The 64,129-nt window shown below is 40.4% G+C and overlaps 1 protein-coding gene across 2 annotated transcripts; it reads right to left on the bottom strand.

The window, feature by feature from the left end:
* Positions 1 to 24,842: 24,842 nt before the first annotated feature.
* LOC147614207 (signal peptidase complex subunit 2-like) lies at positions 24,843 to 40,234 on the bottom strand. Of its 2 annotated transcripts, none has more exons than XM_086780746.1 (7): positions 40,109 to 40,234; positions 39,185 to 39,282; positions 38,831 to 38,982; positions 38,590 to 38,671; positions 38,013 to 38,155; positions 25,273 to 26,298; positions 24,843 to 25,131 (listed from the first exon to the last, which is right to left on the bottom strand). In XM_086780746.1, exons 2-6 carry the CDS (start codon positions 39,275 to 39,277, stop codon positions 26,202 to 26,204), a joined length of 567 nt encoding a protein of 188 aa, XP_086636872.1. In that variant the 5' UTR covers positions 39,278 to 39,282; positions 40,109 to 40,234; the 3' UTR covers positions 24,843 to 25,131; positions 25,273 to 26,201. The 2 variants fall into 2 exon arrangements, with proteins under 2 accessions (XP_086636872.1, XP_086636873.1); XM_086780747.1 differs by lacking the exon at positions 40,109 to 40,234 and having other exon boundaries at positions 25,273 to 25,427; positions 25,605 to 26,298; positions 39,185 to 39,405.
* Between the last annotated feature and the right edge of the window lie 23,895 nt (positions 40,235 to 64,129).

Below are 64,129 nucleotides of genomic sequence, written 5' to 3'. Positions count from 1 at the left end.
TCTCAAAAATTTTCTATCCTAAGAAGTAGTCATCTAGCTGGTTAAGCCAAGTGATTATAACGTGAGAATCCTTTTTCCTATCATAGTTTTGAAAGGAGAAAGCCTTTTGACTTATTTTCCATCCTTTTAAAAACTCTAGGTACGGTGAGTTGCTGCTCTGTGACAGTATGCTGAATACAATTATCTTCCTTATTGCTAGACTCGAAAGTATCTCCATTTATGCCTCAAGATTTAACGCTCTAAATTAAGGCTAAGTTCCCTTTCTTAAGCAATTTGATTTTGTAATGCTGAAAGTTGTTCTTGAATTATGAGTGGTGACCTACTACCCATTTATCTTTATACAAGAAAAAATAAATAAATAGACTAAAGGTAATTAAGAAAAATGAAAAAATAGGACTTAGCTCTTTTTGCTCCTAGTTCGACTCAAATTTATGTTGAAGCCGAGTGTGGTAGTTTTTCTTGAAGGCATAATATTTGGTCATGCTCATCTTCTCCTTGACCTGTGGGTAGCCCAAAGCTTGACAAGTGGCTGGAATTCTTCACTTCAAAATTTTCCATCACTTGTTGAAAAAATCTGACAATTTTTTCTTCTTCTTCTTTCGGCACTTGGGAATCCCGGTTTGTGAGAAAAAGTTTCCCAAAATTTTAGAGACAAGGGAAGGAGATTTTGTGGATTTTTAGGTATAAGCTCATAAGAGAAATGCTTGATGAACAAAGATTAGGCATTTGAAAGGTAAAAGTTTTGGTGAAGAGAGTTGTTAAGGCTTGCAAATAAGAGAGACTTGAAGTATGGGTTTTTGAAAGAGTTTGAAAGCCTTATAATACTTTAGAGAGTATAAAAGATTAAGGCTTAAGACTTTTACCCTTAAAGAAGCAAAAAAAAAAAGAATATATGAAACCCTACAAGGAAAGGAAGAAGTGCCAATGCTGTCCATAGCTTGAGGGAAGCTCCACAAGTTTTGCTTCATGTGAGAATGAGAAAGAGGCCTCTAAAGCTTGCTAAAACAATCCATGGTGGTTGATTAGTTTGGGGATGAGAGCTTAGCAAAACCATTTTTGCTCATAGTAGGGTTTTTCAACATGGTTTTCCATCTTCAGGACCACTTGATTGGGTATTACGTAATTTAATTGGTCTTTATCCAATGGATAATTGAAGATCTCTATTGCCCCATGGTCCCCCCTTCCTAGAGATCTATGCTCTGATACCACTAACATGGGAGGATCTATTTACTAAGAAGAGAAATTCACATAAACAAAAAAAAACATACACATCAATAAAACCCATTAATCAAAATATTCAATAAATTACATATACATCAATAAAAGCCATTGCTCAAAGTATTCAACATAAACTAAATTAATGGAGATAAAATATATAAACATAACTCAACACACAAGAATGGGTACAATCTTCCCCCCCATACATGTGGCCTTCTCCCCTGCATTAGTATTTGTATATTACTGAAGCCAAGCCACTTTAGGCCAAGATCTTACATTTATTTTTAGAAAGGAGGGGCTTGCATGAGTTCCACTTTTGCATGCATAAATATGAGGCTACATTTTGTATCATTTACAAGTTTAAGCATGGATTTTGCTTTTCTAGAAAGGAAAGATAACTATAACTTATTTTAGGCTTGTATTTAAAAACTTAAGCCTACACGACTAAGGTAAAGTAATTATTCTCCAATCTGTACTTGTCATATATTTGCCTTATTGTGAAATTCCTTAAACTTTATTTCACGTGCATGTAACTTTATTTCACGTGCATGTATGCCTTCACTCTCACAAATGTTAGTTTGCCAATTAATTGATGAATTGAATAAATCCTAATGAATGTACACCAATCAATAATTACTAATGAGTAACCAAGGTATCACTCTCTCATACAAATTAATCTAGTAATTTGTCAAAGCCCCAAGCAAACACCACTGTGGTCATTAAAAGTTTTTAATATTTAAATATGAAATCACCCATGATATTAATTTAATTTAGCATGGTGCAAAGATAAATAAGGTGTCCCCAAGATATCTAAAAGGGCAATCATGTGACATGGCTATACCTTTTATGTCACAATTCTAAAGTAGGAATTGCTATGTTTGCATTCAATGAGTGTAAATTTAAAACTAATGTAAAAGCTTAACTTCCACGGTTCCATTTTCACTTACCTAATAATGTAGAATCTTACATTCCATGGTTCCATTTTCAATTACCTAATAATAAAAAATCTTACCTTCCATGGTTCCATTTTTAATTACCTAATACTGTTTTCTTTTGTCTTTGATCAAATAATTCATTATCAAGAAGATAAATAGGGTTGAGAAAAGGTATTATTATGTAACATGAATGATAGGTATTGGTTTCTCCCTTTGGATCACGATACTTTTAATAAGTTTATAATAGTTTTAGTAAGGTTATGATAACCTTTCCCTAGTCTATTCAATAAGGTTTTGGATTGCTATACTTTTAATAAGGTTATCATAACCTTCCCCTAGTCTATTAAATACTATTGTTTTCACAAATTCTCTCATGTTCATTGTTTCTCCTAAGGTTGCAAGTTGATTGTGAAATCTCTCAGCCTTAAGTGCATGTGACCATTTTCATTCACCAACCTAGTACTTTGATGAATTTGACTTCTCATATGTGCCTTTCAAGTATTCTTAAACATTTTCATCACAAACTTAGAGCTTTGCTAAATCTAATTTTTGAGAGTCGTATGTCCCTTTTAAGTATTCACAAACATCTATTAGTGTATTCATGCCACATAAATGACTTCAAACAACGTCTTGAACATTCCTTTGAGAAGATACAATGCATATTTTTACCTCCTTCCCCAATCTTATATTCGAGTCTCCTCTCACTACCTTATATAATATCCCAATAACTATTTTAACCAAAAAATCTTCTATTCTAATCTTCCACATGCTATAATTCTTCTATTCAATTTTTGAACCAATTTGAAATTACGTATTTAAGCTTGCCATACTTTGATTTAATTCTTACCATTTTCATGTAGACTCGATACCTTTATCACCAATATGATTTTGTTAGGTTTTCTAATCCTTCGTATAATCTCAACTTTAAAATATGATTTTGTTAGGTTTTCTAATCCTTCGTATAATCTCAACTTTAAAATTTTAGTAATACTCTTTGAGAAACTCCACTTTGTTTTTCACTTTGTGTGGGTACTATGTCTAGAAAGGACTCCAATATAGCAATTTCTATCATAACAAATGAGTGTGCTATGTAGCACTATTTATTTTCTTGCTTGAAAATTAGAGACACAAGTATTTACACTAGATACAATCACTCTTGAACTCACATAGATAAGTAAACACCAATAAGAAGAACTTCTAAGGTAAATATGAATAATTAACAAAGCTTTGAACACAAATGATTGTAAAGTAAATTGTTTTTATTCATAATAAAGATAAACCTATCTAGATAATAATTGAGGAAGATTCTCTTAATCCTAGAGGTGGAGGCCTTCTAAACACTCTAACTAGAAAGCTTGTTACACTCTCATCACTTCTCCTTACTATTTTACCAAATTGTTTATAGTGTAATTTTATTGTAGTGGTCTATAAGGTAGGGGCAACTTGCAAGTGTATATTATGTCACTGACCCCAAATATGATGGAGATGAGATTTTACGGGGAGCACACTTTGTGATCTATAACTCTAATGGATATAAGACTTTATGGGGAGCACACTTTGTGGTCGATAACTTTGTAGAAGAAAGTTTCTCTAGATTCCTCACATCAATATAACACTTTGTGATCTATAACTCTAATGGATATAAGACTTTATGGGGAGCACACTTTGTGGTCGATAACTTTGTAGAAGAAAGTTTCTCTAGATTCCTCACATCAATTTACTCTAGCAAGCTAATGTAGGATTTAATTATGCAGTTTACAACTTTTGCATATTTTAGGGAATCTACCTAGTTATGCAATTTACAGCTTTCTAAATTTTGGATAGTTTAACCATATTTATAAATCCATGTTGAATCAATGCACTAAATTTTGTGTAAAGGTTTTCCCCATATTAAAGCACTTTTTCACCAACTAGCATGTTCGTACTCATGACCGCCATGTTGGTTTTGAGCACCTTGCTTATTTGACCAACTTAGGAAAGTATGTAGTTATCGAGCCTTATTGAAGGTAGAGGGCAACAAACATAATTTGGGCTTCATGGTATAAAGCCTTTTAATAATAACGAACTCTTCTCAAAGGAAGAATATGAAAGGCAATAGCCTATAAATAATATCTTTATAAGAAATCAAAAAATAACAAATCATGTGGTAGATTAGATCTATTGAATCTCTCATGTATTGTCTTTCTTGCTTTTGAAAAGGTGTGGCTTTAAGTGAGGCTATAGCCCCATTGTGTTGTATTGTATTGCACCATCTTCCTAATTATTTGAATATGTGTCGGCTATGTATAATGCTTGAGTTAGTCATTTTTAAATAAAACCTTTATTGTGTTTAGATTTCTTGATTTTATTGTTTTATTTTAGAATTTTTATACTTTCGGTGTGCATACACAAAGTCAAAGTTTAACATGCACTTAAGTAAGGTTCACATACATAGTCACTAAAGCTTAACACAAAAAGTCAAAGGGCATACACAAAATCCCTAAGATCTAATAGACATATGCATGCATGCATACGTTTGTTTAGGTACGGTACACACACACACACACACACATAGAGTTACTCACTCACCGACCCTGAAGGAACATGCAAGGAGCAAAAACACATGGATTTACTTGTTGCGTAGGTATGTGCTTCATTTGTTTACACACACGAGACACTTATTATACACACACGATGTATATAGATGTCGAATGACACACAAACTCAATTTTAATCAATCAAGTACTATTACTTTGAGAAATGATAATGTGGAGAGATCTTAAAACAATGCACGAGGAGGTTGGAGATGTATGTACCCTCATGGAATGGGCGTGATAGATTCCTCTCTATAAAGGATGGGAGCATGGCAATGTTAGGCTTAATTTTTTATGGGATGCTATGCTGATCAGAAGTCCCTTTTTTTTTTGTGTGTGTGGGGGAAAAGTGTGTATATTTTGACACCTATTTGAGAATTTTCCATGTAAAAGACCTTTGAAATAGGCAAAAATGAGTAAAATGCCCTTTAAATGGGGTCTCTCTCAGATTACAAAGGTTTTCATCTCCTCCTGAGATGCGGGTTCGATTGTCGCGAGAGGGATAAATGTGTGTTCTCAGGCCCGAAGGAAGGGAGGCTAAGGACAGTGAATGTGTGCATGATTGCTTATGGAAGAATTGTGCTCTGGACGCCCATTTGGATCAGTTCGTACATGGGGTTTCCCCAGCTCTACTGGTCGTACAACTGGTCTGATTAGCTCGTACAAGCTCAAATAGACCCATGGCTTTTGGCCTATTAAGGGCTGTGGGTGGAGCAGTCTTGCATACAACAATGATGTTCTTCTTTACTGGTATGAGTTGCGGCCTTGGCTTGCATACAGAAATGGTGTTCTTTGAGGACTCCTCTGTATCCCCATGGAGCCTTAGATGGGAAACGGGATTGATGGATCATAGTAATGTATCCTGATGTTGTTGCTTTTGGATCTCTCACCCTCTTCGAAGTCCCTGAGAAGCCTGGCCAAGCCGCGGCCACGGACTGCTCTCGGCACAATGCATTGTAATGTGTTTCTGGATATGAAGGTTGTCATGAGGGTTTTGGACTGTTCATCCAATTCATGTCTTCAAAAGATGTTCTCTCAACCAGTATGAGGGCTCCCTCATATCATGCTCTCCCTTTCTTTCGATCCATCTGCAGAGTTAAAGGCTTTAGCCTATGCTTGCATACATAAAAGGTCCTCCCAGATAGTATGAGGGGCTGCTCTTTGAGGTTAACCTCCTCTTTGAAGTCCTGTCCATCACCAACTTGTGAACACACAAAACATCCATTGCAAGGCATGGCACCGAGTGAAGTCAAGCCATCTAATTGTGACGTGTGGTTGAACCGGGAAGGGCTTGCTGGGAATGACCAGAAGGCCAGCTCAAGGTCTGGAGTACATCTGGACATACAACCAATAAGGGAAAAAAATGGATGTGAGGCATTGAGTATAGACGAGGCACTCAATTCTTTAGACAAGATGGGTAACCCACCCTCAATGGAACAAGTTATTCATATATTACAGCTCTGCAAAAGAAAGAGGGTTTTAGCACATGCAAAGCATATGCATGCTCACATGTGTCATCATGGTATGGAAATTCATGGAGAGCTGGGAAGCCACCTTGTTCAATTGTTCGTGGAGTGTGGATGCATGCCCAATGCTCAGCGGGCCTTTAATAGGTTGGCTGGTCAGAATGAGTATTGCTGGACGTCTCTGATACTTGGGTATGCCGAATACGGGGATTCACAGCATTCACTAGACCTTTATCAGAAAATGAAAGAGGATTGTGTACCTCCTAGTAAGTTCACATTTATGGCCCTCTTGAAAGCTTGCACCAAGATGAAATGTGCAGAAAGAGGTCGAAAAATTCACGTTGAGATTTTCGAGAAGGGTTTTGAAGAGGACGTAATTGTGAGAAACAGTTTGGTGGATATGTATGTGAAGTGCGGCTCACTTGTGGAAGCACAAGAAGCTTTTGACCAGGCATCTGTTCGAGATGTAATCTCATGGAACACACTAATTGCAGGGTATGCTGAACACAACCGTAATGAGGAGGCGCTGAACTGCTCTCAACGGATGCAGCTTGAGGGCGTGACTCAGAATGATCTCACTTTTGTAAGCATCCTGAAGGCTTGTAGAAGCCTGAGAGCCTTAGACAGGGGCCGAGAGCTACATTCCGAGATAGCCAAAGAGGGTTATGAAGGCGATCTCTTTGTCAGCAGTTCTTTGCTGGACATGTACTCAAAATGTGGTTTCCTTGTAGAAGCACGGGAAGTCTTTGATGAATTAACGGTCCGGGATGTGGTGGTGTGGACTACATTGATTGCAGGATATACTGACTATGGCCTTGATGAGGAAGCACTGAACTGCTTGGGGAAGATGCAACAGGAGAATGTTTCTCCGAATGTGTTTACGTATCTTTGCAGTTTGAAAGCTTGTGGCAATTTGAGAGCCAGAGACAAGGGCCGAGAAATTCACTCTGAAGTCATCAAGAAGGCGTTTGATAGAGAGAGTTTTCTTGGCAACATGTTAGTGGACATGTATGCCAAATGTGGCTTACTTGCAGATGCAAGGGAAGTGTTTGATTCACTGCTAGTTCGGGATGTAGTCTCGTGGAATGCGCTTCTGTCAGGATATGCTGAACACGGGCTAGGTGAGGAAGTGCTGAATGGCTTCCAGAAGATGCAACTGGATGGCGTGTCTCCGACCACCGCCACGTTGGTGTGTAGCTTGAAAGCTTGTGGCAGCCTGGAAGCCATGGACAAAGGCAGAATTGTACACATGGAAGTAGCCCAAGAGGGTTACGAAAGAGATGCATTTGTTTGTAGCGCTTTGGTGGATATGTATGCTAAATGTGGCTCTCTTGGAGAAGCACAGGATACTTTTGACAACCTGTCCGTTCAGGATCTAGTCTCGTGGACCACACTGATTGCAGGATATGCTGAACATGGGCTAGGTGAGGAAGCACTGAATCGCCTAGAACAAATGCAACTAGAGGGATTGTCACCCGATGCCGTAACGTTAGTTTGCAGCTTGAAAGCTTGTGTGGGCATCGGAGCACTTGACAAGGGCCACGAATTACACGCTGATGTTATCAAAAGGGGATTAGAAAGAAATGCTTTCGTTGGAAACTGTCTGGTGGAAATGTATGCCAACTATAGCACATGTGTAGAAGCGTGGGAAGTGTTTGACAAGCTGCCAGCTCGAGATGTAGTGTCTTGGAACTCATTGATTGCAGGATATGCTGAACAGGGTCTTCACAAGGAAGTTCTGGATTGTTTTGAACAGATGCAGCTGGAGGATGTGCCACCAAATGCAGGCACACTTATCTGCATCTTAAAGTCATGTGGAAGCATAGAAGCCATAGAAAGAGGCCAAGAAATACACACTAAGATTGTTGAAAACCAGCTTGAACAAGATCTTTTTATTGGCAACAATCTGGTTGACATGTACACCAAATTTGGCTTGCTTACCGAAGCACAGGAAGTGTTTGAAGAGCTGCTGATGCGAGATGTCTTCTCATGGAATGCGCTGATCGGAGGGTACGTTGACCATGGATTTGGGGAGGAACCACTGGTTATTTTCCAACAGATGCAACTGGAGGGTGTCTCCGCGAGCCCCGTAACGCTTGTTTGTTGTGTAAAAGCTTGTGGCATTCTAGGCGACATTGATAAAGGCCAAGAGCTACACAGTGAGATTGTTAGCAAGGGATTCGAAAGAGATCTTTTTCTTGGCAACAGTTTGGTAGATATGTATGCCAAATGTGGCTCACTTGCAGAGGCTGAGGAGGTGCTTGAGAAACTACCAGTTCGTGATTCAGTCTCATGGGCTGTACTGATTGCAAAACATGTGGAACGTGGGCTGAACCAAGAAGTGCTGAGATGTTTGGATCACATGCAGCTCGAAGGTGTTTCTCCAAACATTTTTACATATGTTTGCAGCTTGAAAGCTTGCATGAGCATGGGAGACATACAGAGGAGCCAAGAACTACATGCTGAGATTGTTAAAAAGGGTTTAGATATCAATCTTATCATTGGAAACACATTGTTGGATATGTATGCCAAGCGTGGCTTACTTGCAGATGCAGGTGTCCTGTTTAAGAAGTTGCCAAGTCGAGATGTTATTTCATGGACTGCATTGATTGCAGGATATGCTGATCAGTGGCATGATGAGGAAGCGCTGCATTGTCTGGAGCAGATGCAACTAGAAGAAGTGTCTCCAGATGCTGTCACATATGTGTGTAGTTTGAAATCTTGTGGAAGCATGGGGATCGTTCAAAAGGGCAGAGAAATTCATAATGATATTGTGAAGAAGGGGTTTGACAGAGATTCGTTCATTGGCAGCACTTTAGTAGATATGTATGCAAAATGTGGTTCTCTTGCAGAAGCACGAGAAGTGTTCGATGAGCTGCCAGTTCGAGATGCTGTCTCATGGAATGCTCTTTGTGCTGGATATGCGGAAGCTGGGTTTGGTGATGAAGCTTTGATCTGTTTCCAAAAGATGCAGCGGGAAGGTGTGTCCGGGGATGTAGTGTCATGGAACACTATGATCTTGGTGTACACTGAGCAAGGAGATAGTGACAAGGCTCTTCACTCCTACGTGGAAATGCAGGAGCAAGGTTTGGCACCGGATAGCATGATCTATGTTAACATCTTAAAAGCATGCGGCAATGCTGCAGCTTTAGAAACTGGAAAAGCCATTCATGCCCAACTTTACAGAGATGGGTATGAGGAAATAGATCTCATTCTCTCAACTGCTTTTGTCGACATGTACAGTAAATGTGGGAGCATGTATAATGCCCAGCTGGTGTTTGAAGCGATGCCCGTAAAGGACATTGTGGCTTGGAATGCATTACTGACAGGGTATGCCCGTCAAGGGGAGATAGAACAGGTTCTTTCTTTGTTTGAGAGAATGAGGACAGACAGCATACAGCCAGAGAGAGTTGCATTTCTTAGTCTTCTCACTGTGTGCTGTCATGCAGGTTTAGTGGATAAAGCACAGAAGTATTTCGAGCTTATGGCCAATGCGTATAGATTTGCTCCCACAATTGAGCACTACAATTGTATGGTTGATCTCCTCGGTCGTGCTGGTCAACTCGATGAGGCTGTGATGATGCTAGAGAATATGCCTTTTCAACCTGATTTTGTGGTATGGAGCACCATGTTGGCTGCTTGTCAAAAGTGGGGTGATGTAGAACTGGGTAGACAAGCCTTTGAAGGCGCTGTGAGCTTGGATGAAGAGCATTCTGCAGCATTTGTTTTGATGTCCAACATATCTGTGGACTCGCAGACAACCGAGGATCTGAAGGTTGAAGCCACGGAAGTAAAGACAGGAGGATGAAAGAAGCCGGAAGCGTGGAGATAGACCACACTGAACATGCCCGAAGGTAAAACATGCAATGTGGAGGTTCCAGACTCTCTCCCGACTCATTTGATGATGCAAGGGAAGAGAAGATTGTGGGTCTGAAGAAGCTGGCAGTTTTAATTATTGCATTTGAAGGGGTACTTATCACCACAGCTGCAACACTGCTTAGCCTCCTTACAGATCCATAAGCAGGACTTTCCTGCCTTTGTGCCAGGGTTGCTTGAAGAAGAATGCCTTTCCCCTTGTGCTAAGGCATGCATTCATATAAGTATTACAAAACAACACAGAATGTGGCTTAGTGGTATGAAGAGCCCCCCCGAGCCCTTACACAATTCACTGTAAGGAATGGGGTAAACACACAATCTTTCAAGAGTCTATATTGGCCAGTTTGTAGAAGTTGGCATCCTTGATCATTCATGCAATTACATTCAAATAAGTATTACAAAAAAACACAGAATGTGGCTTAGTGTTATGAAGACCCCTGAGTCCTTGTACACTTCACTTTAAGGAATGGGGTATAAACACATTATCTTGCAAGAGTCTATATTGACCATTTTGTAGAAGTTGGCCTCCTTGTGGCTTAGTGTTATGATGAGCCCCGGAGCCCTTACACACTTCTCTGTAAAGCACACAATCTTTCAAGCGTCTATATCGGCCAGTTTTTAGAAGTTGGCCTCCTTGTTCAGTCATGCAATCTTTGTAGAGAGGTCCCAATGGCATGGTGGCTTGCCACACCTACACTTGTGTAGGCCCACGAACACATAGAAGGAAGAAGCTGACTGATAGTGAGAGGGTATGATGGCGACCAACACTAGAAGAATTAACACAACTAAAAGAGGTTAATGAGGGGATAAGGGAATACACACTTTCATGGAAAGCATACTGGTATCATAATATTTGGTCCTTTTTACAGCGGAGGCTCCCTTTACAAAGGTGAAGCTTATCCTACCATCACATATGCCACATGTCAAAAACATGATGCCGAGTGTCCCTAATAGGTGTCACTTTGCCGCTTACATAAAGATCCTTTTAAGAGGTGGTTCTCACACAAAGAACTTACACACACTAGCGGTTGTTCAAACACATTGGAACCACTTTATTTAAAGCCTAAGCTTACACACATGATTGCTAATTTACCCACATTAATCACTATTAATATTTAACATTCCCCTCCATAGTGATAATGTGGCTAGAAACCCTAGTTATCCTCGACTAGGTTTGCTTTTTCATTTGGTTGTTGTTGCTTGTCGTTAGAGACAGAAGTAGCAAAGTTTGCAGAGTCTTCATGAGCTTTAAGCTTTGCAAGTCTCTTCCGATACTATTTGCTATAGTGCCATGGTTTGTGGCAGTAATGACACTTTTCTTTCTTCTTCTTGGTGTCACCTTGTGTTTAAGTCAAGAGCTTATCTTAGTCTTGCCGAAGCATGTGTCGTTGGGTCACGTCTTCAAGCCGCAAATATAACTTCCCATTGTGGGTGCGCTAGCTCATCCGTCGTGTCCTCACTCGGTCGTCATATCGGAATGCTCCTTGCCAAAGGGGTGAAGAGAGAGCTCTCAATGTGGCAATAAGAGATGGTCCTCCGCGATGATTCTCTCTCACAAAAGGTGGAGAAAGAAGAAGCTAATGGAAGAGAGAAACCTACACTCACACATATTCAAACAAGCATCCATTGCTTATTTGCAAAAATGACTTATATACAAATGGCTTGTCCGCTAGGCAGGCCTAGTTTTCATACTAGGCCGGCCAAACTTAAAAATGGTCCAGCCTCCATTACTAGTCTTAAGCAACTATGTATAGGAAGTCCATAGACTTTCCCTATGCGCATGGTAAGGCTACTTTATATATTCTAGCATCGTCTTACAAAAGTTAAGTGTCTGTTCGCACACGGGTAAGATGGCGAGCGCCTTACGATAGGTCAGGTAGGCGAAACCATGTTAACAACTGGAGTGGTTAACATACCTCCCTTCCTAATAGTGACCGTGACCTCGCATTGCCCAAGTCGATAGTGAAGCTACTGTTAGGAAGTGGATGGTTTAGGATACGCCATGGAGTTGGCGGGCCAAGGTTAAGTGATATAATTCAGGTTAAATCCGCAGTAACAAGATGCAAGGCAAAGTGAAATTTTTGCATCTTACAAGATGCCTAAAGGTTTGGTTGTGTTCCCATCAAGTATCATTATAAGGCTCGTGTCTACAAATGGTGGGCTATCCCAAGCCTTTGTTCGTTGTCCACCCCTCTATGTACTCACGTGGCGATGGAACATAAGGAGGTGGACCCCCTATTTCAGACTATAGGATCTCTTGCCCTATGGGGTTAGGCTATGCGTTTTCCCATGGCACTTATCCTTTTCTAGCTTACTGGCTTTGAGGCTATATAGAGCAGGCTTACTCTGCGCACTAAGGACATGTTCTATAAATGCTCTTAATACATCCCTTTGTGTGACGAGGTAGTCCCAAACTTTGGCTCCTTACCCCTCCTTTATGTTACATGTTCCATGTTCCTCACCAAATGGAGAAGAATTGGAACTTGGTTCCATGGTAAAGATGCTTCAATAGTGGGCTCCTATGGAGAGTGGGATGCGAGACTCCTACTTATGATGTGTGTGCTTACTGTTGCATGTACTATGGAACATTTATCCCTGGTGGTATAACAAAAGAGACATATCTTGTTTTTATCATAACTTTAGTTATTAGGCTACTTGTTGTGCGGTCATGGTCTGCTTGGGATAAACCTAGCTCAAGATCGACACCAAATGTTTAAAACATTGTGGCATCCAACATGGTTTAATCGTTTCCTATGGGAGAAAATCTTGAGGTTCCAAGTCCCGCTCCCGCTCCTTCACTAGAGCTGCGCCTAAAGATAGGGTGATTGAATGCCTTCTTCATAAAATTTAAGGTAGAGCCAATTGGTGAATCTAGAGTTCGGAGAGCCATGGAGCGACTCCTGTTTCCAGGTGTTTTGATGTTCCTTCACACAACATGTGCTTTGCTGGCTTATTTCCTCACAAAGCTCCTTGATTGAGGTGGATTCGAAGAAGTCTAGTCTTCTTATTAGTAGGAAAGCACTCTGCTGAGTGCTAGTCTTTTGCTCAAATCGAAGGTTTGGTGGGTTTGATGCACTATAGTTGACTATAATTTCATTTCCAATAATTAGTCCAAATCAAGTTGGCATTAAAGCTCCCTAGTACTTTTGGATCAAGTCTGAAAATAGTTTTAGACAAGTTTTTTTTTTTTTTTTTTTTTTTTTTTTGCTGCTAGGCTCAATTATCCAAGTTCACGGCTCCAAGTTCATGTCTCTAGACCTCACATCTTTAGACTCACATATGCAGGTTCACGTCTCTTGGTTCATGTGTCTAGGTTCATGTATCTGGGTTTACGTCTCTAGACTCACGTTTATAGACTCACACCTTTTTTTAAATAAACTAGACTCACGTGCTTCCCTTGTATAAAATGAGCCTACATAGGGCACATAATTCTAGGAACTAGGCCTATGATAGGGTTGGTGTGAAATTATTAATGAAAACTATGGAGAGCTATGGAGGCTTAAAGGCAAACATGGTTATGGCATTTGATGAACAGAGAGAAGTATGGGAGAGAGAGAGAGAGAGAGAGAGAGAGAGAGAGAGAGAGAGAGAGAGAGAGAGAGAGAGAGATGATACTCATTTTACAAACCTTAAGAAGTTGAACAACAATGTTGATTAGAGAATGATGCTGGTTTGGCTTTCAAGCTTGCCTAAGGACTTAAAAATTTGTGGTGAGGAGAGCATGATAATACTCTGCTTGCAAAGAGATGAGCTCTACTGGCACAATGTGCTCCATCTTTAGAGGGCTATTTTGCATGGCATCTTTCTTAAGCCTGCGAAACATGTGAGGTGTTACTAGCTTTTTCAATTCCTCTACCTGAGAGATAAATCACACAACTCAATGATGTAACTTCTATTACTTCAATCAAGTACAATGCTTTTTATAGGCTTAGAGGAGCCAATCTTGTATGACACCATTGCTTACGTCATTATAGGTATAATATCTAGATATTTTAGTGAATCACTCTAAGAGGGTTCACACACACACATACACATAAAAAGACCTTTTAGAGGATATTCACACACCTTTATCCTTTTGTACTTGGATAAGACTTTTTCTCTAACACTCCCCCTCAAGCGTTATTCTAGTACACACTTCATTTGGATAAATCTATGCCTATGACATAGTTTCACTAGAAGTTGTGTTTGGTTTTGTCCTTGGAGGAGTATAATGGTAGTCAAGCCACCTTCTGTGTAGTAGAGCTTTAAAGGACCATCAGTCTTTATACTCTGCAAAGTTTACAAGTCTTTTCTTCTTCCTATGTGACATTGGCCTCTACTTGAGAGCATCTTCTCTTCCCCTTCAATGAAAGGCCAAAGGCCCTCCCTAAAGAGGCTAACCTTCAGCTTCGTCAGCTAGGCATGGAAACTTTTCCCATTGAACTTTTCAATGAACATGTGGGTAGACATATGTGCCATGAATCTTAGAAGGTCTTAAAAGAAGACAGTTTCCAATGCCAATGTTGTCCAATCCCTTATAGTTAATACGCAAGAAAAAAAATAGGTTTTCTATAAATTAGTGTTTCCAAATAAGGGGGTTTCGGTCAATGATGCTTGCTATAGCAACACTATAATGCTAGACTTACATCCTCAATTTTGAAAAATGTTAAAGTAGTTAGGTTTAATTACTCTAATTAAGCAAGGTTTGTATAAAAACTACTAAAAAAAGACTCAAATCAACTTTACTTTCATGAGGTTGCTTGATGGAACTGATGTGTGTGTGTTGATTTGTGCATGTTGTTGGTTTCTACTTAGAAAGTGTACACACGACTAAGCCGCCTTATGCTGTTGACAGCAGATAGAGAGGCTGTACGAAGTGGTTGCACCTGTACGGACTATTGTATGGATGATGGCACACATATGTACAAATGGTGGTGCACAGGTCTACGGTTGCCGGCTCAAGTGTACAGACAAGTGTAAAAATTTTAGTTGATGCACAAGGTGCAACAACTTGAGGCAATATCAACCTATCTGAGATACCAAATATGTTAAGATATTAACTAGTGCTGCAGACATTAATGATCCACTTAGGTGATAGCTTTTTCGCTTATGCCATTGGTTGGGTTAGTGAGATTATGGGTGATATGCTACCAGCACACGCTGTGTGACATCCACTTTGGTGTACTAAAGTTATGGCATAGTTATAGCACCTGCTCACACTATGGACTGACCTTTGTAAGTTATAGTAGGAGTATATTATGTGCTTTTCTACTCATGTGTGTGTATTTGCTTATAAGGAACTCAAGCTCATACTCTCCCTTATGGTATCAGAGCGCCAATTTGCTTGAAGAGCTCAAGAGGCAAGCAAATAAGCAAAGGAAGCAGTAGATGGGTAAGGGCAATTCCATCTCTTTCCCTCTTTGATTTTGGAGCAACACATTTGGGTAGCTGTGAGAGCTATAGGCAGATAGGAAAGTCACTGTCTCAGATTGAGGCACCCTCTTGGGTGAAGGAAGAATACCCTGTTATGTATAGCTAACTTTGTAATTGTAATTTCTCACGTTTTGGGACATTTTTGGGTGCATTTCAGGCCTTGTTTTTGGCTCTACACGTTTTTCACAGGCACTCTATAAAAGTGACAATTTTGATTGCCCAATTTTGATCGATTCAAAGTTGCGGCAAAAATTTGGTTGCAAAACAAACTATGTAGAGAATCTGAGATTTGTACGTTATTGATGGATATATGTTTATGTGATTGTTCCATATATAGTTACAGTATAATAGGTGTACATGGTACCACTCCATCAAAGATTGCATGTTTATTGTAAGTGTGTAGAAGTATTTACAAGGATGACCGATTTTCTAATTGAAAAAGGATATTAGGAGTTCATCATAGGTGATGAAAAGGAATCAGCCCATGGATGGGGCCGTTATCATTTATTGTGGCAACATGAGTAACAAGCTAGTAACGTAATCTATCATGCTAGAACAAATCACATTAAGGTGCATTATCATTTTGTGAGGGAGAAGGTCCTACCAGGTGATGTGGATTTGGTATATATCACCACAGAGAATCATGTGGTTGACATCTTCACGAAGGCATTGGGTACATAGAAGCTCCACAAGTTTAGGAGCTTACTTAAGTGTAGTGTGTGGAGTTAAGCTTGAGGGAGAGTGTTGAGATATCAAGCTTAACTAGTGCTGCGGACATTGATGACCCACCAGGTGATGTGGATTTGGTATATATCAGCACAAACAATTAGGTGGCTGACATATTCACAAAGACATTGGGTACAGAGGAGCTCCATAATTTTAGAAGCTTACTTGAGTGTAGTGTGTGGAGTTGAGCTTGAGGGGGAGTGTTGAGATATCAAGCAGCTCAACTAGTGCTACGGACATTGATGACCGACCTGAGGGTGATAGCTTCCACATTTATGCCATTGGTGGCTTGGTTTGGTGATATTATGGATGATATATTGCCAGTGGTTTTACATACTATGTGACATCTCTTTGGTGTACTAGAGTTATGGCATAGTTATAGCACTAGCTCATATAGTCGGGTTCACAACACTATGAATCGACCTTTGTAAGTTATAGCACCACCTCATGTAGTCAAGTTCACATAATGGACTGACCTTTGTAAGTTATATTAGGAGAGTAATTTCCCATATGGTATGTAGTCTTTATCTTTTTATGGTGTGGTTGTAGACAAGTGTGAAAACTGTAACAGAACTCAAGTAAGGAATTACGAATGGTGGTGACCAATTTCATGTTATTAATTACCTCACCTATATTCAACAGCTATTCTTTTAGGTCTATTACCTTAGTAAGGTGATTTGCAATGGAATCACTCTCATTCAAGGGCAGGTTGACCATCTCTCACATCAAGTACATGACTAGTGCTTCATTACAAGACTGGAACATGATCTCGGCGGGGACCACCTCGTGGTTACAGAGCTGTAGGATCAAATGTGAGGAATAATGGATTGATTGAACCGAAAGATCGATCATGCTCATTTCTTGGGTATCACGAGCATCCCACCATCTTTGATCTTCAATGTGAGTGGAGGCGATTATGTTAGAGTACCTGCCACCACTTGAGATGTAGTTTGGGTCCCCCTTCTTGTTGTGGTACGAGGCTCTTACCCCGTAAACAATCTCCCACATCCCCTTGGCTATCAAAAGATTCTCCATCATGAAGCTCTATATTGAGTAGTTGGGACCATTAAGATGGTCTTCAATTTGTCATGAATCCACTAAACCCAGAAAGTTCAAAATTTGGTGCTCTTTGTTGCGACATCCACACAATATGGGATTTTCTAAAGCTCTATGAGGTGCAATGAATAAGAAATCCCCCCTTGAACGAGAACTTTGTGTACTCAAATCTTACTAGAAACACACAAGAAAACAAAAGTGTGCACACAGGTGGCACTAGATATAACGAGATAAAATATGTGATTGCAAAAGTATTACAAAAAGAAAAATGTATACTTGAGTGAGCAGGAAAAAGCTGCGAGATATGTGCACAGAAACGAGAGCACCTAGAGTTTGGACAAATACAAGAATGCCTATGGATGTTTCCACTACACCAATTCACCCCTTGTCCTGTTGCCCCAAGCCCCAACTACACTTGAACCCCTAACCATCTCCTAAGCATCAATGGTCACAATAATGACCCCATTGGCATCTAAGCGAGGGTTTCCACCAAAGATACGTGTACCAATGGCTTCTCCTAACAATTAGAACCTTTACAAATGTGCTCCAAACATAGATATGAGATACATACTAAGAGGCAGGCATTGAGTGTATACTAACACCCCCCTCAATGTCTTCCTGAGACAGATTATGTTCTTAGCCCAACACTAAGTCAATGAAGATGCCAAGTGAGCTAATCCTTCCCAAGACCTTGGTGAAGATGTCAATGCAGTTTTGGTTCATAGAACATTACTCCAGCTCCACTATCTCATCCTCAATCATCTCTCACACATAATGATGCTAAATCTCAATGTGCTTCATTCGAGCATGAAACACAAGGTTCTTGGCAATAGCCATGCAACTCTGGTTGTTGCATTGTAAGGCTGTAGCCCCACTAATCTAAACTCTCGTGTCCACTAAAATCCTCCTCAACCATACTGCTTCACAAGAAGCAAAACAAGTTGCCTTGTCGTCCTGAGCTTCACAAACAACAAACAAGCTGCCTTGTACTGAGCTTCTATAGAAGAAAGTGCCAATGTAGGCTACTTCTTGTTGGTCTAAGAAAAAGCACTAGACCAAGTGAAAAACAATATCAAAAAACCGATTTCTTGGAATCACAGTCTCCTGCCCAATCTAAATTATAGTAACCCATAAGGGTGTCACCTGCACTACAAGTGATGCCGTACTCAAGAGTACCTTTGATGTACCTAAGTACTGGCATCCCTTGCTTCCAATGACTCTCCCATGGCTTGTTGGAAAACTTGCTCAAAACATCAATTGTGAAGTTGATATCAAGTCTAGTGTTAGTGAGAAAAATTAAATTTCCCACTAGCTTCCTATACATCTTAATATCTACTAATGGTAAAGAATCTTCTGCGGAAAGCTTCACATTCACCTCCATAGACATTGACATAGGTTTGCAATTGATCATCCCAAATGCTATGAGAATCTCCCAAGCATACCTTTTATGTGATATGAAGATTTGTCTGAATCCTACCATACCTCAATCCCCAAACACAAATGCATAAGACCCAAGTCTGTCATCTCAAACTCACGGCTCAGTATATCTATTGTCTGTTGGATCATTTCTTCATTGTCACCTATGATGTTTAAGTCGTCTACATACAAGACACCCAAAGTAATCTTTCTATACCTTTTTAGAACATACAAATTAGCATCAAAAGCACTTCTAGTAAACCAAATCTTTTTGTAAAATTGGTCTATCCTATGATACCATTCCCTTGGGGCCTGTTTTAGCCCATACAATGCCTCCTTTAGCTTGGAAAATTTGTTTTCTGATTCGGGCATCTCAAAACCTGGTGGTTGAGCTACATATACCTCCTCCTTGAGATGTCCATTTAAAAATATTGATTTGACATCCTATGATACCATTCCCTTGGGGCCTGTTTTAGCCCATACAATGCCTCCTTTAGCTTGGAAAATTTGTTTTCTGATCCGGGCATCTCAAAACCTGGTGGTTGAGCTACATATACCTTCTCCTTGAGATGTCCATTTAAAAATATTGATTTGACATCCATGTGAAAAACTGGCCACTTTTTATGAGGAGCCAAGGCAAGTATTGCTCTATTATGGGAGCTGTGAGAGAAAAGATTTCAGCAAAGTCAAAACCCTTCACTTGTGAAAATCCTTGTGTGCAACTAATCTAGCTTTGTATTTTCAAAGAAGCCATCAGCCTTATACTTAGCTTTCCAAACCCATTTGTTACCAAATTACCTTTCTATTTGGTGGTTGATCAACTTGCTCCCAGGTATTGTTCTTTATGATGTTGTCATACTCAGTCTACATCACGGCCTTCCACTTAGGATGTGCTAAGGCTTCGTCCAAGGTGATTGGCTCCTTCACTATTCCCAATATCTCAGCCCATCAAGGTGATTGGCTCCTTCACTATTCCCAATATCTCAGCCCATCAAGGCCATGTTGAGAATGAGATCAAATAATCTTCTCTTCTCCTCTATTCTCCTTGATCTGTGTGGTCCATCCGCTGAAGATTATGGCATCTCACATATTGGGTTGTGCTTAGCAAATAGCTATTGTGTCCACTTTGGAAGCGACTTTTTGTGTGGTGCAGCAACAACAGGTTGGTGTGATGCGTGGGAGTCTTCGTCCTCCTCTGAAAACTCCTCCTTAAGAGAAAATCTAGCTGATCTTCTCCACACTGAGTGTATTTTCTCTACAAACACCACATATCGCCTAGTGATTATCTTCTTCACTTCTAGATCATAGAGTCGATAAGCCTTTGACTCTTGCTGTATTCCAAGAAAGATACACTTCTTGCTTTTGGTGTCAAACTTCTTGCTTTTGGTGTCAAACTTCTTCCTAGATGTATCTGGTACATGCACATAACATTCACAACCAAATGTTGTGAAATGAGACAGTGAAGGTTTCTTACCAGAGTAGGCCTCTTGCGATGTGATACTCTTGAGCACCTTTGTGTAGCTACGATTATTGACGATGTAAACTAATGTGCTTACTACTTCAGTCCAGAAAGTGTCTTGTAAACCTTTCTCTTTTAGCATGCAGCGAGCCATATCCGTGATGGTATTACGGTGTTCTACTACAACGTTTTGTTGAGGTGTGTGAGTAGTGGTGAGTTGGTGCTTGATGCCATTGTTGTCGTACTAGCTGTCAAATTCCATTGAAAGGAAGTCTCCTTCTTGATCTGTATGAAACTTTTTCACTTGTCTCATTCTCCACAAGCTTATGCCATTGTTTAAACTTGCCAAAAGCTTCAGCCTTATCCTGAAGGAAATAAACCCACATCTTCCTACTGTAATTGTTGACTAACAACATAAAGTAAGAAGATCCCTCCAATGCAGTAGTAGACATCTTAGCATAGAGATCCGCATGTGCCAACTATAGAGGAGTATTTGCCCTGTTATTGCTCTCTTGTGGAAATGCCTTCTTACGCTATTGCTTGCCCATCATGCAAGCCTCACATGGTTCCTACAATTTTGAAAATGCTAAAAAATTAGCTACCATTTCCTTTTTTTGCATCTCCTTCAGCACTGCATCTCCTTCAGCACTGCAAATTTGATGTGACCAAATCGCTCATGCCAAAGCCTTACTCCTTTGCCAACTAACTTGCTAGCAACAGCATCGAGAATTTCTCCTTCAGTTTTCTTGAAGCGTACTTCAAGCCCACAATCTATCATCACAGCACAATTGATAACAGATTCCTAATGATTTAAGGTACATAGAGCACGTCTGACACCTTCTTCTCTTCATTTGGCTACCACAAAAGAGATGGTTATAGACCCTTCGGCTAGAAATTCAGCATTATTTCCAATGACAACACTAGTGGGTTCCTATAGAGGCTTCCAAGGACTATACCATACCTTTTTTACTGGTCATATGTCAGGACGCTCCACTATCCAAAATCCATGAATCATTAACAACTGGAGCCTGAGTAGACGAGCATACCTCTTCAATGGCAACCCAAGTTCAAGCTCGATCTCAATGTTGTTAACTAACTCTTTTCCCTTCCATGAAGACTTCAGGGTGCCATTCTTCTCGTCAACCTCCTTCTTTCCATAATCTTTGACAGTATGACCCTTCATTGTAATAGTAGCTCCCTTGAAACTTCTTTTTCTTTGGCTTCTTGTTCTTATCATGAGAAGATGCCATGCTTTTGCCTTTAGTATTGGCCAAAAATGAAGCATCACTGTCATTGTGGGTCTTCAGCCGTGCCGCCGGCATCTCCTCCTCAAGCAACATAGTACTAAATTCAAATGATAGAGGTGGTACTCTAAACTAAGTGTTTAATGCCATAACAAAGCTATCATACTTTTTTGGAAAAGAATTCGGATGCATCTTCGGACTAGTTCCTCACTGGTCTTTGTAATCCCCACAGCAACCATTTGATCTCGCAGACTTTTGATCCGCATGATAAATTTTTCAGTAGCTTCTCCTTTAACAAACTTCTTAGTGGAAAGCCGATTCTCTAGGTTGTGAATCCTGATGGTCCAATTTCGCGTCTCATACTGATTCCTCAGTATGATCAAGTTCTCCACGATACCTTAGTTGTGTATTGAATTAGAGTAAGAACATAATCACTTACGTTGGTGACGATGGCACAAAGTGCGTCAGTATTATGCCTCGTCCATGCGCGAAGAAGTGTAGAATCTGATGAAAGTGTCTTTGCGTTGTTGTTGGGATCAGTGGTTCCCACTAGTTTTGTATTCGTTCCATAACAATTTCTAGAAGCTCGTAAGAGTCTAGAATGGCATTGATTTTGAATTCCCAAACAGTATAGTTTTTCCATCAAGCTGATCTTCTATGAAGACTGGTGAATAAATACATAAGACTGGTGCAGCAATAGACAACTGAGATAAAAGCCATCACTCCTAGTATCCTATGCAAAGAAAGATTAGACTTTATGCACTATTTCTGTTAAAAGCACCTAAGCTTTGGTACCATATAAGAATATAGCACAGCGGAAAGATAGACAACAAAACAAAGTGCAATAGACAATGCAATAAATAGAGAATAGAGAGAATTTAAAATTCTAAGATAGGTACAACATGATGGTGTTGTCCACCCATGCACTCTCAAGTAGAGGTTAGATAGCAATCTAGACAACAATATAATTTGTTCCATCAAGCTGACCTTCTATGAGGACTGGTGGACGAATACATAGGACTGGTGCAACAACAAACAGCAGCCGAGATAGAAGCCATCACTTCTAGTATTCTATGCAAAGAAAGACTAGACTTTATGCATTATTTTTGCTAAAAGAACGTAAGCTCTGGTACCATATAAGAATATAGCACAACGGAAAGATAGATAGTAAAACAAAGTGGAATAGACAATGCAATAGATAGAGAATAGAGAGAATTTAAAATTCTAAGACAAATACATTGGATGCCTTAGCTTCTGATAACTATATCTCTTTATAATGTTACAGGTGGTATGGTAGGCACATGTACAACACACTCACCATCCTCACACCATGGGTAACCAACCCCACCGCCCACTAATAAAATGAACCCATACCATCGGGCCAAGGAATATGGGTTCATCAACCCCAAGCCCCAGCTAATGCTTGAACCCCTGACCATCTCCTAACTATCAATAGTTACAATAACAACCCCATCGACATCTAAGCCGGGGCTCCCATCCAAGGGACATACACCAATAGCTTCTCCTCATAATGGGAATATTTATAAATGTGCACCAAACATAGATGTGAGATACGTGTTGAGAGACGAACATTGAGTGTATGCTAACAAAGGGATGGATGGAAGTTGGAAAACCATAAAATGATCATTTTGAGCCATCTAAGAACAAATCAAAATAAAAAACATGCCTCAAGGAAGGCAATACCACCCAATTCCCAAACCCACACTTTAGTTGGAAAAGAGAACAAGGACTGCACTACTATATTCTCCCATAAATGTCTCATGTAGAACTCAAGGAAAATTTAAATCTGGGAGCGAGAGATGTTAAGGACATACATGGTGACTTGAGAGTGGGAGGATTAAATACACTCTTTTTATTCCCATGATTTTACACAACACATTCTTTATTGCACCCTTTAGTTGAGTGACATTCAATACATACTCTTGCAAGCCCTATGATTTTGTTGTTGTACTTACATGTGAAATGTGTTCAAGGGAGGGATCCAAGTTTTTGCAACCACTTCCTTTTGCACTAGCATAATTATAACATGAATGATCTCTCATTGCATCCAATTGAGGCTCTAGAATGTTGTAGCACTTCAACTCTAGCCTATTCCACACAAAAAAATACATTATACAAATGAATGTTGGCCACCACCACATGACCCTTTCATGGTTTGCCATAGTTTGTAAATGAGTAACTATTTGATAATTTGTTCCATTAGTCCCTAATTTTCCACTTATGTTTTAATTGATGATACCCTACCTTGGTTGGTACCAAGGGGGAAATACAAGGTATCAATGCACCCTCCTTGACACTCTTTGAATTAAGTTGCTCATTCACAACCTCCTTGCTAGCTACACCCCAACAAAAAAAAAAAGTTATTTACAATTGAAGATTGCCTCCAAGCCTTTTACAATGCTTCAAGCTCATAAAGGACTCCATATCACCCTCCTAGATATCAATCCCAACCCTTCTTTGATATTCATATCCACTACAATGGAAACTTTTTAATTCAATTTGCACTCTTCTAGTTAAGACTAGACTTCACATAAACTTTAAAAGAAAGGTGATGGCATGCTAAGTAGCTGAACTCAACAAGGAGGAGCACTGGGTGCTTTGACCTGTTAGATTCTCTTTAACCTCTCCTCAATCAAATCTCTTCTCAAGAAGTTCCCTTGAATGGTAAATACCCAGGCCTTCCTATAATACTTGTTCTGGTCTAGATGTGCACAGGCTTGCTGCCAGACAGATGGGTATTACAAGCCCTCACACAATAACAGACACATGTCCTTTGAGCTCCACCCCCTCTTAAAGTTGAGAGACCTTCAGTTTCTTACACAATTGCCCCTTAGATTCCCTTCTCAGTTCTTCAATGAACAAATAGGACTTTGGAATGCTTTGGAAATGAACTTGGAGTGCTTGGGGAAGAAAGAAACCGAGTATCAATGAAAAGTGGAGATACTCTCACGAGTGGCAAGATGAGAACCATCTTTGGCCTTTCCCTTATCATGTCCTAATACTTTAAACTGGCTAAGAATATTCAAGAGACAAATCATTGTAAGATGTGAGCCCATGGCGATTGGCAAATTTGCAAAAAATAGGGGTGAGTTGACTCCGATATAATTGGATAGGTTGGGGTGCTGCCAGGAACTCAAGCAAACAGCGTATTGTTGGGTGGAGCAGTGGAAGGCATCCTAAAGGCCTTCAACCAAAGTCACTCTTTACTGTGCACCTAGTTGAAGGTCTGCATGTTCAAAAAATAAGCAAAGAGGTTTCAAAGACAATCAGTATGCTCATGTATCATAGAACTTTATGGAGAAGTTTAAGAGCCAAGTGCAAGCTACACCAACCCTCTCTCTGAACTCAAACTAACACCTGCTGATAACTGCGAAAGAATTCTATGGGGTTATGGCACCATCATCTCTCAGTTCTCCTATTTAGTTTTGACTTTTAAAATGATCTTCTAATATTGGATTTGGGCTTTTGGCTCCACAGCCCATCTTGTATTGATCATAGCGTATTACATAGTTAATTTGTTTGGATTAAAAAGCTGAAAAAATGCAAATTTTTTTACGAGTGTTCCAAAACCCACCACTGCTGCATTGCTTACAATCCCTTTCCCGAGGGACTTGAAGATTGGATATTAACTCTTGCAAAAGACCCCATTATGACAATCTGTTGCAGTCTTCTACATAGCCTCTGATCGTACAGATTCTGACAAAGAGGATGAGTGTGTTCCGTCACAACCTGCAAGCAATCTGACTCCTCAAACCACCATTCTGTACATTCTGAACCATGCTGACATGCATTTCCTTTGCCAGAAGGGGGTTGAAATGTAGAATATAAAGAGACTCCATGAAGACAATCTGTTGAAATCTTCAACCTCACCTGTCATGGCCTCTGATTGTGCAAATCCTGACAGTGCAGTCCATCATCACAAGCAGCAAGCATTCTCGCTTCGCTGAGATGTCATACTGGCTATCTCTGAATGTTCTAACCATACTGATGTACACTCCTGTGTGTCCATGATGATGTGGAATAAGCTGAGGTATGCCCATTAATAGCTGGTAAAAACTTCCACAAAATCAACTAAACAATAGTTCATTAACTACTAACCAAAGCATGGCACAAATTTAACAAAATTACACGTCTGCTGACTTCCAAAATGCGGTGCTTGTTTCACCATCAAATTGGTGCTTCTCAACTAGATGATAACCAACCATATGTAAACCTCATTAAGGCTTGGCGCTCTGCCCTGTAGAAGTAAACAGCATTCCCCATTCCCTCAAAAAGAAGTGTATAGAAAGCCCAAGGAGTCCCAGAGCACAACCAACTCCTGGAAAATTTTACTCGGCACATGGAATGCTCACAAAAACCAAAACACGGTTAAGCAAAGTTGGTACTCTGAGGTCAAACTGAAATGTAAATTCAAGTTGGACCACGGGGATTGGCATGTCATCTAGAGTAGGATGACACTGTGGGACCAAGAGAAAATCCCACTTTTATAGAATCATGGGCCCTTTCAAACCAAACCAATCTCTTGGAAAAACCAAAGAAAATTGTTCCTTGCCATATCAAGGCCTTACTCTTCACTGCAAAAACTATGAATGATAAATGGCATATCTTGTGGGACCGAAAATAGTGTGTTTAATTTCTCTAAAATCTTGTCTCCAATCATTTGACCAAAGAAGTCTCGTCTACTATGGCTAATTATGTATAACAAGCTCTATGGACTAACTCCTGTACACATAAAATGGGCATATGCGATGTCTACTATGGGTAATTATGCTTAAATGGAAGCCTAGCAAAGGCAGCAGCTACTTCCCCTTTCTAGATTCCAATGAGAAATTTTTAAGCAACGTCTCGACATCCTCTCGAAAAAGGCTTTCAGCAAGATAGCCATCTTTAGTGAACCTGTCAAAAAGTTACAAACCTATTACTAATGCAAAACATACTGCCTTTTCCTATATTCGCACAGTACACAAACTTCATACAGCCATTCCAGCCAAAATCTCAAGAAAGTAACAAAAAGCATGTGTAGAGCCTACAAAAAAGAGAATATTGACACAAAAAAATCATTTAGTACATTCGCTGTTTTTTCTCACCCAAGAATAGATCCTTCTATAGTTTTTTTTAAAACATCTGCACAAAGCAAACTGCAACCCTCAAAAGAGGTCAACAAACAACCCTCCGAGGAGGCAAAGATTGTCACCATTTGGCCGCCCTAGTGGAACTTCCCCTGTTTCGTGCCAAGGTATGGGAGGCCAAGGAACTTCGTGTCAACCATACCAAGGCTAGGATTCGTGTAACCTCCCGTAGTGTGGCTAGGACATGGAACCCACTGTCAAGGATCCTAGCTTGGGCTTCCCACTGAGCCAATTCCATGCTCAGGAAGACTTACTATTTACAAGTTCCGGGAATGGAAGATGTATCCATTGCATAATGCATGTGCGTGCATCTCTCCTAACTTGAAACTGATTGCGCGTGACTTGTTTTTGTGTGACTGCCTGCTATGATGTGTTCCAGTTCACCGATAGGGGATGCCCACCTGTGAACCATGCAAATGCTCTGTATTCTAACTTGGTTTGTGGCATGTGAATAGGTGGTAAGTATCTCGTTTATCCCTTTAATTATTGGCCAAAGGTTGTATAACCTTTGGGTGTTCAAACTTCATTAAAGTCCGGACCGCCCACAGGTTTGTGCTCGGGGCCCAAGGGCCATGTGTGGGTGGCCTAAACTTTGGGCACCCTTTAAACCCACCATGGGGGCACTTTAATGTGTGGGCACTTAATGGAGGTGCCCACCATTAATCTTGTGGACTATGCCACATGGCATAAGGAGGTTGGACCCCAATAAACCTCCTCCCCACCAACTTTCTCATGGGCCACGAGTCCCTCCTTCCTCCTCACATATCCAAACAGCGCTTCTCTTTTGCTGTAAGCCTGTACCTATCTGCACAGGCCGTGTACCCTACTGCAGTACCCGACTGCTCCATGCTGCCATACACACTACCGTACACTGTTGTACCTGTATCCGTACCAGCTACTGTGCACCGCTGTACCTGTTCCTGCACTGTCTGCTGTACCTGGCTGCACTCTATTACCATACTGTACACGACCAGTACCTACAGCACCCGACTACATTGCTGCGTACCTGCTGAACAGGACCAGCACCTGCAGTACCCGACTGCACAACTGAGTACTTGCTGTACTCGACTGAGCCTGCTGTGAACCTACTGTACCTGACTGCACCGACTGAGTACCTGCAACCCCTTGTGTACTTGCAACCATACACACACCTGTACTTGCTTGCTTGTTGTACCGGCTGAACCTACTATATCTACTATAGTACCTGCAGCACCTGGTACCTGCTTGAGTACCTGCCCTTCTACAAGTACATGTTCACGTACTTGTCACAGTAATAGAGTATATACAAGTGGTCCATAATGTGAATACGCTAAGTGGAGATAGGTGTGGACTAGTCGGTGTAGTCCAGCTGTAGAATCTCTCGCAAAGATATGTTGGTGCCAGCTACCAAACCTGCCAGTGATATAAATGTCGAACGGTCATGCAAGCGCCTCGTGAGTGTCAGCTCATGTTGAGCTTGACATCTCAACACTCCCCCTCAAGCTCAACTCCAGCTCATGAACTCCAAGCATATCTCGAAATCTACGGAGCTTCTCAGCTCCCAAGGTCTTCGTGAAGATGTCAGCAACGTGATCTTGTGTCTTGACGTAGGGCAAGTCGATGTCGCCTGCCAAGACTCTCCCCCTGATGAAATGGTAATGTACCTCAATGTGTTTTGTCCGCGCATGGAAAACTGGGTTCCTAGCCAATTGTATACTGCTAAGATTGTCACAATATATGACAACCTTTCTTTCCACATGCAACCCCAAATCAGTAAGTAGCTTGCGTAACCAAGCTACCTCACATGCTGCCACCGCAGCTCCTCTATACTCTGCCTCTGTGCTCGACAAGGCAACTGTGGGTTGCTTCTTTTGCTGCTCCATGTCACGGCAACACTCCCCAATGAAAACATAAATCCACTGGTAGATCTCGTGTCTGAGATGATACCTGCCCAATCTGCATATGTGTACCCTTAGAGCTCCAATGGTACACTTGCTGCATAAAACAATGCATAATCAACGGTGGCCCTCAAATACCGAAGTGTGTGTTGCACACTGTCAAGATGTGGTTTGCGCGGAACCTGCATAAACTAGCTCTCTAAGCCAATAGTGTAGCTCAAATCTGGCCTGCTGATCGCGACATAGATATAACTCCCCACAATCTTCCTGTACATAGTGGGATCCTCCAACATATAACCTGCATCTGCTCTAAGCTTGCCATTTTGATCTAATGGCACTGAGATTGACTTACAATCAGCCATCCCATACTTGGACAACATGTCCAATGCATACTGTCTCTATGACACCCAAATACCCTCACGTGTGCGAATGACCTCAATTCCCAAAAAGTAGCGCAGATCTCCCAAATCCTTCATCTCAAACTTCCTTTCGAGAAGACTTTTCACATGCTCAATCTAATCTAAGTTATCACCCCCAACAATAAGATCATCTATACATATGGAGATATCACAATACTCTTATCACTCTTGCGCACATACAAAGAGTGATCTGTATCCGCCATATGAAAACCAATAGTGACAAGATACTCAGCAATCTTGTCATGCCATGCTCGTGGAGCTTGTTTCAGCCCATACAAAGCCTTACGAAGCTTACATACATACTCTGGGTAACTTGTATTCTCAAAACTTGGTGGTTGATCCATATACAACTCTTCTTGCAAGTCACCATGTAAAAACACATTTTTTACATCCATCTGATGTAAAAACCAACCTTTAGCTGTAATCACCGCAATCACAACTCTCACAATTACCATCTTTGCAATTGGGACAAATGTCTCCTCATAATCAATCCCATGTGTCTGCACATATCCTTTGGCTACCAATCTAGCCTTGTACCTGCTTATACTACCATCACTATTATGTTTCACCTTATACACCCACTTACAGCCAATAGATTTCTTGCCTTCAAGCAATGGCACCAGTTCCCAAGTCTCATTTCCATACAATGCATCCATCTCCTCATCCATAGCTTTCTCCCAACATACATTTTGTAACTTGGTTGAACACAATGCTAATCAATACACTTAAATACACTAAGATTTTATGAACACTTGCTCAAATACAAGAAGTAAATTGCTGAATTGACAAGAAACACACAATGAGCCGGAATAGCCGGCCCCTCCCTTAAATAAAGTATATTGATCTTGGGAGAATCAAGTACATAGTGTCATGGACATTTCTGACCAGATTTCCATACCAATGCATATGAATACAATATTGCAAACAAGTGGTTGTCGTTGTAGACTTGCAATCCACACTACCCTCTCAAGTGCCTATGTTCCCTACCATTTGCTCTCTATTGTTCCACCAACACATGGTAGCAACAATCTGCAAGAGATCACGTAGGACAAGAGAACACTACACAGGGTATGTGATCTTGTAATCCAGTTCCTCCCTCCTGCTACTTGCTTCCATATTTAAGCATTAAAGCTTACCAATTGCAAGTAGAGTCGATGATAGCGGAAGTCTTCACGATAGAAGTCCTTGGAGTGAAGAGATCTTCGATTTGTCGTAATTCTTCGCAACACAAGTCTTCAAGAGGATGAAGGGAACCTTGGAAAAGCTTCCCCTATGGTTCAACTTGAGAAAGGAGGACTGAAGTTAGGGTTTTCAGCAAAAAGACCAAAAATTACAGCAATAGAGAGTTGTTTTGCTGAATTTCAGTCATTGGGAGTGTGTAGGAGAGTGATTAGCATCCGGAAACACTCTTGGAAGCTTGAAAATCACCTTAGCAAGCTTGGAAATGGAGTTGGGAAGGAGAATGTGCAGAAAATGCAGCCCAACAGTCCTCATGAAGGAGGCGCTAATCTTTAGAGAGGAGGAGGAGAGAGGTGGTGAGTTGTCCAGTGTAGATGGCAAGCAGGTGCTTTGTGGAGCAAGCTAGAGTGGACACATGGCTGGTTACTCCCTTTGTACAAAGGGGATAAGGTCTGGGCGGTGGACATCGGGTTATGTCCACCTTGGGACATCAGTGTGTGAACACCGGGCTGGTCATAATTTATAAGTGAGTTTTGGTCGCCCAAAACTTAATGAAGTGTGTACACACTCACTTATAAATTAGTGCTAACTGTTGGATATGATAACTAAGCTATGAAGATTGATTAAAAACATACTCAAGGTGGATCAAAGATTGTACAAGACATCATGAATATGAGGGACAAAAATTGGTATATGCTGAAAATTAATATGAGATTAACACAAGAAGACACTAATTGTGATTAGACATGAGCCAAACTTACATAATCACTTGATCACGACTTGTACCTTATTTAGAGACTCCTCTACCCTATTTTTAGTCGCATGAGTTGCATGAACAACATGCACCAACCATTTGTAGGCTTTACACACCAACCACTGACCACTAGCCTATCAACCACATATTAATTTGGACTAAGGAGTTGAGATTACATTTATCCAACAATCCCCCCTTAAGACCAACTTCTACAAAACATGAATCAAGTCTAACAAACCTCCTTGACACAATGAGTAAGAGTCCCCCCTGAACAACAACATAGGGTAGTATACTCTCCTCTACAACTCGTCAAGTTGGAACAACATAAGTCTTGACTCAACCACATACATGACATAATCTAAAAAGCATACTCCTCATCTACATCTTTTATACTAAGACTAGAACAAAGATTTGTTTCTTCTTGTTGGTTGACTTCCTCAACCACATGTGCCTTTGCTTGCTTTTGATCTTTTTGGTAGCACTTTGAGGATGGATGATTCGTCTTTCCACAATACTCACAAGGATGTTTGGAGAAACAATCCTTAGTAAGATGATTTGTACGACCACAAATAGTACACTTCTTCTTTGCCGATGTCGTAGTAACAGTATATGCATAAGGATCTATCATATCCTTTGTAATCTTCTTGTCTTCTTCCTGCAAAGAATTTATGATACTTTCCAAAGAAGGGACTAGCTCCTTCTCTTTAAGTACCGTCACAATTTGTCTAAAGCTTGAAGGTAAGCTTTTAAGCAGGATAGCAATAGCATCTTCTTCAGGAACAGGAGATTTAACATAAACCAATTGTGTCATTAAGCTCTTCAACCTGTTAATCAAAGCTGCTAAATTTTCATTACTCTCCATGGTTAGATCAAAGAGTTGCATCTTCAAACTGATCTTGGAATGCTTTGCCTTTGCACCAAAAGTACGTTCTAATAATTCCCAAGCTTCCATAGCTGACTCAACATCATCAATATAATGAATAAAATCATCTTCTAAAGCAGTAATGATAATACCAAGTACTTGCTCATCTTTTGCTTGAAGTGCAGCCGTTGTAGCTCTTGTAACTGCAGTAGAAATACCTGCTTCATCTTCAGTAAGTGGCTTGACCATACTCCACAGATTTTTCATCATGAGGTAGCCCTTCACCTTGATTTACCAGGTATGGAACCCAGTTCCGTTGAATTTGTTGGGAAATTTGAAACTCATGATGATAAAATATGATGATTGATGTTGAAAACTTGCTCACATAGATGATTTAAGCCCAAATAACAAAAATATCATCAATATAAATCAAAATAGGTATCACCATGTAGTTGGAGCAGAAACTGTAGAAAAGAGGCGACTGAAAAAACGATGCGTGCAGCTGCTACAGTGGACCATATGCCTCTAAATTTTGTGTGCTGAATCTTCACATAATAGACTTGCATCACCTCAAAGGAATTGGCTCAATTTGAAGCGACGACGGCGAATGGTTCAAAACTACAGAAAACGGGCTGCGCTGATGGCGATGGGAAATTCGCCTAGCTGCGATGAAATTGACGTGTGAGCTTCGTTGTAGGGGATACGTGGGACCAAGGCAAGAAGGCTATATCATAATTTCAAGGTATCATCACCTCAGGTGCACACATGGAAGCATTCTACAGCATGTGGTTCAAACAGAGAAAAATTGGTTATGGTGATTAAGAGATTGATTAAAATTTTTGCTAATCAACTAAACCTAATTGAGTCAAGCTCTGATACCAAATGTTGGATATGATAACTAAGCTATGAAGATTGATCAAAAACATACTCAAGGTGGATCAAAGATTGTACAAGACATCATAAATATGAGGGACAAAAATTAGTATATGCAGAAAATTAATATGAGATTAACACAAGAAGACACTAATTGTGATTAGACATGAACCAAACTTACATAATCACTTGATCACGACTTGTACCTTATTTAGAGACTCTTCTACCCTATTTTTAGTTGCATGAGTTGCATGAACAACATGCTCCAACCATTTGTAGGCTTTACACACCAACCACTGACCACTAGCCTATCAACCACATATTAATTTGGACTAAGGAGTTGGGATTACATTTATCCAACACTAACTCCTAAGGCCGAGTTTATGACCAATACTAACCACCTGTCACATGCCACATAACCATGTCAGCAGACAGTTTCACACGTACAGTTCGTGGGCGGACGTCCCCTTACACGAAACTACACATTGGTCAAGCAAGCATGAAAACAATATGCAATTTCAATTGCAAGCAAGCACATAAAGATGCCATGCAATGCAGCATTGGTATGGACAATCCCTGTTCATGAGACTACCAAATAGACGTGCTCTAAGCAAGTACACGAGGTACCAGACCCAATGGAACACCAATCCACCAAGCATTTCCGGACATGTACACGGAGGCACAAGTCCCAACAGAAAGCCAAGTCCACAGTATCACATTAGTGGCATCAATCCCCGGCATATACAACTGCCATAGACACCAGTCCAATGTACATACATGATAAGAAAACACGGGTGGATCAATTGGGTGGCCAAATGGTGACATTCCCCCCGGCTTCTAAACAGTTGTCCGCAACTGAAAAGCATCCAAATATGTCTGAAGCACATGCGGGCAATCTCTGAAGAACTCTTCATCTACCCATTTAGCATCAATGGGAAGATAGTTCTTAAACTTCACAAGGTAAGTTCCTTGTGATACACAATTTGCTCTGGCTGCAAGATCTCCTCAAGCTCATCCACTTCTAGTGGATCCTCAATGACCGTTTCATTGGGCTCCGGCCCTACATATTTGCGAAGGAGACTCACATGAAAAGCATTGTGTATGTGCCAATGACTAGGTAATGCCAATCTGAAAGCCACTTCATTGATCTTCTCGATCACTCGAAAAGGCCCATAGTACCTGGTTGCAAGCTTAGGATATGCACCCTCTTTGCCATGCCTCTTTGCAAGTCTTGCTTTCTCAAATTTCAGCAATACCCAATCATTCTCTTTAACATCCAATTGCCTTCTATGCTTGTCGCAGCCCTTTTATGCTTGTCTTGTGACCTTGCAATGGCTGTCCGCACCTGAGCAAAACCAATATCCAAGTCTCTTACATACTCATCAGCTGCAAATATCTCATCCTTTGTGCGAAGGATGGGTGGCAAAACCAGCTTACCATAAACAATCTCAAACGGGGCCTTTCCCATAGATGCATGCACCGTGTTGTTGTATGCAAATTCCACAAGCGGTAAGTACTTCACCCAAGAAGACTTCTGATCCGCCACATAACATTTCAAGAGATCCAACACGACTGAATTTGCAGCCTCACTTTGCCCATCCGTGTAAGGGTGATAAGCTGATGAGAAGTCCCATTTGGTGCCCATATTATCGAATAAGGCCCGCCAAAAGAGACTTGTAGTCCTGGGATCTCTATCCCCCCCCACAATGGACTTCGGCATTCCATGATGTTTGAACACTTATGCAAGATATATTTTAACCATATGCTCAGCTTTGATGGTCTTTTTGACCGGCAAGAAATGAGCTTGCTTGCTAAACCTGTCCACAATTGTCCAAATTGCATCATTACCCTGTTGGGTGCGTGGAAGTCCATAATGAAATCTATTATAATACTTTCCCACGGGTGCATGGGAATAGGCAATGGCTGAAGCAAACCTGGTGCCTTTTGCCTATCAAATTTCACCTTTTGACGGGTGATGCATGCACGTACATGTGTCTCTATGTCCTTCCGCATACTTGGCCAAAAGAAATACCGCTCAATCATGTATGCCTCTATGACCATCATATGGAGGAGCATGGCACTCATCCAAAACCTTTTGACTCATGTCAGACACCACACATAGACAATAATCTTTCATGAGATAACCCTCTTTGATCACATATGAGGCATGTGCATGACCAGCCATCAAATCAGCCCAAATAGTGGCAAAATCAGCATCCGTATGCATGGTAAACGAGTCCCCATGAGAGACAACCGAGATAGCTGCTACATACGGCTTTCGTGACAATGCATCGGCCACTACATTCTTCTTTCCCGAGGTGTGCAAGATCTAAAAATGAAACATAGAGAGGAAATTGGCCATCCTCATATGCTTCTCTGACAACTTTGTTTGGGTAAGAAAATACCTCAAACTCTGGTGATTTGTCTTTACAGTGAAATCACCAAGAGGACAGGTGAACAATATGGGGAAGAGCTTGGTTGAACCAAACCCTTCTCAAGAAGCTCATTCACTCTCTTGATGATCTCCTCTTTTTGGGATGCACTTACACAATAGGCTGGCCTATTAGGTGGTGAGCTACCCGGCACAAGATCAATGCGATGATCTTCCGGTTGTACGGGTGGCAACTCACTTGGTAACTCGTTAACAAAACAATCATTGTGTTCTTGCAAGAATTTCAACCTATCATTACTAAGAGTGTTTACATGTACATTATTTTCCTCAACATGATCTCGTACAAAAATCAAGTACGCAAAAACACTCTTTTTCATTACTTTCTTAATTTGTACATGAGATACAAGGGGAATGGTATCACCCTCTTCACCAGCATCAATTACATGCTCTTGGCCGTTATGCATGAAGGTGATCCTTTTGGTCTTGTAAGCCTTGCGCGGATCAATACGTGTGTACCAAGGCTTTCCAAGCAATACATCACAGCCATTCAAAGGCGCCACAAGAAAATCCTCATGATCCACATAGCCTTGAATGTGTATGCGCAACTTGCCAAAAATAGGCATGACCTGCACTTCTCTACCAACAAAGGCAGCCCCTGCTTCAATTTGAGTACACCAAGGACAGCCAGCAAGTACAACAGGTACACGTGGACAGCTAGCAGGTACACGTGGACAGCTAGCAAGTACACGTGGACAACTTCAAGCGGGTACAGTAGCCAGGTACAACAGGTTCTGCAGGGCTGGTTCAAGCGTGGTACAGCAGGTACTGCAAGGCTGGTACAAGCGTGGACAACAACTACACGGCTAGTACAGGCGTACAGGTACAACAACCAACAAGCGGGTACAGCCAGCAGCAAGGAGGCATGGGCAGCTTCAGCGGGTGCAGGCGATGGAGAAAGAGAGCAGGCGATGGAGAGAAAAGACCACCAACTTCACACGTGGGCAGTTCCCAAAAAGACTTATCAAAGGTTATAATACCTTAATACATAATTAACACTTATGGGCACCCACACTAGAAAGTAAATATCTAGCCCAACTTTAAATGCGTGTGAACACATTAGCTTATAAAAAATTAAGGTTTACTCTAGTTTATGGATTTTACCTTTTAAAAAGGAAAAAATGAAAATACTTACCACTTGTTCACACACCACACCACCAAGTCAGCAAACAGCATTCCACAATACACTGGGGGCATCCCCGTCCAGTGTACTAGCACGGCATAACATGCAGACACACGCAAACAAGTCATGCAAAAACAAATTTATGCATGCAGGCATAAATGCATGTACACAAATAGTGGACGAAATCTCCCTTTCATGAAACTTGTACAAGAGGTTCCTGTCGGGCACAAAACTGGCGCAACAAATATAAATAAATATGTCCTAGTCTTCCTATGGAGTGATAGTCCCATAGGTAAGACACCATCCTGACTATACACGGGTGGCACCAACAGGCTCCCATCCATACAGCACGAAGCAAATCACACACGGGTGACACGAAATTGATTCCCGTCCATGTGACGCAACACTGGTCGCACACGGGTGGCACTGATCTGGCTCCCATCCATGTGACACCATAAAACTGGCCCTTTCACATGGGACACTGGCCCGGCCCCGTGTGAACATGGCACAAATCTGACCGCTCTATGGAGTGAGCGTCCCATAGAAGTGGCTCCAAAAATGGAGATGGACCAAATGGTGACATCCATTGTAGGATAGAATCTATCCCCACCCTCGACTCTCCAGTAGTGGCCTAGTCCCCCTACACCTGTCAGCGGTGGGAGATCAGTAGCATTGCAGCATGGCACATTTGGTGAGCATGGTGCAGTGAGACCATTGAGGGCTCTCTCACCCCCCCACCGGATTCCATCCGTGCCATATGGACAGATGTCATTCATACCCTCCGCGGGCAATGGGGGCAGCTTTAGGGAGATTCCAACTGCATGCAGTGACATCGAGAGGCCTTCCTTTACATCTAGCAGCAGTGCCCCTTCCTCTCGGACAATGCCGCTGACCCCACTTGTCACTACAAGCCACCGGTTAGGCTCCCCCCCTTCTATGAGGTAGTTCGCTCCGAGAGCAGTCAGCCAAGGAGGGGACTACCCTCACCAATGTCTTTTCTCCTTTGGAGGTTCTGAGCATGTATTTCAGCCTGTTGGCTGGTTTAACTCATAGAAGGATCTATTTCCTGTGGGGGGGGGGAGGGAGGGGGAGGGGGGAGGGGAAAGCTCTCTTCTTCAAAAGCACGATCTTCTACAAGAGAAGTAGCCTGATCCGCCTCCAGATCAAAGTCGGAAAGTCTCTTCAGAAGCTCCACAAAAACAAATAGACTGATCTCATCATTCTCCTCTCAAGATTTGGAGAGATCTACTTTGTGGCTTTCTACATTGGGTTTGAACAATGGCAGCCTGGGCAATGAAACATCTACTGAAGTCTCCTCATCTGTGATAGAGACACTTAGGGGCTCATCTTACCTTGGAAGCTCTTCCTCACTTGGATCAACGCTCTTGATATGCATCTTTCTGGTCTAATAGCTTTTAGCTTCACTTTTTGATTGTACTTGGTTAGCAGTGGGTCCACCCGAGAGGCTCGTGTTACATGCACCATTAATTTGGTGGCTTGGAAATAATCTGGTAGTTCAAGGACAGGAGGTCAACCAAGAGGTGCTGTTGTTTTGAGTTTAGGAACAGTCTTCAAGGTTGAGCATAACCTAGAGTTAGTGGCACACCAATAGTTGAGTCATAAAGTTTTCCAAGTTCACTCTAGTGGTGGATGAGCTGAGTCCAAAGGTGTTTCACGTGCCAGGAGTTCCAGTGGAAGTTAGCGAAACATGATCCACAGTTCAAAGCAAAGTCCCAAAGATATCGCACATTGTCTACAATTTGAATTCAAGGAGGCAAATGTTTCCTGTGATTTGTTAGTTTGGACAGTCTAAGCACAAGCAGGATTAAAGTAACGCTAAACTAGACAGCAAAAAGAGCATCTGCAATTGGACAGACAGGACAAAGGAATGCTTTACAGCATCACTTCTCTAAAGCAGGAAAACAAAAAGCCAGAATGCAGTTACCACTTTGTGACACTCTTAGTGAGCTCCACAGGAGGATTTGCAGAGATCGACTTGGGATCTGCACTGGCTATTTCCAAAGTATACAAGTCAGAGAATCGAGGAAATTTGGAGGAGATCGCCAGCCCTGTACTGCTAAAGGAACCCTAAACATGCAAAACAAAAAGAACAACACGATTAAGAGAAAAATCAACATTTCAATCCTAGTCAAAAGGCAGTGTAAGCTATATAGTCATGTACTAAGCATAAGCAGATAATACCCTCTACAAGGTATAACACACTGAAATGATATGTGTGCGTGCGTAAGTGTGTGTAAACCTATATCCCTATACACGTGTGTAGTATATACGCTGTGTGTGTGTGTGTGGGTGGGTGGGGGGGGGGGGGGGGGGGGGGGGGGGGGGGGGGGGTACATATGTATGGACGTAGGCACAGATGATAGCTAATAAAACTGATCCTGAGAGAATCATAATCAATGAATTGACAATAACCAGGGCATAAAGTAAACGCTACCATGAATAAAGTACAATTATTGAATCAAACTAAGCCGAAGAATGTCCATAGGTCCATCGAAACTTACTTGAAGAGGATGGGTGAACAAGATGTGATTCTTCTCTTTCAAAAAAATGACAAGCTGTAGTGTGACAAAGAGCATCAAGTATGTGGCAACTGTCAAGGACAAACTTCTTTGGTGCTATGCTTTAATCCATGCTAATTTAGATTAAGCTCTTATTGGCACACGCTAAGCAACCCTAATAATCTTTGCAGATGAAAACCCAATTCCGGCACATATAAGTTGTAATGATGTAAATTAAGGATATATGATGATGCACCAGATGAGCACTTCCTTGTTTGCTGGGAATTTCTTGGGATAGAATTGGGCCACAAGGGCAAGTGAACATGCGACCAGCCCTACACCCATCTTCACATTACTGAGGGTAACATTTTCTGAATAGCCCTTGGATAATATAATCTGGAAATGTTTTGAGATTAGCATGTTAATGGAGAAATCCTTGACGGACTTAAACCATAAGAGGGCTGCAACGAAAACACTAAAAACCCTAAACCTCTTTTAAAAGCCCTAAAATAACCCTTCTCGACCTGCAAATTACGCTGATTAACTGCCCTAAAACCCCTTCGAAACACCTAAACTAAGTGGCAGCTAATCTAGAAACCTCTGTAACAGCATCGTCGAGAGTCCGTTTAAGAGAGGACTGGTCCAGAACGTTTGCCTTCTTGGGCTTCCCGGACTGCTCCTTGAACGCCATAGCCAAAACTTGATCTAAGATTCAACGTTTTAGGATTTATAGTGCTAGCATTTGCTTAAGGCTATCAAATAAAGGCCAAAACGTATTTTCAAGTTTTTGAAATTTTGAAGCCTTAAGCTAGTATTGTGAATTTTATTTTAATTTTTTTTTCACATAAAACTTAACTCACGCTTTGTTGCAGTATGTAAAAGACATTAAGAAGCGAAATGCAAGAATAAGAGTCAATCGAAGGGATTTTTTTATCTTATTTTTTAGAAATAGAGGATTTCTCTTTTCTCTCCTCTTCTTGTGCCTTGGTTGTCCATGGTTAATATGTAATAGATATATTCAACCTAGTTTTTATGGCCTTCAAATTGAAAGTTAGGGTAGGCCTTCAAATTTTATCTCTACTATAGAGTGCCCACTGCCGTTTACACTCGAACAGGAAAATATTTTTGCCATTAGCTTCCTCGTTCCCATTTTCGAGAATGGTTTCACTGCCCACCTTACGACATTTCCCTAGAGGACTAGTGTTGCATTTAGGCACGATAGCGACCAAGTATTCCCTTGTGAAGAATTTAGGTATTATGGGACTTCTCACCACAGCTCACCCACTAAAAACTTTGTACACCTGGCAGATTTCAAGTGTGCATTAAACAAGGCACCAAAATTTTATTTTGTGTTTAGACTAAGGTCATAATATTTTAATAAAATCTTCCTTTTTTGGAATTTAACTCTAATGGACTCGATGTATGTGTCTTGTCTTGCATGCCAATGAAATCTTCCTTTTCTAGAATTAAAATCTAATAGACTCTATGTATATGTCTTATCTTGCATGCCAATGATGATAAGGTTTTCCAAGTATAACTCTTTTGTTAAGGGTAAGGGGTACAGGAGCATCATGATACAAAGATAAAAATATTATCTTCTTTGGACTCTATGTTTGCATGCCAATGATAAGGTTTTCCAAGTATTTGGTTGAGGGTAAGGGGTATAAGAGCCTCATCGTGATATATAGCTCAAAACGATGAGCTATCTAAGACAAACTCTATATTTTTAAACCCAAAAAAGTAAATATTGATTTTTTTTAAAAGGATAATAACTGTCGGTGCCATGGTCCTCTCAATTTTTTTTCTATGAATATTTTGTGTTTAGATTGTAGAGCTTATTGTGTATGACGAAAACATCATCTCATCGTTTTGACCATCGGATCAAAAGTTACGATCATTCTTTGTGAAAGTCTATTTTTTTAATAAAACTTTTGAAAGAAAAGGTGGATATATTGCAGAAAAGAGAAAAACATGGAGGTTGTACCATCGCCCTCCCACCCAAACTTGACTCCCTTTGCTCTTCCTTTTTACTTTTTCCTCACAATATGTCAAAAAATACACAATGGGCATAACTTCAAATCCATAAATTGAAACACAAGTTGTCTTTATCATCAAAATATTCAAGATGAGCTCTATATTTCTAAGCAAAAAATAAAAATAAAAATATATTAAGGAGCATGGCCCCATAGTCATCTTAAATGCTTTCTACCAATATTTTATTATGCTTTGATTATATAACTCCTCATTTTAATCTATGTATCAAAAGTTATGCTCATTTTTTGTATTTTCAGACTTATTAAGAAAAAACAAAGAAGAAAGAGGGAAGTGGCTCACAGTCTCCACGCTCTTCCCTAGCATCTACCTTTTCTTTTAAAAAGATTAAAAAACTCATTTGTAAAAAAATGATTATGGTCAAAATGATGAGTGTTTTCATCATTTACAATGTGCATGACAAGCTCTACAATTCTAAGCATTAAAAAATAGTCGTATGCGAACCATAATGCTTGTGCCATTGTTCTTATATTTTTCATAATTTCCATTTTTTGGCTTAGAAATGTAGAGATATTTTTTGTTGTTCCAATGATTAAGACAGCTTGTCGTTTTGGTCTACAAAACAAAGTTATGCTCATTGGACTTACTGAGGAAAAGGATTAAGAAAGAGAGAAGAGGAGAGGAGGGGCTAAAATTTGGGTTCAAGGGCCATGGTACAACTTCCACTCTCTTCTCCCCCCCAATATCCACTTTATCTTTTAAAAATATTAAATACCTATCTTTCATCAAAATGCTCATAAATTTAGATACGAAGGTCGAAACAATGAGACTTTCACCATTATGATGTGCACTTGACAAGCTTTACAAACTAAGCACACAAAGATATTCATGGACAAGTTTTGAGAAGACTATGGAGCCGATGCCATTATCCTCTTTAAAAAAATAAAATCTTTTGATTTTTTTCAAAGAAGAGCTCGTCTTTTTAGTGTTCCAACTGTGAAGACATCTCATCGTTTCTATCTAAAAATCAAAAGTTATGCTCATTGTTATATTTATTGACTTGTCGAGGAAAACGAAAGCTATAAGAAGGAAGGAGAGAGGAGGGGCTCAAGTTTGGGTGGGAGAGTCATGGTGCACTCTCCATGCTCTTCAGTTCCCTAGTATCCACCTTTCATTTCAAAAAGATAAAAAAATTACCTCTCACAAAAAATAATCACAACTTTTGATTCAAAGGTTGAAACAATGTACTATTTTCATTGTTGGTGAAGCATGCTAGAAGTAATGCTAATCTCAATCTTGGTGGTTTGATGATTGGCATAACTCTTGTTCCCGATGTCTGTTTTTATGAAATTTATATCACCATGAAGCTCACTTCAAGCCTCATTAATGTATTTATTAGTAGCTCCTTGGGCAAAATACAATTCTCAAAATACTCATGTCATGAAAGTAGGAGTTGCATGCATGAGGGAGCAGATTGCACCCAATAGTGTTTTGATGATGATGTCTACTCTATCTCATATTTTTATGTTATGCTTAAATCTTGTCAATTTTATTTAAGTCTATGGTTTGTTCCTTGATGAGTAAGTGAGTTTGATTAATTCTCCAAGAAGTACATGAGGTCTTGTGATAGTGGTATCAGAGTTATGGGTACTTGCACTTGAAGACTAGGGAGAAGCTCACAAAAATCCAAAGGATAAAGAAGACAAAAGCTTAAGGACTCTTGGATAAATCTTGGAAGGTTTATGGGAATTTTCTAGAGCCATAGGATGAAGAACTAGAAAGGCCTATAATGTGTGTCACCTTTTCTCCCAAAACCACTTATGAGAAGCCAAAAGCCATCCTTCTTGATGAAAATTGGTATTCCTCATCTCTTAACCTGTTGTTGTTGATCCGTTGTATGGATGAAATTGGCATACAAGAGAGGAATTGGTTCCACTGTCAGATTGCTACCCCAGGGGCTCATGATGACAGAAATCTATATAATGAAAGGTGGAGAGTTGTCCATAAATCGATTTGAAGAAATTGCTTATTGGTTGATTGCAATATAATCAAACTTAGATTAAGAAGCTTAACCAAGAGATAAGCACAAGATTTTAAAAACACAATCAAGAATTTATTTTTATTATTATCTTTCCCTTCCATCATTCGATGATGGCGGTAGCGATGGTGGCTTTCTTCTTCACTTTTCTCACAATTATGCTCAATGTGGGTCTCCCAGCCGTGAAGAAGCTTTAAAAAAAAAAGCTTACCTACTAAGCTTTATAAGCTCTACACCCTATTATTATTATAAGCTTAAAAATCTTATAAGTATTATAAGCTTTAAAATCTTATGTTTACCATAAGCTAAAAAGTTTATATTTATTTAAGCTTCAAATTCCGTCTTCTTTGTCTCGCCTTTAAATCTTAACAAGTGACCAAACCTTGGGCGTGATTATTTTACAATATTTTCAACATTTCTAAAGAGTTTTTGAACGTGCTTTTTCTTAGATTCTTCGACATCAAGGCGTCTTTAATAATTTATATTCTTGCGTTAAGCATCATCGGCTTCAAATATTACAATTTCATCAACTTAAAGCGGCACGACAAGCTTCTTTCCAACAAACGAGAATCATGACTTCTTAAGCATGTTATTATTTGGATCATTTGGGTGGTGTCAAGGAGTTGTTTTTCTAGATATCTTCTATGTTGGACGTGTCTCTTACGCAATATTCTTGAGCTTTTAAAGACTTCTAGAACCATGGCTTTTTGTTGACTATTCAACATCAACAAAATGAATTCTGCCACTTATCTTTCGACATACAAGCTCTACTTTGAATATTTTTCCAACAACTTAAATTCAAGCACATCAGTGACATTTTATTACTCAATTGTGTATCAGATGAGCTAAGTACTATTAATACCTCACTAATTTTTATTTTGACATTTATATCTGCACCCTTTATCTTTCCACATCTTTCTTTCATCATGAACCATCTACCCCCAACCATTCAAGAGAAAATTCAATCCCTCCAAAACTAGATTAAAGTTGAGGAGGAGTTGCAAATGGATCTAGAGGATAGGTTGTCCTGCAAGAAGAGGCATATGTATGCTAGTGATGCATCTTTAGACTCCGATGGTGACCAAATTGAGAGAACCATGCAAGCTACTCTTAGAGCTTATGATTCTAGGAAAGAGAAGAAAATTATCGGCAAAGCTATTACCTTTCAAAATTATCCACAAAGCTATTACCTTTCCAAAATTTAGATGACAAGAAAGACAATCGCACAATACTTGCTTGGTTTAGTAAACTTGATGACTACTTTTGGGGGAGAAATTTTATGAGAAGGATAAAATCAAGTGTGCCTACCTACCAATCATTTGGTGAACAATGCAGCATTATGATGGAACGTAAATAGAACCAGTAAGCACAAACCAAAATATTGGAAGAGATTTCGGAAACTCATCAAGAAAGATTTCTTCTTGGATTTCTTACTCTCACAATACAAAGCTAGGACTGGACAACAATGGTCCATCTTCATACAGCTTGAGAAAGAAAATATATCCGCTTATGTGGATAGATTTTGGCAAACCTTGTTATAAATATAGATAATTGAGAAAGTTTGCAGCAAGGATTAAAGAAGGAAGGTTTGAAACAACCCACAATTCGATCAGAAGTGAATATGTTTCGACCACACTCTCTTAGCTCGGCTATTTCCTTAGCCTTAAATTGTGAAAAGAAAAATGGCATTTCCAAGAAAGCAATAATACCTCAAACTTCAACATCAAAGTTCTTGAAGCCAAAAAGTTTTCCAAAATCATTTGAAAAACCCTTCAATGTCAACAATAACACAAGTATTGATACCAAGATTGATGATTCACAACAAGCTAATGAAGATAATTCAAAGAAGTATTACAGGTGCAACGAGATTAGACATATCGCATCGAATTGTCCCCACGGAAGTCAAAGTATGTTTCACTTGGAATAAACATGATCGATGATGATGAAAACCTACTACGACGAGTATTCCAACTCCTAAGGTAATATAATCATTTCATTTGATTATTTTTATAATAAATTTTGATTTAAGACTTTTTGTAAATTTCAAGAAGGAGAGTTTTTATGCATCAAAAGTAGAACTTCTTAGAGGAACTGTCCCTTTCATTTTGAACTATACTTTATGAAATTTTCACTATGTATTAGTCTTGTGGTATGGGACACAAAGATTAATCCTGTGTGAAGGATTCCAATGCATACTTATCTCTAGATTTACGTGGGATAATTTCTGGTGGTATGGGACACTAGGATTTATTACACAAAATTCCTTGATAGAGTGTCTATCTATCATAATTAGAGAAGATACTAGATGTTGTATATTATAAGACATTGATCTCTTTTGCTCACAATAAGCAAACACATAACTGAGGTCAGTTGCTTATCCAAGCAGGGGGGGATGTTAAATAATGTTAGTTGAACGGGGATGCTCGGACGCTAGTGTGCCATGCTAATGAATTGGTATCGTGGGTGACCTCGCATTAAATACTAGTTACCTAGTGTTATTGGTATAGCTTGAGACCATGCTTGAGGGGTGTATGTTGTTGAAGTGTAACAAGTAGTGCCATGCTTGATGATTATGTGTGGTTAAAGTGAAACTGGTGGACTACACTAGACAATTGCACACGGTCGAAGCGTAACAAGTGGTTTATGTAAATGATATGTCATGCTAGATGATGTGTATAGTGATATGTTCATTGAAGTGTAAGAAGTGGTAATCCATGCCATGCTAGATGATGTGCAAAATGATACTCTCATCAAATTGTAAGTGGTGAGTGTATGTTGTGTTTGTGCCAACGTTTCATATTGGTATTAATTGTGGAGTTAGCAATTAATTAGAACAACGAATGTGTTTACATTTGTGAGATAGGTGATGAGCAGTGTTGTGCGTGTTGCACATGGAGAATCTTTTCTATATCATCTTAGATTATTATTAATGCAAGTACGTTGCAAACATGTTTAGTAGTCCTACATGACCAAATGTGGGGAATGATACTCATCTTGACTAATAAAGTAAGAAATACATGTGCCTGCACATCTCTTCCATCCCACTATTTGTTCTTGCATAGGAGGTATGCTACCTTGTGGTAATGTACTGTGTGAAATTGAGTCCGTGTCTATGCAGATGTACCTTCTACATCATGTTCATTAGAGAAACTAGGATGTTTCTTAGTACTAACCACAACATTATCCCCTCTACTTGCACAAAGGAAGCAACCTCAACACTAAAGGCACCAATCCTCACATTGTAAAGTCCATAAAAAATGGGTGCCTACACTCCTAATCATTGTACAAAGGAAGCAACCTCGACACTAAAGGCACCAATCCCCACATCATACAGTCCATAAAAAATGGGTGCCTACATGCTTGTTCATTGCTCAAGATAATTATGATGGTAACTCCACCATCTGGGTACCCAAAGCCATCAAGGAAAGAACAACCTCACCCTGAATTCTATGCTAAGATGAGGCACACCCACATCTGGAATGGTGTGGTGGATCCAAAGCAACAGCAAGTAGACCACAAGAACCCTCTCCCAAAAAATGGAGAAGCCATAAGTACTTGCTTGCACTATAAACAACAAGGTTATGCAACAAGTTATCTCATCACATGCATCATTTGAAGAGCTATCACTCAAAGCTTCAGCATCAACATCTGAAGAGCTACCACTCAAAGCTTTAATATCAATCTTTATTAGGGCCATGATAGAGTCATCTGAATGTGAAATGGCATGCTTGAATCTATTTGCTAATTGACTTTGGGATTCACTACCAGGGCTTAGTGCTTAGTAGAGCACACATAAGGATCGACAACACTTAAAAAAAATGCTAAAGTAGCTTCATTGGCAATATCCTTTAATGGAAAAGGAAAAGAGAGAGAGAGAGTACCAGTAAGTCAGAGAATATAACATGGGAAACAAAAATTCAAGGACATACAAAGATCTAGGAAGGTTCTTAATACCATGAAAGACAAGGATGAACAAAACTAGTAGGGATGTTCACTCATGACTTTCCTCAAAAACCATGCTTTACACTCCACAATGGTCAAAGGAATAATAATATCACCTCAAAAGCATGATACTCAAAAGCTTGGTTGGCATCAAAAACTAGTGGATACTCATGGCTGTGAGAGTATCTTTGAGTTTTTCATGTTAAAAAAAGTTGTTCTAATATATGTGAAGATCATACCCACCCTATTCAAGGGATCACATAAACCATGCCCTCCCTGACCTTAAATAAATAAAATCAAAATTTTAATTAGCATGAAAAACCAATAGATGTTTGGGAGTGTGAGTATCTTGAGTTTTTCATGCCAAAAAATGTGGTTCAAAAGAAGAGTAAACCATAAAGCAACGGAAGTTCACGATCCTGAAAAATCAAGTTTTTCATGCCCAAGAAGTGCTTCAAATCTATAACATAAAGTGACCACAAGCTTTGAAAGGGTGTGAGAAAAGTCTACATCTGGAGAAAATCACAAAAACAATAAACTTTCTTTGATGTAAATATTGTTGAAAATAGGGTTGCAGGAATGTGCGCGCGTGCACACACACACACACACACATAGTGGAGAAGCTCAAGGGAGCACACAATGAGATGATAAATAGATAATGAATGTGTGTTGTACAAAAGATGATAAGTATATCCCAAGATGGGTGTATACTAGCACGGGGAAGAAAACCTCCTCAAGAGGGCAAACATACCCTAGCTAGTCCTAGTGTGGCTATAAATCCCTAGGAGTGATGACATGAACAAGGGGTGAGTTGGCACTAGAAGTACAGAGATGTGCCAGGCTCTTTGGACTCCGATAGGGAGCCTAGACTAGTCCCCAAAGGGAAGTAAGTTTAAAGCTTTACCGAAAAGCTTCAAAATTCTCTCATGGGAGAGCCTTCGTGAACAAATCTGCCAAGTTGTTCTATGTTGGCACATAAGCCAAGTTGATTTCCCCTACAGAGCATCTCTCCATGACATAATGATAGTGTGCCTCAATGTGCTTTGTAGTATAAGCATGAAAAACTGGATTCCTCACAACTTCCATAGCACTCTAACTGTCAGTGACGATGGTAGTGGCTGAGGACTCGCCAATATCCAAATCAACAATAAGGCGCTTTAGCCAAACATACTCAATTGTAGCTATAAGCATTGCCATGTACTCAGCTTCACAACTAGAAGTGGCCAGAGTGATGGGTTGCTTCTTGTTGAGCCATGATATACACGAATCACTAAGGCGAAAAACCACTTGTGGACACTCGTGTGTCATAACATACAGCCTAAACCGAGTCTATGAATGCATGCAATTGTGATTTACCCCCCTTGGGATAAAATAACCCAAAGTGCTTGGTGCCCTTTAGGTAACGGAACATCCGTTTGACAAAGTGCCAATGCTTTGTGCCTAGGCTAAAAAATAAATCTGCTTTATATTTGAGACCACATATTGAATTTCAAGCCTAGTGTTACACAAAAAGATAAGGCATCCAACAGCTTCTTAATATAAGCCAACATCAAAAGGGTCACCTGCATCTTCAAGACTTAGTCATAAACTTGGCTCCATAGGTGTAGCCATAGGTTTATAGTCTTCAAGATTAAACCTTTTCTCAACAATGCATCTATGTATTTCCTTTGTAGCATAACAATGACATCATTATGCTACCAAAACTCTATGCCCAAATAATAATGCAATGGTCCAAGATCTGACATCTCAAAAGACTTCTTTAAATCAGCCTATAAAAGCTAAAATATGATCAGCATTAGGGCCTGTGAGCAGCATGTCATCAACGTATAACATGATGCCCAATAAAACATCCTTAGTCCCCTTAATATAGAGGGTACTGTTAGTTGGGCTGTTACAAAAACCCTTGCAACCAAGTATGCATATATCTTTTTGTACCATGTTCTGGGAGCCTACTTAAGACCATTTAAAGCTTTCTTCAATCTGCATACTTTTGATTCTTGACTTTTTTGAACAAAACTACGAGGTTGAGATACATAGACCTCCTCATTCAAATCTCCATTCAAGAAAGTAGTTTTGATATCTAATTGATGTACATTCCAACCTTTATGTGTTGCAAATGCAATGATAGTCCGTATGGTAGTCATACGACATGTGGGTGCAAAGGTTTCACCCATAGTTAGTGCCTTTCTCTTGTGCACAACCCTTTGCAACAAGCCTAGCTTTTTTATCGCTCAACACTACCATCTGCTCTATGTTTAAGCTTGTAAACCCATTTTGTACCAATGGCCTTCTTGCCAAGAGGCAAGTGTACCAAATCCCATGTATCATTTTTGAGTATCAAATCATACTCAGATTGCATAGCACTTATCCAATTTTCAGATTCCTTTGCTTCATCAAAGGAGATAGGTTTCTCTTCATCACATAAACTAGCAAAATAAGAGCATATATTACTTTCCGAGCTACCCCACAAAAATACATTTAACAGCCTTATCATCAAGCTTGCTTTAAAGTTGTTGAGGCACAAGTACATAAAAAAGACAACAAAAAATGTGTAAGTGAGCCACAAAGGGCTTTCTACCATTTCAAGCTTCAAAATGTGTAATTGTATGCAAAGCCTTTGTAGGACACCTATTCAAAACATGTTACACACATGACTACTTCTAGCTAGAAACCTTGAGGTAACTCATGACTTTTGACCATACAATATGCCATCTCCATGAGAGACCTGTTTTTACGTTCAACTACACCATTTTATTGAGGTGTATAGGGCACAATACATTGATGTTTTATCCCATGATCAGCCATGTATGCATGAAACTCCTTAGACATATACTCCCCCCCTCGATTCGTATGTAGGATACCAATCTTACATGTAGAAGTACAAAGTATGCATGAAACTCCTTAGACATATATTCCCCCTTGATCAGTATGGAGGGTACTAATCTTACATGTATGCATGAAACGTGCCACCTCGATAAGAGACCTATTTTTACGTTCAGCTACACCGTTTTGCTGAGGTGTATAGGGAACAATACATTGGTGTTTTATCCTATGATCAACCATGTATGCATGAAACGCCTTAGACATATACTCCCCCCCTCGATCAGTATGTAGGGTGTTTTATCCCATGATCAGCTATGTATACATAAAACTCCTTAGATATATACTCCCCCCCTTGGTCAGTACGCAGGGTACCAATCTTACATGTAGAAGCATTTTGAATCATAGTAATAAAGTTCCTAAAGCACATAAAAACCTTTGATTTCATTTCAATGGATATACCCAGGTATGTTTGGAATAATTATCAATGAATATGACAAAATAGAGGTAGCCCCCAATAGATGGTGTCCTCATAGGACCACATACGTCACTGTGTATAAGGTGCAACTTTTGGACAACTCTAACTGAACCATCTTTGGGAAATGATGCTCACTATATTTTTATAAGAATACAACCCTCACAAACATGCCTGATAGGGGCTTCAAGATGTGGCAGCTTAAGCACCATGTCATGTTTATGCAAACACACAAACTGCCAAAGATCAAGTGACCAAAGCGTGCATGCCACAACTTAGCATCACCCATTGCCTTTGTGACAGAAACTATACATATAGCATGCCTTTGTCTTTCATATGTATCTAGCTTATAAAGGCCATGAGACAAAGTACTAGAAGCAATAATTATCTTTTCATACTGCGATCATGAACAATACATTTGTCATCCTCAAGCTGAACCACTAAGCTAGCCTTAGTAATGGTAGAGATAGATAACAAGTTCTTCTTGATCCCTGGTACATATAATACATATGAAAGCATGATTGTTCCACCATTTATAGTAGTGAGAACAATATTACCAACTCCTTTTATAAGGTATGAGGAGTTGTTCGTACATGTTACAGTGTTTCCTTGTGGAGAAGATTTAAGTGATGAGAGCAAATTGCGATGAGAAGTAATGTGCTTACTAGCACCACTGTCAAAATACCAGACATGTACATCTATAATAGCCATGTATACATCCTTATGTGAAGGATCATAACTGCATTACCTAGTGAAAGCCCAATCATCATTTGCATAGTTTGCAGATTCTTTATTTTCTGTATTAGATGTTAATGCATTAACACAACCATGCCTAAGTCTTTCTTTTTCTCCTTCTTTAGTTGTTTCCTACACTCATTAATGTAGTGACAAGGTTTCCTGCACATAATCACATTTACTCTTTTTCTTTGGCTTGTTGCCTTCCTTATCTGCAAGCTTGCCTGATGACTCTGATTGACAGCAAAGCTTAATCTCCTGTACTCATGATAGATCTGTGTTGCATGGATTGCTCTTCTTTGCAAGAGCATAGAAACTAACTTCTCAAATTTCAAGGCATTTAGATTACCTTTCATTCATAAGTATGATGGTAGAAGTAAAACCTTGATATATGAGTGCGGCAACACATTCAAGATAGTACTAGGCACCAACGAACTGTTAGGATATATTTCATCAACACTGGCCAACTACTCCTTAAAATCCTTGATTTTTGTAAGGAAACTATCCAAGGAGTCTCCCTCATCCATATGCTCTAACTCTAATTGCTTCCGTATATAGGCAACACATATAGGCAACACGTGCTTCATTACATACTTGGTACAATGATGCAAGTGCATCCCAAGCATACTTAGAAGTATTACATGACCGAATGTGAGGAATGATACTCCTCTTAATTGGCAAAGCAAGCAATGCATGTGCTTGTGTATCTCTTTCATCCCACTTTGTTTGTTCCTACATAGGGAGTATGCTATGATGTGGTAATGCGCCATGTGAAATTGGGTCTGTGTCTGCTGATGTGCCTTTTGCATCATGTTCATCATAGGAACCATAGGACGTTTCTCAATACCAACCACAACAGGATGTTTCTCATGTCTGCATATGTACCTTCTACATCATGTTTATCATAGGAACCACATGATCTTTCTCATGTTTGTAGATGTGCCTTCTACATCATGTTCATCATAGTAGGGACCACATGATGTTTCTCAATACTAACCACAACATTCCATAGCCCTTTAGCTACCAATATATGCCATATCATATAGGACCATAATGGGTAGTTGGTCCCATTAAGCTTATCCTTAAAGCAGATAACATCCAAAATACATCACTGTTTACCATTGCTGATATTATCCAAGAAAGTAATCACGTAACTTGCAAAGTGCTCTTTAATGCAACCAAGGTGGCTACTAATAAGGTCGCTTATTACAATGGAGACTTGCAAGGTGCATAGTATAGTGAGTAGAAATTTTACTTGTAAGATGCATAGATAGATGTCGCTGAAGTGAAGCATGTAGATGCTTTCTCATGTATCTACACACCTGTCTGAAGTAGATCTGACAAAACTACTCCAGAATCTGATGAAGAATAGTGCAAATTCAATCCCTAAAGATGATTGTAGAAAATCGAAAACTGCATGAACGGCCCTCAAAATGCACCCGAAATGAAAATTTGACTGTCTGCCAAACTTTAGTACAAAATACTGCACACTTTATAGTTCTTTTTCTTCTCTCAAAAGGGCTCCTTGATCCATTTTAAGAAGAGAGGCAATTTGGGGTGAAGGGTAGGCAGCAACACAGGGGCGAGGAGCATATGCTCTGATTCCAAATGTTGGAAATAGGGTTGTAGAAATGTACGCACGCACACGCACACGCACACGCACACGCACACAGACAGAGTGGAGAAGCTCAAGGGAGCACACAATGAGATGATAGATAGATAATGAATGTGTGCTACACAAAACATGATAAGTACACCCCAAGATGGGTGTATACTACCACAAGGAAAAAAACCTCCTAAAGAGGGAAAAAGTTTCCCAGCTGGTCCTAGTGTGTTCACACACATCACTACCAAATATGGCTACAAATATCTGAAGATATTCATGACCATGAAAGACCACTCTTTTTCACACCAAGTGAAAGTCTACAGAAATGGTCGAATCTCTGATATTTCATCTTCTCTAATCAATGCACATTCATATAGCACCACTTTGTACCATAATACTAATTTTTAGTTGACATGAATTTCTCCAAAAAATTATGTGTGTAAATAACCACCCTAGTTTTTCACTGCACAAAAATCGTGAAATGTGCATGATCTTCTAACGTTACTTTATCATTCGCGTGGTCTGCAATACTAACATGCATGCAAATGATAAAAAATAAGACAAATTTTTTGACTGAATATCTCAAGATATTCACGTTGTAAAAAACCAGTGTGGTTTTTCACGTCAAAAAAAATGTTCAAGATAAGTTATTTACACATTGATCAAACCTTCTTTTCCTTCAGTGAACCATTCTATCATATTTATGCCTTAAGATGATGATATTTTTTTGGTGTAAATATTTTAAGATATTCACAACCGTGAAAAGCCAGTCTAGTTTTTCATGCTTACAAATCATTTGAATGCACTAAAAAAGAAAAAGGGAAAAAGAGATTGACATCGCTTTACTCACGTTTGCGTCCATCAAAGAGAGTTTCATAAGCTACATGGCTATAATACAAAATATAATGTCATCAATAGCCAATCACATCAATGGGTAAGCTTATTGCCTTGCCATTCTTCTTTTAATTAGCCAATTACGGTCTGCTCTCAATGAGTAAAACCAAGTACTCACCCACTGGTAAAAAATGCAAGTTTGTATATGCCGTAGCCTCATCATCGACATTCTTTCATGTACATCTGTGTGCATGGGGGGGACATGGTAAGCCTGGTCAGTGGTATGACCCATTGCCTGGATTTCCCTTAAAAGATGCAAGGCATTAGGTTATCCTTAGCCTTCTAGCCAAAGCCATAGAGTTGATCAATTAACTCATCCATGCATGGCATTGGATACTTGTTCATAATCGTTATCTGATTAAGAGCTATATAGTCTATGCACATCCGCATAGATCCGTCTTTCTTCTTTACCAGAAGAATAGGCGATGCCCACGGACTTGAACTAGGCCGAATGAAGCCTTTGTTCAAATATTTCGTCAATTATTTTTCCACCTCCTGTGCCTCGTAGTGGCTTAATCTATAAGCAGGTTTGCTTATAGGTTTTGATCTTGGCATAACTTCAATGCCATGGTCTACTTCTCTAGATGGTGGTAAGCCATCTGGCAAATCATCAGGAAAAACATCTTGAAATTTCTCTAATAAATTCATTAAAGTATCTACGTATATGTCTCTTTCACCTTGGATTTTTTCTTGTTTGAATCGCATGCATGCCAAACAGGGTTTTCAAACAGTGGGTCTCTTCCAAGGCTATTTTGTTTTCCTTGTTTGTCTACGCAAACATCATTTACAGTTTTATCTACGAAAACAGAATTTAAAAGAGGGTAACAAGCATATACCTCTGTTATCTGGCCTCTGCGAACCGCTGTGCACAGCTCCATGGAGGAAATAAGTGGTGTGGCGGGGACAGTACGGTCGCCCTGTAGGGTAATGACTCTACCTCCATGCTCAAAACGTAGCGTATTATGTAGGTAATTCCGAGCTAGACTAGGGCCCAAGCCATATAGCCACTCCCTGCCTAGATATACGTCTGCTCTGGCTAAGTGCATGACCTTAAAGTCAAGCGGAGCCTCGTAGTCCTACATAGATAATGGGACCCCCAATACTACGGTATTCCATACCGTTTTGTCATACCTATTGGCTAGGCTAACAGTATACTCATGATCGCTCTGGGTCTCAGTCAACCGCAACTTCTTGACTAACGAGTAGTTCAAGAAGTTGTGGCTAGCTCCATCATCAATAAAAACTATGGCTCTACGGCCACCTATGGTGCCATACATGCGCACCATGTCATGCGGACCTACAGTAGGTTGCCACATCGTTGGTGTCACCGAACAAGCGTGATGCTCATCACAATGACACACTGTCACCTCTCTGAACTCTGCGAAACTGAGAGGGAGTCTCTGCACTGTATGCAACTGCCTAGAGGATTTACCATCTCTTTTGGGCTCGTTGCCACTCATGCTGGCTTTAGGCTTTGGACACTCAGCCTTCGTGTGCCCCACATCGTTGCAATTAAAGCAGCGATTTTCCTTTCGCGCTTTAATATACTGCTCTTTCTTTTGGATTTCGCTGTCTCTTTTCTTCTTGGATGGTCGTGGCATCCTATCCCCTTGCTTATCACTGCGGAACCCTTTTCTTTTAAGGCCTGACCTCCTTTTCTCACTACCCTCGGCCCTGCTCGAACCACCACGCACACTACGGCGCTTGATGTTATCAAATATCTGCGCACACTTAATTGCCTCTGCTAAGTCTTTAGGCTATAAGGGCTCTACGTACTCAAGGTAATTATCTTTGAGGCCTCTTTTAAAGCCTCGCAATATCTGGAATACATCGATCCCCTTTAGCTTGAGTACTATCTCCCTATAGTCTGAGATGTACTGAGTCAGGGATTTGTTCTCCATCGAGCACTTTTCCCATAACTCCTAGCTTCTCACCGTCTCATTAACAGGCAAAAACTCTTTTCGAAACATCGTTTCAAACTCCATCCAGGTGGCAGGACGAGTTGTCAAACTCATCCACCACTTGTGCGCTTTACCGGTTAATGAGAGGCTAGTCTCTACGAGCTGTATCCGACTAGGCTACTGTCGCAGCGCTGCAAGTCTGACCACTTCGTTAGAAACATGTTGACCGAGTCCTTGTTTCTCTCCTTCTCCTCGCCACCAAAACTAGGCGGCTTCAAGTCTTTCAATAACGACGAAGCTGTCTCTACGGACGGCCCCGTAGGCGCATCGGCCTGTACTCCTACAACCACTGGCAAGGCTACGCTCACCCGTGCCGCAGGAGCTCGGCTACCACGAGGAGTCGGAGTACTAGCCAAGGTGGCTGTCAGTGCATCTAACCGTGTGGAGATGCTTTGTAGCATCGTGACTAAGTCAGCCTGGACTTTACCCATATTGTTCAGTTTTGCATTAAGATATTTAAAAAGTCCACTAGAGAGCTCCGTCTCTGTCAGGACGTCGGCAAGGTCCAATAGGTCATAATCGTCATCGTCATATTCTAAGAGGTCCTCCTCGGTCCCCTCGGTGACGTTGTGTTCATGTCATCTGGCTCGTCGGCCAGAAAGGGGTCATCTGCTACTACTGCGGCCACTGCGGGCTCGCTGGGTCCTAAGGCAGGGTCAAGACAAGGAGGGCATTGGTGGATCACGCGTGATCGACGAGCGCACTCCGGACCGGACAACAGTTGGGCGTATACGGCCTGACAATTCGGTCAGGGTCAAACCCGCAACCGAGGAGACAAGAGACCTGAAAACCCTAGAGAAGTAGAAGGCGGTGGGGACACTACGCCTAGCAGACATCTTTAATTCTTGCACAAATAAAAATGCGAGAACTCGAAAATTACAAAAAAAAACGCTAATAAAATGAGCAGTGGTGGAGAGAGAATAGTCACCCCCCTTATTACGGTCGCCTACGACTGTCGTCGACTGCCGGTTTGTGTTGCACTGCGAGCCTCTACAAGCGTCGCTACTCCGGGATGCTCCGATTCGAGAGAAAGGTGCCTGCAACTCATAATAAAAAAAATTTAATCTCCTCGGGATCATGTGCCTGAGCCACCTAGGATTATCCCTTTACCTCCGGGATTATCCCTCCACTGTCGGGAGAGAGATGTCGTTTGATTTACAAAATAAAACAAAAAAATAAAAATTTGTTTTTTATTCACACTGAACATCTGTGGGCTGGCCGCCCACTGTGGCCAAGTCGGCCGTCGGCGACTGTGGCTACGCCGGTCGTGGCTAGCCGCCGTCGTCGGCGACTGTGGCTGCGCCTGGTCGTGGCTGGCCACCAGGTCTTCCCCCCCTTTGCACAGCGGTTCGTCCATTCCCAGCTGGCTGGTTGCCTGGGCTGGTCTTCGCCCCCTCTGCACAGCGGTTCACCGTTCTCTCTCTTCTCAGTCACTCTCTTCGCGGTCGACATCACTCTCTCTTCGCAGTAGTCGGATACTACTCTCTTCGCTAGATGAAAAACTTCTCTTTCGTAGACAAGCTCCAAAGCAAAAAAAACGACATTGCTTACCTGCAATGGAGTGCTTTGTTGTGTGCAATGGAGAGAGAGAGAGAGAGAGAGAGAGAGAGAGAGAGAGAGAGAGAGAGAGAGAGAGAGAGAGAGAGAATTCTTCCTTCCAGTTCTGGCCACCTCCCTCCACACAGTCGATTGTGGAGATAAGGATAAGAGTTTTTTGAATGGTTGAAAACCATTGAGTGGGCTCCGGTCACGCACGGACCCTGACCCAATCGAAACTCACGCTCTGATAACAGTGTTAGATTCTCGTAACACCACTACGGGCGTTACCACAAGAGGGGACGGCCTCTGGCTCACCACCCAGCCATAGAGGAAGAATGAGGTTTGCCCCTCATCCCCCAGGCTATATAGTGTGTGGCTTGCCGTCCACACTAGCCTGGCCGCCCATGACTCCGCATGGGCGTCCTCTCCCACTGAACCCCGGACGGCCACATCCTTGGCACTCCAACCGAGGCGTTGACGCTAAAGCCCCGTCTGGCCATCCGGTCTGCCATCGGTCATAGGCGTTACAGCCTACGTGACAGCTAGGAATCATTATTTGTTGTTGCTGACCACTTTCTTGAAGCATGGAATTCCCTTGTTATTGGGAAGAGTGGTGAGAGAAGCCTAGAGGTGGCTCAATCCCTCTAGTTAGGGCCTTGAATCCACCTTGACGACCCTTCCATAGACCATGGCTAAGCTAGTAAGCTTGAAGCCACTCCCTACTCCTACTCCAAACATCTACATATACTACTCAAATGAAAGCAAGCATGCATAAATTACTCATCACACATTAAGGTAAGACCCCCTTCCTAGACCTTCTTCAATCCTTGGAGGTAGAAGAAAGTTATATGGGGTTTGGATAGTACCATGTTAAAGTAGAGGGTCTATCCCTTAATAAGAGGCTGTAAAAGAGAACCTGTAAATGTGAGAGAAGCTGTGAAAAGGTGAGAAGTATCTACTGTGAGAGAATAAAGGGTAGCATGAGGAGATTTAGGAGGTGTGGAGATATTCTAGGAGAGGTGGAGAGAATCAAGTAAAAGAGGTGGAGTGAATCAAGGAGAGATCAGTGGGATTAGATGCTTGGATGTAAACTCTATAAATTGAGGCATTGGCCTAATGAGAATTTGCTGGTTTTTGATTATCCATACCTACATTAAGCTATTAGTTAATTGCTCACTAATCACATCTTAATTATCATCTAATCTCTTTGTTAATGATGTTGATTCTAGCATTTGATCCACCATAGCTCATCACATTGCTGCAAATTTAACAATTTAGCCGAAAATTGATGAGACCATCTTGGATCATGATTCGGGGAATGAATCATTGAGATTTAACTTATTTGGTATGTTGTGATTTAATTATTGAATCGTGCAATTAATGAAATTAGATTTGGGATCACAATTAGGATTTAACTTGGATCACAATTAGGATTTAACTTGGATCGCGATTTATGATGAAGTAGCACCTAGATCTCAATAGGTCTTTTGTGCCTAATGCTACAGGTAGTGCCTTAGATATGCTCAGTGCATTTATGGCATGGTGTGTAAGATAGCTCAGTGGGGGTTTATGGGCTATTGGGCGACGAGGTTTCTATCTTGGGTGCTCAGTGCATGAATGGTATGCAATCATGCAAGTGCATTGGTACAACATTTAGAGAATTGCCTATTACATGTGTCATATAATGTGATACCCTAAGATGTATCATAAGCTTGATTAAAACAGGTATATGATGTAAGAAGGAATTGAATAGGGAGTTCTTAGGTGATGGGTCGTACACTAGGCCAAGCATAAAAGGTTTCCCTTCTATAGCTCACTAATGTCCCCCCATTTGGAGATGAACTTGAGTGGCTTTCAAGTCAAGGCTTCTCCTTTTGTGAATAGTGTGTGGTTGTGAGAGGACCACTCTGCCACTCCTTCTACTTGACTCGGACATTACTCTTATGCCTATCACATCCGACATAGGCGACTTGACTTGACCTTTATGCTTGCCCCTCTAGCACAAACGCTAGACCTTGAAAGTACATTGAAGAGAAGATGTAAGGTGTGTAGGATTTATGTTTGGGGTCAATTTAGCCTTTCACCACCCAACTCTTCACTCTTATGTCCTTGGGACATTTAGTCTTTGGTGACTTAACAATTTAACAGGTAGCCTCTCCAACCTTTTCTTTTTGCTTTGTTTTACTTGGTGCTACTATTGAATAAGCAACAACTTTCTTTGTCCTTTGATTTGGCATAAGGGTGAGAGCATCCTCTTTACAAAAAAGGTGTCTGCCTATGTGAGGTTTAAAGACTTTGACTTTGGGCCATTCCATTGTGAGGTTTGCTTGTCAATCGACACGTGTTAAACTATCAACTGACACATGTTAAACTAAGAGGAACATTGTTCATGCTAGAGGTTAAGGGGAGGTCCTGGATTTGCTTTTGGAGTTGTTCCCACTCTTCCAAGGTTAATCATTCCTCTACTTTAGCCTTGCCCCATTTGGTCCTTTTGGGTACCCATACCTGCATTGGCTCAGCTAGCGTATGGATTAGCTTTGAGTGCAATGATGAATTTTGATGTTCTTTAACTCTTGTGCTCTTTTGTTGATGGGCCTCCCTTTGTGGGTTTGCTCCTTGTGGCTTCGAGGGAGTGCTTTGTGGTTATCCATCCTTGGGTGGGTGGATCATTTCTTCACTTAGTGTTTCTTCCTTATTTTGGAATCCATACCAACTTATTGTAAGAGGTTTGTTGTAGATTTGGTACACTACCCTTTGGGACCCATACCTCTTTTGGTTGCTATACCTATATCTATTAAAGTTTGTCCTTGGGTAATGGTGGTGAAGTGAAGGCGGCAGAGATTGGTGATTCTTGGGCTTTTTTTTGGTTCCTCCTTGGTTTTGGCTTGGGCTTATCTACCTTAGGTCCAAATTTTAGATTTTTTGCCCCTGTTTGTGTGGTAGAGTTGGTTGTTTGCACAATGAGGCTTGGACTTTTCGAATGATCAAACTTACAAGCTCAATTGGACCTGCTTATAATAGAGCTAGCAATTTCTAGGAGATTTTTCTTGGTTCTCCTTCTCCCAAGAAGGACACTCATGGTCCTAAATCTTCGAGGAGATTTTTCTTTGTTATCCTTGTCCCAAGAAGGACACTCATGGTCCTTTGCTTAAAATTAAGAGTTGCAGTCCTTATATCCTACTCCAGCAATGCTACAGTCATGCTTAGCAATCCATCCTCTTCCAAGGAGACGATTTCTTTTGACATAGTTCTTGTAGTCATGACAAAGAAACTACCTTCCATGGGAAAATATTTATGTGGAACTTAAGTTTTACAACACCTTACACTCATTATATAGCCTTGCTCTCGATATAGTTTCCACTCGGTTCTCTTCAGCAGGACATATGCTACTCAAGTTCTTAAGGTGATTGATGCAATCTCTCAACGGCTTCATGTTAAAGCTGAATAAATTGGTATAGTTAGGTCACAAAGCTATGCTTGACACCCATTTTGGAGAATTTGGTTGTGAATGCTACTTCCAAATCCTCCATGGTCTCTTTCAGCAAGTCCTCTAGCATTTAAAACCAAAGTAAAGCATTGCTATCTAGGGTCAATAAAAAAAGCATCGAAGTCCTCTAGTAGTTAAAACCAAAGTAACACATTGCCTTCTTGGGTCAATAAAAAAGCATTAATATTGGCTTGAAGATTGATCACCCTTTTTACAGTGCAAACTTGCTTAAACGCTTCCAAGTGGCTACTATAAGGATCTCCGTTCTCGTCAAACTTCAAAATTAGCTTGGCTATGTGAGAAGGTATGAATCTAGGATGGCTATGTTCTTCTTCTTCTCTTATTCCTCTTGGTTTGACTACCATTAGTACACAATGTCAACTAGTCTTCTTGTTTCAGGCTCGTTATGTGAGCCTAGGCTCTTGTTTTGGTTAGTTTTGCTATTGGCTTGGGAGCCATAGAGATTACATATCTTGGCTTAGCTCTCGGAAGCGTATAAGTATAGGATGATCCCATGTACTCCATAAGATGTTTCTCTTGTTGGGCTCGGGAGGCACAAAGCTTGTATGTGTCATGAGATAGATACTGGTATGCTTGTGGATCTATGTTTGTGACTCTTCACTCTTGTAGTTCCCTCTTCTAAATGAGTAGGTTTGATAGGCTTAACTAGGGTTGTTGTTGTGGTTCTTTCTATAGGCACCACTTCTCATCTAATAGCTCTAGTTCTAATGGAAGCTAGATGTACTTCCCTTATTGGATCTAAAGTAGAGGGAAGTCTTACCTCAACTCTTGGTATGTGCATAGTCTCTTTGGTAGAGTAGAATGAGAATTCTTCTCTTGTTGCCGCACTTCTTGGTCTAGAAGTTATTTCTTCTACCTTGAAGTTCCTTGTTCTTGGTTGGCATTGGATGACTCCCCCCACCTAAACCTTTCCATGTCTTGAACTTCTTTGACTGATCTTAGGACATACATATTGCCATCTTCAACCGCATAAGTGAGTCTGATTTGTCATTGGTTGGATGATAGCATTTGTTGACCAAGGGTGCGTCTAAAAACTTAAGGTTTCCATTTGACTCAAACCCTCCTCAAGAAGAATTTATCCACTATGTTTGGAGGCTGAGTTTTGATGGGCTAAGTGTGATCTCTTGATTTCTCATGGACCCGATGAGGTACTTTTCCCTTGGTAGGTACGCCATATGACTTAATATGGATAGAGGCCTGTTTGGGTTCATACGAGCTTCCTTCTTCGTCAACATAGACTTTATGGCCATGTCTCAAGAAAATCGCTACTCTTGGGTTATCCGATTCAATGGTTCACAACGTCGAGAGTGACATTCATTCTAGGAGTACCCCATTGAGGTCTTTATAGATTGGGTTGTAAGTAGTCTTGTGATAACCATAGTGTTGTAACACATAGGTCTCACTTGACATATGAATTTACATTTTTTCCCTGTCGCCCTCGCTCTACCAGCTCTCCTTCCACTCATTTTATGAGGCACTTGAGCTTTCTCAGCTCTTTAGAAGATTCACAACAATAACTTCTTGATGCTCTGATGCTCCCATAGTTTCATTTCTACTACTAGAAATTTTATAGGATTTATACATGATATCATTGATCTAGACCCCTCCATGGTGGAGAAGGACTCTTGGTTTGATTCGAAACTAGTGTGTCTAGTGCTATTAAGGTGGTCAAGTCCACTTGTGGTCCCTAGTGTCAAGGCATACTATGATATGTTGTGTTCAAAGGTAGGATTGAATTATGACTGAGTGATGAATCGGCCTGACCATAAATACATAATTGCCTAATCCATCACCATAATCATGTGATGAGGTTATTTTTATGGGAATCTTTTTGGTTTTTCAATGTTTTGGGTCTTTTCTTAATTTCTATTTTTATGGCTTTTCAAGAATTTTCTAATTTTTAAGACTTTTTAGAGTCTTTGATTTTTACGGTTTTTAAAATTTTCTTGATGTTTTTGTATTTAGAAGTTTTCACAAGGTTAAAGGCTAGCCACATGCAGGTTTGGGTGATTCATAATCCATAATTTATACATGAATCACATGATTCATACTACACGATTCAACTCTATGTACGATTCATGCTGCCATAATTCACGATTCAAGACTGCATGATTCATACTACCACGATTCACGATTGAAGTCTGTGTATGATTCATGCTGCCATAATTCACGATTTAAGTATGTGCATGATTTATAGAACCACAATTCATGATTGAAGTCTGTGTAGTACAATTCATGTTGCCATAATTCATGATTCAAGTCTGCGCATTGTTAGTGATTTGACAGTCCTTGGAGTTTTTGCTCCTCATTTTTGGTGTATTGAATGGCTAGAATTCCATGATTATTCTTTGTCAAATTGTGGTCCAGGAGGTTAAACCCACTTTACTAGAGCCACTTTAAGACACTTTATTGCCTATTTATAGTAATTGTGGTACAGGATGTTAAACCCACTTTACTAGAGCCACTTTATTACACTTTATTGCCTATTTATAGTAATTGACTAGTTTAAGGCAATAAAGTGGTACAGGTGGATAAACCCCCTTTACTAGCCACCTTAAGCCTATTTATAGTAATTGACTAGTTTATGTAGACGATTGAGGATTCAACATGATTTAGAGTTGAATCGCGCGATTCAACTTTCTACATGATTCACCCCAAAGTTTTAGAGAGTTGTTTTTCTATAGTTTTGGACTTGTTGACCTATTATTTAACCTGCATTGAGCCTCTATTCACCACACTGAACTACTTGAACTCAATTTCTCCTTCAATGGTTTGCAATTACTGGGTTTATTCCTTCAATTGAATGAAAAATCAACCAATTCTTGCATGCATGAATTCCTAATTAGCCTAATTAACCTAGTCTAATGGTTCAATGTGATGATGTACTTACCAAATGGGAGCGATACCTCGATCTCACTTGGGAAAGTGTTGCTCTTCCATCCACCACTCTAATGAGTCAACGGATAAGAAAACAACAAGAAAAGCATTAGGGTTAGAAAAAACTTACACTAATCAACCAAATCCCACACATTCACACACTCAAATCACATACAAACACTTTCTTGTACTCAAATCTACACACAAACACTCATTCTCCTAAAAACCAAGGATCGTAAAATTATGTGCTAATGGAAGAAAATGAAATGGAATCAAATCTCTACTTCTCTCCCTCCTTTAAGACAAGTTCCTTCCCTACCCCGACAGCACAATAGTAGGCAGCGGTGCCGTTTGATCAACCTCCAAGTGACCTTTCTAGTGAGCCAAAGCTAGGAATCATCATTTATCAAACCGCTTTCTTGAAGCACGAAGTACCTTGTTATTTATTAGGAAAGAGTGGTGAGAGAAGCCTGAAGGTGTGTCAATCCTTCAATCCCCCTTCAATCCTCCATGATAACCCTTCCATAGACCATGGCTAAGCTACCAAGCTTGAAGCCACTCCCTACTCCTAATCTAAGCATCTACAAGCTACTCAAATGAAAGCAAGAATGCACAAATTACTCATCACACACAAGCAATCCACAACCACATGTAATCAATCACACATGAGCAATCCATCACCACATGCATGCATATAAGCAAGCACAAGCAAGAAGGTAGAAGCTTTAGAGAAGAAGGAAGAAGCTTGTTCACTAGAAGATGTGTTCTTCACATTATGATAAGTCACTTATATACAAAGGGCTTTGCCTGGTCTCCCAACACTTATAGGATGCCCAAAATAGAATCTCATGTATATATAAGCCTTATATAGCTGGCCTTCCATTATAAAATTGGGCCCATGGCTATACATAATGTGAACCACTTAAGCTATGGTGGGGAACTACAAAAGTGTGGCTGAGTTATTAAGGTAATAGTGACACCCATTCAAACGTCGCTAGAACGAACACCTTCAACAATAACCTCTTCATTATAAAATTCTACAATTATCTCAAGAAGGTCAAGACCTTTTCAATTAACCTTATAAATTAAAAAGAATTATTTCATGACTCTCCAAAGATTTTGACTTCAACAAAACAAAGCCTTGGAATTCATAAGG

Source organism: Cibotium barometz, chromosome 42 (assembly GCF_041138505.1).
Source record: "Cibotium barometz isolate CiBa-2024 chromosome 42, ASM4113850v1, whole genome shotgun sequence".
Taxonomy (NCBI): Eukaryota; Viridiplantae; Streptophyta; class Polypodiopsida; order Cyatheales; family Cibotiaceae; genus Cibotium; species Cibotium barometz.
The sequence above is the reverse complement of the archived record's forward strand: the minus strand, read 5'-3'. Positions and strand labels throughout refer to the sequence as shown.

Excerpts from the sequence above, each read along its gene's own strand:
- LOC147614207 (XM_086780746.1), bottom strand. The coding sequence starts at position 39,277 with ATGGCGTTCAAGGAGCAGTCCGGGAAGCCCAAGAAGGCAAACGTTCTG. Across the intron at positions 38,983-39,184 it reads TCGACGATGCTGTTACAGAG|ATTATATTATCCAAGGGCTA; the intron begins GTTTCTAGATTA and ends AAACATTTCCAG. Across the intron at positions 26,299-38,012 it reads ACTAAGAGTGTCACAAAGTG|GTTCACTAAAGATGGCTATC; the intron begins GTAACTGCATTC and ends ACTTTTTGACAG.